Source organism: Delphinapterus leucas, chromosome 12 (assembly GCF_059928025.1).
Source record: "Delphinapterus leucas isolate spDelLeu-1000000601 "Yukka" chromosome 12, BTC_Dleu_Yukka2, whole genome shotgun sequence".
Taxonomy (NCBI): domain Eukaryota; kingdom Metazoa; phylum Chordata; class Mammalia; order Artiodactyla; family Monodontidae; genus Delphinapterus; species Delphinapterus leucas.
The window spans coordinates 25,550,681-25,611,628 of NC_143140.1; the positions used below are offsets into that span (position 1 = coordinate 25,550,681).

General features: G+C 41.7%; 1 protein-coding gene across 1 annotated transcript; it reads left to right on the forward strand.

The window, feature by feature from the left end:
- The first annotated feature begins 22,052 nt into the window (after window positions 1–22,052).
- Window positions 22,053–60,692, forward strand: MRAP2 (melanocortin 2 receptor accessory protein 2). Its single transcript, XM_022562354.2, has 3 exons — window positions 22,053–22,182; window positions 44,561–44,660; window positions 60,299–60,692. Exons 1-3 carry the CDS (start codon window positions 22,056–22,058, stop codon window positions 60,690–60,692), a joined length of 621 nt encoding a protein of 206 aa, XP_022418062.1. The 5' UTR covers window positions 22,053–22,055.
- The last annotated feature ends 256 nt before the right edge of the window (window positions 60,693–60,948 follow it).

The window sequence follows — 60,948 nt, forward strand, 5'->3', positions numbered from 1 at the left end:
TAGATGGTCTGTCCATTAGTGAAAGTGGGGTGTTAAAGTCCCATACTATTTTGTGTTACTGTCGACTTCCCCTTTTATGGCTCTTAGCATTTGCCTTATGTATTGAGGTGCTCCTCTGTTGGGTGCATAAATATTTACAATTGTTAAATCTTCTTCTTGGATTGATTCCAATATCATTATGCAGTGTCTTTCTTTGTCTCTTGTAATAGTCTTTATTTTAAAGTCTATTTTGTCTGATGTTAGAATTGCTACTCCAGCTTTCTTTTGATTTCCATTTGCATGTAATATCTTTTTCCATCCCCCTCACTTTCAGTCTGTATGTGTCCCTAGGTCTGAAGTGGGTCTCTTGTAGACAGCATATATATGTGTCTTGTTTTTGTATCCATTCAGCCAGTCTATGTCTTTTGGTTGGAGCATTTAATCCATTTACATTTAACGTAATTATTTACATGTATGTTCTTATTACCATTTTCTTAATTGTTTTGGGTTTGTTTTTGTAGGTCTTTTCCTTCTCTCGTGTTTCCTACCTAGAGAAGTTCCTTTAACATTTGTTGTAAAGCTGGTTTGGTGGTGCTGAATAAGGAAGCATGAGTTATTGATTTAAAACTTCCATCTTGTATAGAGCTAAACCTCTCCCACCCAAAGAGACGTCTGAATTGGAGCCCACAGTTGATTGCTCTTTGAAGATTCGGTGTTCATTCTGCTTCCAAAATCTGGCGGGACATCCATTAGAGTTTGGCAAAAACTGTGCTCTCTAATCAGCAGTACAAGCCCCGAGTTTTCCTCAGAAGCTGAAGGGAAAAACTGGTTTTCAAAGAATGTAATTGCTATCTAAAGCCAGAGCTTGTCCCATTTGTCAGATTTTTGAGTTAAGTGATTTCACCTGTCCTGAGAGGGAACTGGAAGCTCAGTGTCTCATCCAACCTCTATGGATAACTGTTTCTGGTGACTAAAGGAACTACAGGCACATTCATAGTCTGAATTTAATCAGGTGACATGCTGCTTATGGATTCATTTAAGCAGTATACAGCTTAATCCTCTCCAGAAGATTAAAGGGCACTGATTTTCCTGCCATGATGAGGAAGAAAGTGCTTTGTGAACTTCTGTTTTTTTCTTATAAGGCAAATAACTTACCAAGGCTGAACCCACAGGGCTAAAAATGAAAGAGGACATGGGTAGAAAATTAAAATAATTGGGAAGTCCAGGGACAAAAGTGGACTCAGGTGGTGGGGTCGGTAAGAGGCAGAGCTGGAGGCGGGATGAAGGGATGGGTGCCCAGTGACCCACTGATCTGCGTGCTACCTGGAAAATACCTCTCTTCCCACTTGGTATGGTTGTCTTGCTTGATTGACTGCTTTTATACAAATATTCCATCCATCTGTCTAGATTTGACACGGTTTGGTATAACTGTTCTGCTCTGATGTTATGAGTTTAGCTAAATTCAGATTCCAAGAGCAGTTTATAATGAAAGCCCTTTATTTATTTATTTTTAATAGCTCTTTATTGGAGTATAATTGCTTCACAATACTGTGTTAGTTTCTGTTGTACAACAAAGTGAATCAGCCATATGCATACATATATCCCCATATCCCCTCCCTCTTGAGCCTCCCTCCCACCCTCCCTATCCCACATCTCTAGGTAATCGCAAAGCTGATCTCCGGTCTGATGGGAATGACATCTCCACCTTGGTTTCTCAGTTCCATCTCTTTCTCCTTTTGATACTCATCTAGCCTATCTTGGTGGACCAAGTCCCAGGTCCTTACCTCTGGCAGATCTCAAACGTGATTCAAAATGGGCACCTGCCCATTTTGCGAAGGCTTTGTGGACCCTCCCGAGAAGGCATGAAGCTCACTTAGCAGACTGATGCCTGCTACTTGACACTTGAACAAACCCCTCCCTCTTCCTTTGCCAGACTCCTGACTGATCACAAGATGAGACTGTCCAATCAGACTCAAAGGAATCAGATTTTTATCCGGGGTGGGGGAGGTGATCAAGCTTTCCTGATAATTTCAAGGACACAACTAATCAAAAGGCACAGGGTAAGCAGGGACCAGCCTAAGACTGTCAACACAGGTCTTCAGGCCCTTTCTTGAAGTACTGGACCCACTCTAGCTCAGGGGAATACACGAGGTCTCTAAGGGATGTGCCCAGGTCATATCACATACAGAAGAGGACCGTTTTAGTCTTGCAATCTCTCCTTTTTATACTTAGCTGGTTACAGAGCTTAAATGCCTGTGACAGGGAGCCCTGCCCCAGAAGTTCACAAAGCCCATGTTTGTTTACCAGAAGCAATCCTAGGCAACCTAGTACCCAAGGCTAAACCTTTCCTTAGGGAAGAACTCTCCCACCAGGAATTCAATTACTTTGCTTGGCAGGGGACCTGTCATTAGCATTTTTACAAGGAGATTAGACTAAGCTACCTTCTTTGTTTCCTAGGGGCACCTCTGTCCCTTTAATGAGGAGAGTGGGTTGCAGACCTGCTGTTGAATCTTGTCCTCCCAGAGATAAAGTGCCTTCTCCCTTGGAAAGCCTGAGGGAGTCCTGCACTGGGGAATCCATGCTGAGATCAAATGTCACAGAGTCCATTTTTCTCAGCAAAGGAAAGCCATGTTCTGAGATCTCCCAAAACAGCAGATAGTGAAAACCTTCTTTTCTGTTTGAAAACTACTGCCTGGGGATTTTTCCCCCCTCATTATGTTTTGCTTATATGCCAGGCTTTGAGTTCCCTAAGCCATTAACACATCTTGTGAAAAGGAAGCAACCAGCTCTAGAAAATGTTCTTGGGCACAGAGAAAAACTACAACATGGACATGAACTACAGCAAGCAGCTGCATCGTCTCCCTGGGAGAGGTTCTAGTTTCATGGAAAGCCTGTTGGAAGCAAAACCCACTCAGATCTTGGGGTGAGGCTGTTTTTTTTTATTTTTAATTTTTTTAAATTGAAGCATAGTTGATTTACCATGTTGTGTTAGCTTCGGGTATACAGCAAAGTGATGCAGATATAGATATATGTACATGTATACATATATGATGGAAAAGATACAGGATACAGCAAGACATTGAATATAATTCTCTGTGCTATGTAGTAGGTCCTTGTTGATTATCTATTTTATATATAGTTGTGTGTATATTTTAATCCCTAAATCCTAATTTTATCCCCCTGCCCCCCACTTTCCCCTTTGGTAACCATAAGTTTGTTTTCTACGTCTGTGAGTCTGCCTCTGTTTTGTAAATAAGTTCATTTGTATCTTTTTATTAAATTTCCACATACAAGTGATGTCATATGATATTTGTCTGATTTACTTCACTTAGTATGATAATCTCTGGGTCCATCCATATTGCTGCAAATGGCATTATTTCATTCTTTTTTATGGCTGAGTAATATTCTGTTGTATGTATATATGTACCACATCTTCCTTATCCATTCTTCTGTTGATGGACATTCAGGTTGCTTCCATATCTTGGCTATTGTAAATAGTGCTGCTATGAACATTGGGGTGCAGGTTTTTCTTTCTTTTTTTTTTTAAAATAAATTTATTTATTTAATTTTGACTGTGTTGGGCTTCATTGCTGCACACGGGCTTTCTCTAGTTGCCGCTAGCAGGGGCTACTCTTTGTTGTGGTGAGCGGGCTTCTCATTGCGTGGCTTCTTTTGTTGTGGAGCACGAGCTCTAGGCGCGCAGGCTTCAGTAATTGTGGCTTGTGGGCTCTAGAGCACAGGCTCAGTAGTTGTGGCGCACGGGCTTAGTTGCTCTGCGGCATGTGGAATCTTCCCAGACCAGGGATCGAACCCGTGTCCCCTGCATTGGCAGGCGGATTCTTAACCACTGCACCACCAGGGAAGTCCCAGGTATCTTTTTGAATTAGAGTTTTCTCCAGATATATGCCCAGGAGTGGAGTTGCTGGATCATATGGTAGTTCTATTTTTAGTTTTTTAAGGAACCTCCATACTGTTCCCTATAGTGATTGTACCAACTTACATTCCCACCAACAGTATAGGAGCGTTCCCTTTTCCGGGGATGAGGCTGCTTTGAAGTAGGCCATCCTTGATTCCACTTTTCATGTGACTCTGGAATTGAAACAAAATTAGTTGTTACTTGTGAGGATTGGATGGCTGATGCCTTGTCACCAAGAGGAGCATGGACAGATTCATTGACTTGCCCAGAGCACAAAATTACTTACTTTTGGACTCAGACTCAAAATTTCGTCTTTTCTCCACAAGGCCAAGACTGTGGCCATGTGATTACTGCCAACATCATTCACAGCTAGGTGTAAATGCTGCTGCCCCTGATGAGTATTTACCTGTGTTAGACACCATCCTAAGCTCTTCACATAAGAGACCTCCTCCTACTTGCAACAATCCTGGAGACAATGTTTATCCCCATTTTGCAGATGAGGAAACTGAGGCACAGAAAAGTGAGTGGCAGAGCAGAGATTCGACCCTGGGTCTCTCTAACTCGGCCCCTGCCTCCTCACTGCCTGCTGAAATTCTTCTCCTTCACTGCTGGGATCCCACCAAACAACTTCATTCCATTCATTGATTTTTAACTTTTTTTTTTCCTCAAATGAGCAAGGGTGAGCAATTATTTTGCCAGGGCACAGACACTGAATTTCAAGCTCTCTTCAGGACTGAGCTTTTGCAGGGTTTCCCATCTGCCTAGATAGATGTGAGTTTCACATTGTTTTCACCTGACATCCTTTCCCTTCCACTGAATATTCCCTCTTTGTCATCTATTACATATAGTATATTACATGTAGTTTATAAATATAGTCTATATTTTTTATAATATATATGATACATTTATGTTTATATATGTATGCATACATATGCATATGTATATGTGTGTGTGTATATATATATATATATATATATATACACACACACACATATACATATATACATATCTCCTCTCCTATTCTAGGTCTAATCTGGCTTTGCCCTCAGGTAATGAGGACTTGAAGAGGGAGCATGCTACCATCTTTTCATTAACTTCTCCCTCTAAAAAGAGACCTGCTAGAAACCTGCCAGGGAAAGATGTGTTTACTTTTCTTAATTTCCAAGTGCAGAGAATGCCTGTGATGTCCCAAGATGACTGCACTTCTGGGTAAATAAAATCCAGTGGTAATAATGGATTATACAATCCAGTTAAACTATTGGAAAGCAAAAGGGCAGCATTTCATTAATCAGAGCATACTGAAATCACTGAAAAAAATAATCATGCAATTCTCAAAATAACCAATGCTTGAAGGTGGAGATGAGGTCAGACCCCTGTTTCATCCAGACATCACTCCTACACATGGACCAGCATTTCTGTTGTACCAAGCGTTTTTGTTATCCATACTCAGATCCTTATCTTATGCTTCTAGTTTCTTCGAAGTCATATGAAATGGCATAAGTTTCCATTTCTGAGGTACTGTAATTTCATGAAAATAGCATACTTTAGAAACACAATGTAAGAACAGCATTTGATATTTATGAGTTACGCTTCTCTATGAACAAACGCGGATAAAGCATGTGCTATGTGCTGGGCATGGAGTTTAAAAATATGGATAAAATACAATCAGCCTTTGAGAACTTCACAGCTTAGAAAAGAAAATATATGACGCTTGTAATGAGCACTGCTTCTGAGGTTTAACCTCTTTGCTATGTTAAAAATGCAGTAATTTTCAGGGAATTCAGGATGGGTTGCCCACTCGGGAAGTCTGAGTTGGGACAGCAGAAATCCAGGCCCACAGGTCAGGACGTGGCTTGCACGGAGCCCTGGGGCAGGGGCTCGTGAGGCTGGATTTTCCTCCTTCCCCATGACTCAGGGTATGCTCCTGGGCCACTCACTGGACACTCTAAGCCTTTGCTTTCTTGTGTGTAGCAGGGAGAATCCCTGATCCGCTCACCTCGTGCCATCATCGTGAGGTCATATATGAAAAAAACACACAAAAACATTTTGAAGACTGTGTCAGGTATCTGTAACCTCCACGAAGGCATTTTTTTTTCTTCCTGTTTTGCTCACTCTTGCATCCCTAGCATCTAAAACAATGCCCAAATCATAATAGATGCACGATGCATATTTATTGAATGAATGCACACCATAATAAAAGAACTTGGCTTTTTGCTTTAAACTATTCCAAATTATGGTAATTGATTCTATTCTATTGTATAAAAGGAAAAACTCATTTTATATAACTTCTAGAGTCACCGCACCTCAGGGCTGGAAGTGATCTTACACAGCACCCAGTAAGAGTTCCACAGCAAGTGCTTTCGCCCCAGATCCCAGCAGGATTTGATCCCTCATCTTTAGATCTTTACTCAAAAGCCATCTCCACGGTGAGGCCATCTCCGATCACCTGGTTTAAAACTACACCCACACACTCACCATCAACATTTTCTGTGCCCTTCCTGAGTTAGTTCTTCTCTACAGCACGTGTCGCTATCCATATGGGACATGTACTTATTGGTTCTGTTGACTGCCTGTCTCTACACTAGAATATAGGCTCCAGGAGGCTATTTTCTCAGCGCCCAGATCAGTGTCCGGCATGGAATACGGACTCGATAAATATTTACTGTAAGGGAGGAGTGAGCCACGTAGCTAATTTGAAACTACGCCCGGCCCAGTCCCATCTTTTGGGGGCCCCGTTTGGGGGATATTTGACTGGGTGGGCGCCAGTACCAGGAGGCAGGAGGAGATAAATTTGAGGTAGTAATTAAAGTAGCACATGATGGAGGGTTCCAGCATAACTGAACTTGAACTCTACTGCTGAGGATTTTTCCTAACCCTCATCCATCCTGCATCACTCCTTCTCGCTCAGCTCTTGGGCTCCTGTCACTCAAAGTTGGCCAAGGGGACGCACTGCCCAGCCAGGAGGGCGAACAATTCTCTCCGGTCCCTTTCCCTTCCTCGCGGCAGGCTCTCATCCAGACGATGCGAGAGCGCCCCCGGGCGCAGAGGGTTCCGCAGAGCTCGCTCCTTCCGGCCCAGCGCCCTCGGGCTCGTGGGGTGGGGCCGGGGGCGGCCCCGCGCCCCGCGCCCCGCGAAGCCTCCGCCGTAGGTCGGGAGCGCGCGTCCCCGCCGCACCGCGGCGCCGGGAGCCACCCACCGACCAGGCGGCTGGAGGCGGCGGCGGCGGCGGCGGCGCTCACGCACCTTGGAGGAGCCGGTAACCGCCGGCGGGACGGGGCGCCGCGGACGTGCGCCTCCAGCTCCCACGGTCGGGCTCGCTGGGGTTTGGGGGTGGTTTTTAGTTTGGCGGAGTTGGAGAATGGGAGCGGGGAGGGGAGATCTGGGGCTCGAGGGTGTCCAGGGCAAGAGTGCGGGCCCGTGGAGAGCACCCAAGTTCAAAGCCTTCTTCGCAGCGGAATGATGTGCGTGTCCTGCGCTAGGGCATCGGAAAAGGCTGAAAGCGCGGCGCTTGGGGCTAGGGTGGGCTTCCTCCGCTCGCTCCCGCTTACTGACCAGTCACACCTTCTCCCACCCGGGGGGAGAACGGCCAGCCCCGATGTGCCCGGCAAGCGAGAGAGCCCCCCGACCCGGGCGCGGGGGACCTGCTGGTCCAGGAGGAGCGCGCTGCCCGCAGCCCTCGGGTGCGGGCCCCCTGCCTTGGGCCGAGCTCTGGGAATGATGCCGGCTTGACGGTTGGTTAATTCATTTCGTTTGCGCTGGGGCGCCTGCCTGCAGGTCATTTTACTGATTAGAGGGAAATATCGGTTTCGTTTTTCTCCCTGTTTCCATCCTTTCTGAGTAATCAGTTGAGGAAGACAAAGAGTCGCCTCATTAGAAACTTGTTGGAGGCTTTGTGGTTTCCGCCGCGGTTTAGATGACACGGGGAATCCCAGATAATACTGTGGATTTCATCTGACGAAAACGAAACCTTCCATGGTGTTCAGAAAGCAAAGGGAGCTTGGGGGGACATGTCCCTGCTACTCCAGGGAGGAGAAGGGAACTCCCACGTGTAAATTAATTCTCATGAAAACCCTAGAGGTAAGTGGTCGTATTTCCAGTTTACATGTGAAGAAAATTAGGTTGAGATATTAAGTTTTCCCAGTTTAATCCCCCAGTTAATAGTGGGGAGGACTGGAAACTAGGACTGTGAGCCAGTGGCCCTTAGGTACATCACTTGGGGGCGCATCACTGAGAACGCAGGCAGGAAAGGCCCCCGGCTGTAAGGATTGGGTCCAGACCGCAGGAGAGGCTGCCAGGAGCTGGAGTGCCCAGCAATAAAGAGTTTTGTTCGAATCGGGAATATCATCCAGTGTTTATGGAAGATGAGGTGATATTAACAGGTGACAGGGGAAGGCTGAGTTGCTACCAATAGATTTCCTTCTTTTCATTGTGAGAAGAGCAGCCCAAATCCCTTTAAAGAGGATCTGGAAACCCTGAAACCAGGCTGGATTGTTCAAGGCCCAAATAGCAGGCATCCTAGAGCAGAGAAAGCGTTCACAGTCCCTCAGAGCAGGCTTGAGAAATGAGAGCAGAGCCAGCAGACTTCAAAAGAAGGAAACACTGGATCCTGGCAACCCTCCAGAACAAATTCTTAGAGAAGCTAGCTCAAGACCACCTAGGAAAGGAGAATTTACAAATTCTATTTATGCCAAACGGTCTTCTTTCTCTTTTCTAGCAACCTACTGGGGCTGTAGATTGGTGCATGCCGCGTCCACTGTGGGCTGCGCCTCTTTAGTGGAATGCTGTCAGTGCAGCGAGTTGCACCAGCATTCTTTAAAACATGAAATTCAATAGAAGGGAAGAGAAAGCATCAGAGTGCATTGTATGTGCAAGGGCAGGTATTTTATGAATCGTGTGTGTGTGTGTGTGTGTGTGTGTGTGTGCAGTGTGTGTCCTTTATCGTACTGCCTCTGCATGGGCGTGCATACCTAACCCCGGCTGCCCCATTGTTTCTTCCAGGCTAACTTCATCTGCTCACAGTGGGGGGCTGTCTTTTACCTTGCAAATAATAACATCAACACCTTCTGGAAAATGTAACCTTCCTCCTCCCCATTTCTCTAGGCCCCCAGGTGTTGAGATACTTTGCCAATCGGAATTCTCAGTCCCCTCCCCCCTCCCCATCATGGATGATCTAAAGTGTGACCTGCCTTTGCAGAGGCGTTTTACGAAATATCATACTATCCCTAAGGATAAGGCGTGGGAAGAGTGGACACACCACAAGGCGTCGTCCCTGAGTCTGCATCTCCTGGTGTCACTCATCAGGAGAGAGACATAGAGGGGACATTTATCAGAGCTGTGGCAATTACAGATCTGGGAGGATACTCTCCGAGACCCATTTTATCTCTGGACAAGAGACAATAATACTAGAATGTTTTGGCTCACAGTAGGGTTGAAGGTCCTGTTCTGCATTTGGGTTCAAAGAATCAATGAAAAAAGTAAAGGATGGGGTGGCCCCGTTAAGCAGCAGTTCATGTGAGAGAAGAAACCTGAGGGTCTTAATGGCCCACCAGGCCCAAATGAACCATCGTGTGAAGTAGCTGCTCAATAGCAAACGTGGGTTGCGATAGCAGTGATAAGGACAGGCCTTTTTAAAAAATAGATATTCTCATGGAGCTTATTACATGCCAGGCAGAGTTATAAGTGTTTTGTAATTTTTTCTCAATTCTGTAGCACCCCCATGAAGTAGGGAATATAATTATCACCATTCCCATTTAACAGATGACGAAACTAAGGCACAGAGGGATTAAGTATTTGGTCCAAGATTACATAGAGGATCTATGAGATGCTAAAATGATGGATGTTTTTTAAAAGTCTCGGTTTAATTATTGCTAGTGTCTGTGTTACCCAGATCTATGTAATTTTCCCCTGCCTAGAGAACATTGGTACATTTCATAACCCTTCAAGTGAAAATAATTTATAAGTCTCCAGTAATTATTCTCCCTAAAGGTGCGCTTGTTTTCCTCATGCGTGTACTTGGGAACAGCAAAAACAGCAATTAAAGGCAAAGGTGGGGCAGCTGAGGGAGCTGCTTCCTTAAGGATTGGCTCTGAATTTGCCTGGTTGAATAAGAAAAAAAAATAATTAGGAGATGAGTGAGGGTATTGGTTATAAACATTACCCGTCTTTCTCCTAACCTTTGTGTAGATTTTCCCAGAAAATATAATTTTATCTTCTGTTAAAAAAAAAAGGAAAAAATCAGAAATTTATGATGAAGGAAACTATATCACGTAAACCTACATATATTCCTACCAGAGCTTCTTTAAAATTTCCACTAAATTACCTCAATAGGCGAGGAGAGTGATCCCATTTTTCTGGGAGTCCAAAGCGGAGGCCAAGGCTGCCAGAAGCAGGTAGATGTTTATCCATGAGCTTCAATTTGATATTTGCAGTTTACTTTGTAATGTGTCTGCACTTTTTTAATATAAAAATGTCTTCCAAGTTTTCTCTTAAAATTGATGCTCCAGGAGGTTGAACCAGGTATGACCCAAGATTTGGGGGCTATTTGACACCCTCAGTCCTAGGCAAGCAGAGGGGAGACCTAGGAGGGATTAGATCATTAGAAAATGATCATTAGAAGGTGTAGCTTTCCTGCTGCTCTGTCTCCAGATATTAAACCACTGCTTTAGTTTAAATTTCCTTTTCTGTAGAGCAGAGATTGAAATACCTGGTCCCCTTCCTTTCTTGCTTGTTTGTCAGAGGAATGATTCAGCTCAGGGCTGTAAGGAACAGTGTGTGCTGCTTGGAGATAGAGTCCATCAGCAATAAATACAAAGTAGGCTTGTTTGCCAAATCGTCCTCACAGTGATTTAAGAGATGGCCAATCTCGCTCTCCTTAGTCTTATTCCTGCCAGCTGTTTCAAAAATTCCACTAATTTAAATGGGAAGGGCAGTTGTTTCCCTAGTGCCATTAAAATGTTAATTCATCTGGCCGTCATGCTTTATACTAGCATCTATATAAATCAGTATGAGGGTTCAGTAAGAGGCACTAAGGGAGTCTGATTTATACCGTCTCGTTATTAAAATGACAGATTTAAGTAATCCATGTGATGGGATTTGAGAAAAGGGAGAGAGTCCTCGGAGGCTGAGATAGTTGGACAGAATTCCATGGGGGAAACGGTGACTGAGCCCTACCCTCAAAGGTAGGCAGGAGTCTGGAGAGTGGGAGATGGCAGTGCAGGCTGGGAGGTGGGACAGAGTGCGCAGAGACTCAGAGAGCCATCTCTGAGGGTCCCCCCACCCCAGGCTCCTCTGCCATAATGAGCCCTTCCTTTCTTAATGACTGTTTGCACCTGCTATCTGTTTGTGTCATCAGGCTTTCTTGATGCTTCCCAACCTGTGTGTGTTTGTGTGTGTTTAAGAGGGTGAAATTCAGCAGGGGAAAGCATGGTTCTAAATCCAAGCCTGAATTCTCTGAATTCTTTGAGGGTACAGGCCTTGACTTTTCAGCTGCCACTAAATCACTCAAAGTCAAGCTCACAGTGTTGAGAATATCCTTATTGGGCTGAATTGACTCATATACTAATTTTAACGTGTTCATGTTCTTTCTCCTTGAAGGACACGGTGATGAGGCTGTGATAAATGTAGTGGCTAAAGATGGCATATAGTGGGATAGATTGATGGCGTTTGGTTTTCTTTCCAAAAATGTATTTGTTATTTGGTGAGAGTGATTGGTATAAAGTAAGTTATTTTTAATGGCTTTTCTAGGAGAGTTTGTCTAATTAACTCATCAAAGAGAACATTGGTTTTAAAATATTACTTTCAGCAGCTGTATTAGTATGCTAGTATGTAACAAAATACCTGAATCTGAGTGGCTTCAACAACAGAAATTCATTGTCTCACAGCTCTGGAGACTGGAAGTCCAAGGTCAAGGTGTCAGCAGGGTTGGTTTCCTCTGAGGACCATAAGGGAAGGATCTGTTCTGGTCCTCTCTGTTTAGCTTATAGATGACCATCTTTCTGCTGCCTCTTCACAAGCTTGTCCCTGTACATGAATGCTCCTGGTGTCTCTCTGTGTGTCCTAATCGGCTCTTCTTATAAGGACACCAGTCAGATGGCATTAGGGCTCATCCCAACGGCCTCATTTTAACTTAAGTACCTCTTTAAAGACTGTTTCCAGATATAGTCACATCCAAAGGTATTGGGAGCTAGGATTTCAACCTATAAATTCTGGGGGACACAACTCAGCCCATAGTAGGACCTTATCCATATTGTACTACACACACACACACACACACACACACACACACACACATACATACATACACACACAGTTTTCACAAACACACACACATCATTGAGTTTGTGATGCAAGTGGAAAGCAACTTAATCTTTTATGAAGCCCTAGAGTCATAGGTCTGGAAGGGAATTTCACTACAGCTCTTTTAGTTCTTTCTCTTTGCTGTCAGAGAGAGTGAATATTTAAGCCATTCCAGGTAGCTGTTACATGAGTGCAGTGGCCAGAGGCAATGTAGTGCACACCTGCATGGAACTGTCTGCTTGCTGTGAGAATACTGATGCCAGATAGCCGACTTTCCTTTCTTGCAGAGGGCTATTTTTATTGTGAGATTATACCTCTCATACTTGGAGGGTGCTTAAAATAACTTTTTGTCTATGAAGTAATAATTGTTAATGATAGTTGTTTTTTACACATTACCTTACTTGGCAAAATATATATGTCAGCATTCCAATTTTCCGGGTCCATGAAATCCAGCTGGTCTCCAGGAAGCATTTCCCAGAGACTGGAGCCAGTTTTATGAGATTGAGGCACTTCCTTTTTGTCCTGGGGAAGCAACAGACTTTAAATGTAATCCAAGAGAAGGCCCTGGAAGCTTCGGAAGAATAACTGGTGGTGGACTTATGCTGAAATGCAGTGGGTTAATGACAGGGACCATAGGAGGGGAAACTTATAGAAAGGAGAGACTGAGAAGCAGTCTATTTCCAGGACTAGTCTATTTCCAGGACTAGCCGTGGGAGGACCACGGCTGGCACAACATAAATATTCTGCCAGCTTCCCCTGGCATAGGGAAGCGTGATTCCTCACAGCCTGGACAGAGTATTCCTTTTACTTGGCAAGAAGGTGCCACAAGGGCTCTTGAACAGAGCAAAGCTGGATCCTTGAAGGTTGGCCGTAGAGGAAGGACCCACATGGGGAGGGTGCCTGGATGTCCCAGCACCATCTTTTGTCCCCTGGGGTGGTCTTTTACTTTGGGGAGCTCTCAGTTACCCTCCCCCAGCCCTAGTACATTGGTCAGGAAATGTTGATTTTTATTATTATTCTTTTCTTATTTAAAAAATTTTAGAACATTTTTGAGCGACGTTACATAACATAAAATGTACCATATTTAAGCACACAACTCAGTGGCATTAGGTACGTTCACAGTGTTGTGCAACCATCACCACCATTCATCTCTAGAAGTTTTTCATCTTCCGAAACTGAAACTCTGTATCCATTAAACAAAAACTCTCCATTCCCCCCTTCTCCCAGCCTTTGGCAACCACCATTCTACTTTCTGTCTCTATGAATCTGAGTGTTCTAGATACCCCATGTAAGTAGAATCGTGCAATATTTGTTCTTGTGTGTCTGGTTTACTTCACTTAGCATAATATTTTGAAGGTTCATCCATGTTGTAGCATATGTCTGAATTTCCTTCTTTTCTAAGGCTGAATAATATTCCGTTGCACGTACATACTACATTTTGTTTATCTGTTCATCCAGCAGTGTACATTTGGATTGCTTCCTCCTTTTGGCTGTTGTGAATAATGCTGCAATGGCGAGGTACAAATATCTCTTGGAACTCCTGCTTTCTGTTCTTTGGGGTATATACCCTGAGGTGGAAATGCTGGGTCATAAGGTATTCCATATTTACATTTTTGAGGAACCACTATGCTATCTTTCATAGCAGCCACACCATTTTATCTTCCTAACAACAACACACAAGTGTTCCAATTTCTCTGCATCCTTGCTAACACTTAACTGTTTTCTGGTTTTGGGTTTTTTGTTTGTTTGATGATAGCCATATTCAAATGGGCGTGAAGTGTTATTTCATGATGAAGCACCAATTTTTAAAAAAAAATAAATTTATTTATTTTTGGCTGCATTGGGTCTTCGTTGCTGCATGTGGGCTTTCTCTAGTTGCAGCGAGTGGGGGCTACTCTTCGTTGCGGTGCACAGGATTCTCATTGCAATGGCTTCTCTTGTTGTGGAGCACGGGCTCTAGGCACGCGGGCTCAGTAGTTGTGGTGCACGGGCTCTAGAGCACAGGCTCAGTAGTTGTGGCGCATGGGCTTAGTTGCTCCACGGCATGTGGGATCTTCCCAGACCAGGGCTCGAACCCACGTCCTCTGCATTGGCAGGCGGACTCCCAATCACTGCGCCACCAGGGAAGCCCTGAAGCACTGCTTTTTGATAGCTGGTTCTTTGACTTGACTCAAGTAATTTAAAAAAATTAATTTATTTTTAAATTAATTTCATTGGAGTATAGTTGATTTACAATGTTTTGTTAGTTTCAGGTGCACAGCAAAATGATTCAGTTATACATATACATATATTCATTCTTTTTCATTGTAGTGCTGCAATGAACATTGTGGTACATGACTCTTTTCCAATTATGGTTGTCTCCGGATACATGCCCAGGAGTGGGATTGCAGGATCATATGGTGGCTCTATTTTCAGTTTTCTAAGGAACCTCCATACTGTTCTCCATAGTGGCTGCACCAATTTAGATTCCCACCAACAGTGTAGGAGGGTTCCCTTTTCTCCACACCCTCTCCAGCATTGTAGTTTTGATTTGCATTTCTCTGATATTTAGTGATGTTGAGCATCTTTTCACATGCTTTTTGGCCATCTGTATGTCTTCTTTGGAGAAACATCTATTTAGATCTTCTGCTGTACTTTTATGGAAGGCTTAGGAATAAAGCAAAAATAAATAGTAATAGGAACCCAAAAAAACCTAATTATAAGAGAGTGGTCAACTTGGGATTCTACTGATGTCCTCAACATGCCTAGACTATTTTGAAGTCCAGACCAAGAAAAGCAAGGTCCAGAAAGAGATAGGAGTTCACTAACCAGATGACATTTCCATGGTGGGGACACCAACCCCACCACCAGTGAGAGTGTCCTCACTTTGTGGCTGCAACAGGGCATCCATGTTGGGATACAAGACAAACAGCAGAGCATCCTGTCTTGTGTGCAATGGGGTATATTATGTAACATGAGTCCTTTGCCCTAATTCCACATTCACCAGCTAATGTGGTGAATCTAATCTTCAATTTTGTTTCCCGGACTGTGTAAAACTTGTGCTCTGATCTGCTTGGCCATTTTGTTCGTTATTGTAATTCCACAAATGGATGCTCTGGTTATAAATCATTCTTCGCTTGGTCAGCGTGACCGCCTCAGCCCTGGAGGACTGTGGAAACCCAGCCCCCTAAATCTGCAGAGCTGAGGGCAGTGTGCCTGCCACCTCCACACGCATCTCAGAGCCGTGCCTTGTCACTTCTCGGGAAATCCTTCCCAGATGGAGCCTTTACAGCCTCTTTCTTGGGTGTTTTTTCCCTGTGTGGGCCTGATGCTCTTCTCTCTGTCCAGCTGAAGTCTCTTTTAGAATGGGAGAACTCTGCTCTCGGGTTTAGGGTTGAGAAAGGGTGAAAGAAGATAATTTTGTGGCTTTTCCACATCATGAGAAACCGACTCGATAAGTATTTATTGCATGTCTGATATGAGCCAGATTTTGGATGGGTTGCTGGAAATACAGCGGTGAGCAAGCAGGGGAGGCCCCTGCCCTGATGGAAAAGAGACCAGAGGGAAGAGAATGCCACCGGAGGATTGTTTCGTACGCTCCTAGCATAGCCTGTACTGTGGTATACTGCAGAGGTCTGTTACCATCTCCAGAGACCCCTCCAAAGGGCTCAAGGACAGCCATTGTGTCCCCCACCCCTCCAGTAGGTCATGCAATAACCGTTTGCTGGGCTGACCCAGGGAGTACCACAGAGCTGGGAAGCACCAACTTTAAAAAGTACTTTTCAGCCTATTTACAACTATGTAGGTGCCCAGAATATAACTGGAGGAGGTGGGTGTAGGACCCACCCCTTATCTTCTTATCCTCTTTGAGGCAACAGCTGGTGGAGGAAGGACGCCTGCTCGTTAATTCAGCATCTCTGCATTTCAGGCATTGGCTGAATATCTAGCTGTACAAAATATTAAGTTTCGTCTCTAGTTTTAAAAGTTGTTCTTCTATTGGCATTGATTCTGATATTCAGGCAGGAAATCTTAAGGCTTGCAAACACTTTTTGTTCCATGTTTTGTTCCTAGAAATAAGCTGCTGCTGTGCAGTGGAGAAGTAGGGAGAGGCAGGGGGAAGATGCATCCAAAATTTCTCTGCCAGCTGTCAGCCACCACGTTTTTGAAGTCTGCTGAGTAACTGAGTACTTTCTAGGAAATACCCAGGAAGGCATAAACCTTGATAATGTAGAGAAATTTGGGAGGTATGTCCTTTTGAGAAGGGAGGAGGAACCGTGTGTGTGTGTGTGTGTGTGTGTGTGTGTGTGTGTGTGTGTAACATCTCTAGCCTGAAGTGAGTGGCCAGAATCTCAGACTTCAAAGGTAAGATGCAGGCTCAAGTCAAAAGATAATAGTTAGGAGGAGGACTAAAGTCTAAAGTCCTGGAAGCATTGCCTCTTTAATTGAAGAAAGTAAAAATCCACACCCTCAAAAGAAGTTGCTGACTTAAAGTGGATTCACAGAAAAGGAATCTGCATACTTGAGAATTAAAGTGACGAGTGCAGGTAGAATGTGGTTTGCACGGAATCTATAGAAAAGAGCAGTGTGCTGGGAAGAAGACTGTGTCAGCGTTTGTTAAGCACTGCCCTGGGAGGGGACCTTGGAGGTTCTGATTTTAGGGGTCAAATGTGATTCCTTGCTGGGATGTAGTGCCTTTTAGAAATGCTTTAGGAATATCCAGCTGGCTCTGGTCTAACCATGAGCCCGACTCATAACCTTGCAGACTCTCATTTTCTCTGTTTGGTCCTCCCCACATAGATGCAGGTAAGCTGAGTGCACCGTCAGTTCTGATTGGGTGCCTGGTCAGACCTCTGCGCAATGAGGGAATTAAGCTTCTAAAGCTGTGCTTCTGAAGTTCTGACCTTGGGCTCCTCAGTGACCAGAATGTAGCCTGGCCACACTTGACCTTTGGTCTTTTGGATGTCTTGGCTGGGAGAGAGAAAGAGTGATGGGTCAAGAGTGTGACTTCTCTGTTTTGATGGGGATAGTTGTTCCTAGGAATAGAAGGAAGAAAGAGATAAGAATAAGTAATTAATGAGACCTTCATGGCCCAGGTTAGAATGGAGATTGGCATCCTGGGTGGCATGCCCACTTTTGGAATTTGGGAATTGAACAGAAAGAAGATAGAATGACTGCAATTGGGAATTTTGATCTCAAATCCAAATGGGTCATTAGGTCTGCCTCCATACAAGCTGATCACCTTGGGTCTTTGGGTCTGTGGCCTGGCCAACAGCTGCTTGGAGTATCTTCCTGGCTGTGTTGTCAGTTTTGTGTGCGTGCGTGCACATGTGCTCATTTTTTAGGGTTTATAGGCATCTTTTGGTTCTCTCTTTAATGTGCTAATCCCGTGCCTGAGTTGGTGGCAACTTGGAAAACTCACGTGCTGATGTCTACCCCTTAACATGGAAATAAAGGTCCAGTTCCAAGGAAACAGCTCCCCTGGCCCATGTACCCAACATGACCCAGCAAGGCTATTGATGAAGAGTTTTTAGTCACTCCATGGGAGGTTCCATGTCCATATACATCTTCCCAAATTCAGGGAGGTGGAGAGGATTGCTTGACCTGTCTTTAAGAAGGCAAGAGGGTGCCCAGGAGTGGTGTGGGAATCTGGGTTGGAGGAGGAAAGACTGGATAATTGAAAGGAGAGATGAAAGTGTTGGGAATGTGGGTGGGAGAAGAGGGCTGTTTAGACTGCCATGAGAGGTGTCTGGGACCTGCTAATAGCCCTCTCTGTTTGTGTCTGAGGTCTTACGTCCCTCTCCCACCCCCATAAGCTGGCCTAAGCTACCCTGTGCACACCTGGAAAAGGTAAACTTCCTTTTCAGGTGGGGCTGTGAGGTGCAGTCATAATTTTTCATTATTGTTGTTGGCAAGACGCTCAAAAGATCAATTAGTCTCTCCATGCAGCTCCTGGAGGCTTGTTTGGGATATGTTTCCTCTGGAAGAAGTTATTTTTAGTGAGGCTAATATTATGAAGAAACCTGACATTAAGAGAATCTCAGGAGTGGGTGTGCAGGAGCAGAGTGGGTGCAGAGGGCAGCCGCACACCGAGCTCTGCGTTTCCTGTTTGCCGTGTTCTGAAGAGAGCAGCTGTCTGATTCCAGCACCCCATGAGTAAGCCTCAGTGCGCACCCCCCTGCCTCTCCCTCAGTGTGTGTTAAGGCCCAGACATTCCTCACTGTGATGAGAATATCACCCTCTGGAGGCTGATACCCAGACATGCTGGCAGTTTCCAAATGGTGAAACAGTGCTAGCTTCTGTGTCTGCGAAGCTCAGAAAGGCAACCCTGGACTACGACAATGGACATTATACAAAATCCTGCCTTCTATTTGTTGTTTGTCCTTGTGCATGTGATGGCCCAAGCTGGTTGATCTGAGACTTGCATGAAAACATTACCTCATGGACTTTTTCAAGGGTGCGAGGTGAAAGCAGAAGCCAGAGGTTCTGTCCTCCAGATCCATCTTTGGAATTCAAGAACTGAGAGGAAATAGCCAATGAAAACACAAGCCGCTCCTTTTATCTGAAGTCCTGCACAACGGTGGCTGCTTGGGTGGGAGGGGGGTGGCCGGCATCCTATTCTGCTTCCCTAGAGAACCTCTTGTCTCCAGGCATCTGTCAGGTGTCCTCTCTTAAAGGGCAGCCTTTCCACTCTCAGGACCTTTTCACCTATGGTCTCCCTCCATCCTTAAATAGTTCACTTAGAAGAACAGGAATGATGTAAGGGAGACAAAAAGAAGGAATGGAAAGACACTCTCTCTGTGGTAGGTAAGTGGTTGATGCTTCTTGGTATCTGACTCTTTTACAGATATTTTGCTTGCTAGTTCCTGGCTGGCCCTGTGCAGGTGGTGCTAATGCTTCTTCCTGAGCCGATAGGAAGACCCTCTGGTCGCATGGGCCTGGGCGGCCACGGATGGGGAACCACTGTGCACTGATGTGGAGAAGAGCATAGCCATGGGGAGTGACATGGAAAACACTCTCTCATCTTTATTTTCTCCATTGTTTCATGTACTTTTTTCTATTTTCTATTTTTGACACCAGATGAAGCCCAGTGCCTCCCTCTGCTTATTACATTGGCTGTAATGCTGATTTCCAATAAAAATGATATGCTCAAACCAGACTTCATCTTATTTTCCTTAAAAAAAGAGAAATTATTACCTTATTTTTGACTTGATGAAACATCATGAATCCCATGATGTACGTTTCTCATTATGATTTTTAAACCATTGAAACGAATGCCTTTTGACTTATTTTTTATTATAGTAATTTTATTCATTTGTCTAGACCACACAGATCAATTAACCACATGGTGAAGTTGATAGGAACTGGCTGACAGGGGAGTTGGTGTTGTCTAAAGAATAAACCTAGGCTTTTCTATCCCAGACTAGCACTTCTTAGCTTATAATAATAGTGCTGGTTACTCTTGATTGACCTCAACCTGGGTCCTGGCTATGCACATTTCATGCAACATCACATTTAATCTTTACAGCAACTCCATGATGTAGGTACTGTTATCACCTTCATTCTCCTGATGGGAAAACAGAAGCTCAGATCATTTTTTTCCCATGGCTCTCAAGGCGGGGAGGGGTTGGTAAACTTTTTCTATAAAATATCAGAAAGTAAATATTTTAGGTTTTTGCGGCTCTACTATCTCTGTCACTAATACTCAGCTGTTATAGTGCTAGAGAAGACAAAAGATACAAAAACAAACGAGGGTAGCTGTGTTCCAATAAAGCCTTATTTATGGACTCTGATATTTGAATTTCACATACTTCTCTCAGGTCATGAAATAATATCATTGTTTTGATTTTTTTCCCCAACCGTTAAATATATTAAAATATTTTTCACTTGCAGGCTATACAAAAACAGGTAGTGGGCTGGATTTGATGATTCCAGTGTAGATGACAAGAGTATGCAGAGAAGGAGGGGTGGGTTAGGATGAAGTGGTAGGAGGAATACTCCTGCCGGAGGGAACAGTATGTGTGCCCATTCCAGGGAGCATGATGTATTTGAGGAACTGCAAGAAATCCAAGTGCGGCTTGGTATAGGGAAGGAGGCAAGATGAGAGGAGACAGCGGGGCTCAAGCCATGACCTTGTAAGACATTTTAAGGATTTTGGACTTTGTCCTTGGAGCAATGGGAAGCTATTTAAGAGTACTAAGCAAAAGAGTGACAGGGTAATTTGTCTTTTTAAAAGATCTTTGGCTGATGTGTGGAGAATGGATTGCAACGGATCCGTAAGAGTAGAAGCAGAAAAAGCAGGGGTCTCAAGAAGTGGGCCAGGTGGATGGTGATGGTGTCAATTAGTGGCTGTAGCCAGACCACTTCCTGCCAACAACAGGAAGTCAGGATGGTCGGTTTTGCAGATGAGGAAAATGTGGCTGGGAGAGCTGAAGTGTCTTCCCTGGCAACATAGCCAATGGAGGGAGAGCAATGATGAAGACCCTCGTCTATTTCATCGTTGAGGGAAATCAACTCTTTTCAAATACTAGAAATGCCAAAGAAGATATGGTGATAATGATTTTGTTATTTTTGTGCCGGTATTAGGAAGGTAACTGAATCCTTACTCAAAGGTCAGCTTTTCTTAAAATTTGTGTAGCTTTCTTTCCCAAAGGACAATTGGTACATTCGCTTCTACCTTTGGAGGAGTGATTCGCCTGGGTGGGCACTCAGAGTCACCCTCTAATTCTGATACTGGCATGCGTCTCTGGGTCATAGCACACCATCTTTTGAGCAATAGAATGTGAGGGGTTGGAGTCTGTTTCTATGGGGTCCAGGACTGGCCTGGGGAAGAACGGAAGAGGGAAAGGTGAGACTCGTGCCTTGGGCCAGAGGGGTGGTGGTGATTTTGCCTCAGTTTCTCTGGGGGTTGTGCCCTAATGGCAGTGGTGGGTGGTACTGCCCCATGGTGGGTGGGAGAAGGGGAGCTTCAGAAAGCTCTTGTGGAGTGGGATCTAGTGGTTATACTGCTCAGTGGATCTTGGTTTTGGCTGGTACTTTATTCAGATTTCCCCTTATATTACTGTTGTCACTTAGTGTTCTTTCCCCATTATTAGGGGAGGTCTCTGGAGTCCTGGTCTAGCATCTCCTCCTAGCCCACAATGTATGGTGCCTCACATACAGCAGATGCTCAGTACTGAATATTGGCTCTGTGCACTTGTTGCCTTTGGTATCCATGCTGCACAGTACAACCTCGTCTCACAAAGAAGTCAGCATTTTAAAATCTCAAATGATAACAAACAAGGCATTGGGACATCCTGAAAATAGGACAGATTTCAGGAGTTAGCAGTGACCAAGATTAGGGATTCCACTGAGGATCTTCTCCAATGATGTGACTTTTGTTGTCCCCTTCTTTTTTCTCCACCCCTATTTCATAAGACATAGGTCCCATGTCTTTATTTTTGCATGGTAGGTGCCCAGTAGACGTCTACTGGGCTTCTTCTCTTCTGATACTGATTTTATTTATTCGCTGTAGGCTCTGCATAGGTAGTGATAGGTGATGTGGCTGAAGTCGTGAGCTCAGAGATTTTGATACACTCTCCCCCTCCTTACTTCCTTCTTTCATCGGTTATTGGAAGTTGGTTATGTGCCAGGCACTGGGTTAAGTTCTGGGGGAACAACCATGAAAGAAGACATGGACTCTGGTTGCAAATAATGCATACCAGTCTCTTGGAGAGATAAAAGGAAGTAATGGCCACTGGGAATGCAGGCAGCCAGGGAGGGCTGTCCCTGACCTGGTGGATAGGACCTCCCTGAGGCCGTTGCCTGCTGACCTCCTGAACGTAGTCAAGGACAATGTGGATGCGTTAACAGACTCTACACTTGCCTTTCTCCATTTCTGCAGGTGGAGATGTCTGCCCAGAGGTTAGTTTCTAATGGGACGTCCCAGCAATCTGCATCTAATTCTGATTACACCTGGGAATATGAGTATTATGAGATTGGACCAGTTTCCTTTGAAGGACTGAAGGCTCACAAATGTAAGTCTTGTGCAATTCCCCATTGTAACCATGATGTGTGTTCGCTTTAACCTGTGAAATCCCCAGTGTTTACTTTTCCTGAACATTCTTTTTATAGAAATGTGTCCTCTACCCCCAAATCCCTGGAAAACACCCCCTCCAAATATAGGTTTATTGCTCAAGGATGTATAATATGAGTGACGAAGAACTTGAAAGATTCCCTTAGTGGCGGAACATGAATCAATGTCACTTTCAAATGAGATTTTTAAAAAATTAATGATGCCAGCTCTCCAAAACCATGTGAACATTTGGACCATCAAAAATGTGTACACAAATAGAATCTGGAACTCTAATTTGAAGAACCTTCTCTTGTAACAGTCTGCAACATCCTTTCAGCCCCACTGGGTTTCTGGGGCTGTGGAAAGCAGTCTGTCTGTGTGTGTTTGTAGTGTTGGACCAGAATAGCCTGCAGTCATTCCCAGCTCTGTGTTATAGGCATGCATTGTGCTTTGTGTTATTGGAGTGATTAATGATCCAGCACAGAGCAAGGAAATATAACTCTATGAAAGGTTACCTTCCACCTCCAGTCATAACTGCCTGCTGACTGGCCAGCATGAAGTAGCTCAGTTTCCTTAAGCAGAGTTGACATGATAAGCAGAAAGTGCTGCCCATTACCAGGTCCTGTCGTGGTTACCCCATAAATGTTCCAGAGATGTTTGCTTGTTTCAGAATGAATGTCCACAGCACCATAAAAATCGTAGGTTCTTATCTGGCTCAGCTTAATGAAACATGATAGGAAATACAAGAGAGACTAGAATTGAAGATGCAAATGTGGCAAAGGAAATGCTTTCACTTCTTTTGTGTTTCCTGGCCGCTGCCACTCTAAGCTGTCTTGGCATTCATGGTTCCTCACTCCTACTTGCAAAGTGGGCTTTCTATTTTTTTCAGCTTCATTGAGGTATACTTGACAAATAAAATTGTAATATATTTAAAGTATACAAAGTGATAATTTGATATATATTGTGAAAAGATTCCCCCCGTCGAGTTAATTAACACATCCATCACCTCAGGTATGTATTTGTTTGATTGTTTATTCATTGTGAGAACATTTAAGTTCTATTCCCTTGCAAATTTCAATTGTACGAAACAGTGTTATCAACTATACTTTCCATGTTATACATTAGATCCTTAGATCTTATTCATCTTGTAGCTGAAAGTTTATACTCTTTTACCAACCTCTCCTGATTTCCCCAATCCCCCAGCCCCTGGCAACCACTTTTCTACTCTATTTCTATGAGTTCGACTTCTTTTCTTTTTTCTAGAGTCTACATATAAGTGATATCATGCACTATTTGTCTTTCTCTGTCTTGCTTATTTCACTTCATATAATGCCCTCCAGTTTCACAAATCTTGTCATAAATGACAGTATTTCCTTCTTCTTAAAGGCCAAATAATACTCAAATATCTATTTATCTATCTATCTATCTATAACATTTAATTAATCCATTCATCCATGAATAGACAGTTAGGTTGTCTCCATACCTTGGCTATTGTGAATAATGTTACAATGAACATGGGAGTATAGATAACCTCTTCAAGATAACGCTTTCATTTCCGTTGGATATATATCCAGAAATGGGAAAGCTGGATGATATGGTAGCTCTACTTTTAATTTCTTGAGGAAATTTCATGCTGTTTTTCATAGTGGCTGCACCAGTTACATTCCTACCCACAGTGCACAAGGGCTCCCTTTTCTCCACATCCTCACCAACAGTTGTTATCTCTTGTCTTTTTGGTAACAGACATTCTAACAGTGGTGAGATGATATCTTCTTGAGGTTTTGAATTGCATTTTTCTAAAGATTAGCAATGTTGACCACATTTTCATGTACCTGTGGACCATTTGGATATCTTCTTTGGAAAAATGTCTATTCAGGCCCTTTGCCCATTTTTAAATTGCATTGTTTTTTTGCTATTGAGTTGTATGAGTTCCTTGTATATTTTGGGTATTAACCCCCTACCAGATATGTGATTTGCAAATGTTTTCTCATATTCCATAATTTGCCTTTTCATTTTGTCGATGATTTCCTTTGCTGTGCAGAGGCTTTTTAGTTTGATGTACTCCCACTTGTTTATTTTTGCCTTTGTTCCCTTTGCTTTTGGTGTTAAATCCAAAAACTCATTACCAAGAGTGATGTCAAGGAGCTTACCCCTATGTTTATGACCATTATTTTGAATTCTCACTAAGATCTGTTTCTGGAGATTTATCTTATTCTTTTGTTTGGAATATATTCCTCTATTTCTTCAGTCTCCTTGACTCTCTGTTTTGGTTTCTGTGCATTAGATAAAAGAACCACCACTCCCAGTCTAGCAGAGTGGTCTTATATAGGAAATGAACCTTGTCATTCAGCCAGGCCTGAGATCTTAGTTTTCTCTCAAACTTGTATGATTGTTCAAGCAAACTTCTTTGTATTAGTAGCTCCTAGTAATTGAGAGTGTGTCAAGACCTGTCTGTGTCTGGAAGGAGAGGATTGTGGTCAGTGCCTAGATGCAGTTTGATTAGAAGCAGAACCTCAGGCAGCAGCTGCAGAGTAAATAGTTAAATTCTTTCCAGGGAGAAACTGGGAAATGGGCATTTTGTCTGCTCCTTCTGTGCTGAGCCTGGTGGAGAGCCATGGAAGGGTCTGTCAGGCTTTTTAAGAACTACAGTCCTGTCGGACTCATGGCTATCAGAGCTAGGATATCAGGCAGTCCCTTGGGCAGCAGCTGCAAAAGCTGGGGCGCCAGACTTGTATAAAAGCTCCTTCCAGGGAGATACTGACAACTTGGTTTTTTATTATTGGAGTGGGCTAGAGGAAGAAGGCAGGGAAGTATCTGTTGGCTTCACTGGTCCCTGGGAACGATCACAGCTGGCCCTTAGATGCCTGATAAATTAGAAGTCTGGCCCTCAGGTATCATCTTCTAAAGTAAGCAGATAAACCCCTTTCAGAGAAAGACTGGGAAATGGGTGTTTTTGCCTGCTCCCCCTGCACTGAGCCCTGGGGAGATAGTCATGTGTGCTCATGAAGAGCTGCTCCTTTGTTTGCTATAACCTTGGATTCTCATGGACAAAAGCCCTGTCTGCTTTCAGAGCTAGATGTTTAGGAGGCTTGTCTCTCTAGTGGGAGTCTTTTATTTTTAATTGAGGTAAAATTGGTACATAACATTATGTAAGTGTCAGGTGTACAAAATTATATTTAACATCTGTGTACACTACAAAGTGATCATCACCAAAGGTCTAGTTATCCACCATCACCATACAGTTGACCCCTTTTACCCATTTCACCTGTCCCCTAACTCCCTTCCCCTCTGATAACCACTGATCTGTTTTTTGTGTCTATCAATTTTTTTGTTTGTTTTGTTTGTTTGTTTTAGATTCTACATATGAGTGAAATTATACAGTATTTGTCTTTCTCTAGTGTATTTGCTTTTCTCTAGTGTATCTCACTTAACATAATACCCTCACGGTCTATCTATGTTGTCTCAAATGGCAACATTGCATTCTTTTTTATGACTGAGTAATATTCCATTTTCTCTGTGTGTTTGTACCATCTTCATTATCCATTCATCCATTGATGGACCCTTAGGTTGTTTCCAAATCTTTGCTATTATAAATAATGCTGTGGATTTGTTCAAGATGGCAGAGTAGAAGGATGTGCTCTCACTCCCTCTTGTGAGAGCACTGGAATCACAACTAACTGCTGAACAGTCATTGACAGGAAGATGCTGGAACTCACCAAAAAAGATACCCCACATCCAAAGACAAAGGAGAAGCCACAATGAGATGGTAGGAGGGGCGCAACACAGTAAAATCAAATCCCATAACTGCTGGGTGGGTGACTCACAAACTGGAGAACACTTATACCACAGAAGTCCACCCACTGGAGTGAAGGTTCTGAGCCCCACGTCAGGCTTCCCAACCTGGGGGTCCGTCAACGGGAGGAGGAATTACTAGAGAATCAGACTTTGAAGGCTGGCGGGATTTGATTGCAGGACTTCGACAGGACTGGGGGAAACAGAGACTCCACTCTTGGAGGGCACACACAAAGTAGTGTGTGCATCGGGACACAGGGGAAGGAGCAGTGGCCCCATAGAGACTGAACCAGACATGCCTGCTAGTGTTGGAGCATCTCCTACAGAGGCGGGGGGTGGCTGTGTCTCACCATGAGGACAAGGACACTGGCAGCAGAAGTTCTGGGAAGTACTCCTGGCGTGAGTGCTCCCAGAGTCCGCCATTAGCCCCACCAAAGAGCCCCGGTAGGCTCCAGTGTTGGGTTGCCTCAGGCCAAACAAGCAACAGGGAGGGAACCCAGCCCCACCCATCAGCAGACAAGTGGATTAAAGTTTTACTGAGCTCTGCACACCAGAGCAACAGCCAGCTCTACCCACCACCAGTCCCTCCCATCAGGAAACTTGCACAAGCCTCTTAGATAGCCTCATCCACTAGAAGGCAGACAGCAGAAGCAAGAAGAACTACAATCCTGCAGCCTGTGGAACAAAAACCACATTCACAGAAAGATAGACAAGATGAAAAGACAGAGGACTATGTACCAGATGAAGGAACAAGATGAAACCCCAGAAAAACAACTAAATGAAGTGGAGATAGGCAACATTCCAGAAAAAGAATTCAGAATAATGAATGATAGTGAAGATGATCCAGGACCTCGGAAAAAGAATGGAGGCAAAGATCGAGAAGATGCAAGAAATGTTTAACAAAGACCTAGAAGAATTAAAGAACAAACAAACAGAGATGAACAATACAGTAACTGAAATGAAAAATACACTAGAAGGAATCAATAGCAGAATAACTGAGGCAGAAGAATGGATAAGTGACCTGGAAGACAGAATAGTGAAATTCACTGCTGCAGAACAGAATAAAGAAGAAAGAATAAAAAGAAATGAAGACAGCCTAAGAGACCTCTGGGACAACATTAAATGCAACAACATTCGCATTTTAGGGGTCCCAGAAGGAGAAGAAAGAGATAAAGGACCCAAGAAAATATTTGAAGAGATTATAGTCAAAAAATTCCCTAAACTGGGAAAGGAGATAACCACCCAAGTCCAGGAAGCACAAAGAGTCCCACACAGGATAAACCCAGGGAGAAACACGCCAAGACACATAGTAATCAAATTGGCAAAAATTAAAGACAAAGTATTGAAAGCAGCAAGGGAAAAACAACAAATAACATAGAAGGGAACTCCCATAAGGTTAACAGCTGATTTCTCAGTGGACACTCTACAAGCCAGAAGGGAGGGGAATGACATTTAAAGTGATGAAAGGGAAGAACCTACAACCAAGGTTACTCTCCCTGGCAAGGATCTCATTCAGATTCGATGGAGAAATCAAAAGCTCTACAGACAAGCAAAAGCTAACAGAATTCAGCACCACCAAACCAGCTCTACAGCAAATGCTAAAGGAACTTCTCTAAGTGGGAAACACAAGAGAAGAAAAGGACCTACAAAAACAAAGCCAAAACAATTAAGAAAATGGTCATAGGAACATACATATCGATAATTACCTTAAACGTGAATGGATTAAATGCTCCAACCAAAAGACACAGCCTCACTGAATGGATACAAAAACAAGACCCATATATATTCTGTCTACAAGAGACCCAGTTCAGACCTAGGGACACATACAGACTGAAAGTGAGGGGATGGAAAAAGATATTCCATGCAAATGGAAATCCAAAGAAAGCTGGAGTAGCAATACTCAATATCAGATAAAATAGACTTTAAAATAAAGAATGTTACAAGAGACAAGGAAGGACACTACATAATGATCAAGGGATCAATCCAAGAAGAAGATATAACAATTATAAATATATATGCATCCAACATAGGAGCACCTCAATACATAAGGCAACTGCTAACAGCTATAAAAGAGGAAATTGACAGTAACACAATAATAGTGGGGAACTTTAACACCTCACTTACACCAATGGACAGACCATCCAAACAGAAAGTTAATAAGGAAACACAAGCTTTAAATGACACAATAGACTAGATAGATTTAATTGATATTTATAGGACATTCCATCCAAAAACAGCAGATTACACTTTCTTCTCAAGTGCGCACAGAACATTCTCCAGGATAGATCACATCTTGGGTCACAAATCAAGCCTCAGTAAATTTAAGGAAATTGAAATCATATCAAGCATCTTTTCTGACCACAACGTTATGAGATTAGATATCAATTACAGGGGAAAAAACGTAAAAAACACAAACACATGGAGGCTAAACAATACGTTCCTAAATAACCAAGAGACCACTGAAGAAATCAAAGAGGAAATCAAATACCTAGAGACAAATAACGATGAAAACACGATGATCCAAAACCTATGGGATGTGGCAAAACCAGTTCTAAGAGGGAAGTTTATAGCAATACAATCCTACCTCAAGAAACAACAAATGGGCTTCCCTGGTGGCGCAGCGTTTGAGAGTCTGCCTGCCGATGCAGGGGACATGGGTTCGTGCCTTGGTTCAGGAATATCCCACATGCCGTGGAGTGGCTAGGCCCATGAGCATGACCACTGAGCCTGCGTGTCCGGAGCCTGTGCTCCGCAACGGGAGAGGCCACAACAGTGAGAAGCCCGTGTACCACCAAAAAAAAAAAAAAAAAAAAGAAACAACAAACATCTCAAATAAACAATCTAACCTTACACCTAAAAGAACTAGAGAAAGAAGAACAAACAAAACCCAGTTAGTAGAAGGAAAGAAATCATAAAGATCAGAGCCGAAATAAAAAAAATAAACAAAGAAAACAAAGCAAAGATCAGTAAAACTAAGAGCTGGTTCTTTGAGAAGATAAACAAAATTGATAAACCATTAGCCAGACTCATCAAGAAAAAGAGGGAGAGGACTCAAATCATTAAAATTAGAAATGAAAAAAGAGAAGTTACAACAGACACCACAGAAATACAAAGGATCCTAAGAGACTACCACAGGCAACTCTATGCCAATAAAATGGACACCCTGGAAGAAATGGACAAATTCTTAGAAAAGTATAACCTTCCAAGACTGAACCAGGAAGAAATAGAAAATATGAACAGACCAATCACAAGTATTGAAATTGAAATTGTGATTAAAAATCTTCCAACAAACAAAAGTCCAGGACTAGATGGCTTCACAGGTGAATTCTATCAAACATTTAGAGAAGAGCTAACACCCATCCTTCTCAGACTCTTGCAAAAAGTTGCAGAGGAAGGAACACTCCCAAACTCATTCTATGAGGCCACCATCACCTTGATACCAAAACCAGACAAAGATACTACAAAAAAAGAAAATTACAGACCAATATCACTCATGAATATAGATGCAAAAATCCTCAACAAAATACTAGCAAACAGAATCCAACAACACATTAAAGGATCATACACCATGATCAAGTAGGATTTATCCCAGGGATGCAAGGATTCTTCAATATACACCATATTAACAAACTGAAGGAGAAAAACCATATGATCATCTCAATAGATGCAGAAAAAGCTTTTGACAAAATTCAACACCCATTTATGATAAAAACTCTCCAAAAGGTGGGTATAGGGGGAACCTACCTCAACATATTAAAAGCCATATATGACAAACCCACAGTAAACATCATCCTCAATGGTGAAAACCTGAAAGCATTTCCTCTAAGATCAGGAACAATACAAGCATGTCCACTCTCATCACTATTATTCAACAAAATTTTGGAAGTCCTAGCCACGGCAGTCAGAGAAGAAAAAGAAATACAAATTGGAAAAGAAGAGTAAAACTGTCACTGTTTGCAGATGACATGATACTATACATAGAGAATCCTAAAGATGCCACTAAAAAACTACTAGAACTAATCAATAAATTTGGTAAAGTTGCAGGATACAAAATTAATGCACAGAAATCTCTTGCATTCCTATACACTAATGATGAAAAATGTGAAAGAGCCAAGGGGGGAAAGTGGCGGGGCAGGGGGGAGAGGTGGGATGAATTGGGAGACTGGGATTGACATATATACACCAATATGTATAAAATGGATAACTAATAAGAACCTGCTGTATAAAAAAAATTAAATTAAAAAAATAATGCTGCAATGAACATAGGTGTTTATACATCTTTGCGAATTAGTGTTTTCATATTCTTCAGATAAATACCTAGAAGTAGAATAGTTGGATCATATGGTAGTTCTATTCTTAATTTTTTGAGGAATCTCCATATTGTTTTGTATAGTGGCTGCACCAATTTACATTCCTACCAATAGCGCTCAAATGTTCCCTTTTCTTCTCATCCTCTCAAACACTTGCTATTTCTTGTCTTGAGAGCCACTCTAACAGTTGTAAGGTGATATCTCATAGTGGTTTTGATTTGAATTTCTCTAATAGTTAGTGATATTGAACATCTTTTCATGTGCCTTTTGGCCATCTGTATGTCTTCTTTGGAAAGATGTCTATTCAGATCCTCTGCCCATTTTTTAGTAGAGTTGTGTGTGTTTTTTGTTGTTGTATTGTCTGTGTTCTCTATATTTTTTATATTAACCCCTTTTGCATATATGATTTACAGATTTCTCCCATTCAGTAGGTTGCCTTTTTGTTTTGATGATGGTTTCCTTCACTGTGCAGAAGCTTTTTAGTTTGATGTAGTCCCATTTATTTATTTTGCTTTTGTTTCCCTTGCCTTTGGAGTCAGATCTCTAAAAACATCACTAAGAATGATGTCAATAAGGTTACCACCTATGTTTTCTTCTAGAAATTTTATGGTTTCAGTTCTTATATTTAAGCCTTTAATCCATTTTGAATTAATTTTTGTGTATGGTATAAGATAGTGATCTAGTTTCATTCTTTTGCATGTGGCTGTCCAGTTTTCCCAACATCATTTATTGAAGAGACTGTCCTTTCCCCATACTATGTCCCTGGCTCCACTGTCATAGATTAATTGTCCATATATGTGTGGGTTTATTTCTGGGCTCTCTCTGTTCTTCATTGATCTGTGTGTCTGTTTTTATGCCAATATCATACTGTTTTGATACTATAGCTTTGTAGTATATTTTGAAATCAGGGAGTATGATTCCTCCAGGTTTGTTCTTTCTCAAGATTGCTTTGACTATTCAGGAACTTTTGTGGTTCCATACAAATTTTAGAATTATTTGTTCTAGTTCTGTGAAATATGTCATTGGTATTTCATTAGGGATGGCATTGAATCTGTAGATTGCTTTGCATAGTATGGACATTTTAGCAATGTTAATTTTTCCAATCCTTGAATGCAGAATATCTTTCCATTTATTTGTGTCTTCTTCAGGTATTTTTTGTCAGAGTCTTACAGTTTTCAGCATAGAGATTTTCACCTCCTTGGTTAAATTTATTCTTAGGTATATTATTCTTTTTGATACAATTGTAAATGGAATTGTTTTCGTAATTTCTACTTATGATAGTTCATTATCAGTGTATAGAAATACCAGAGTTTCTGTATATTGAGTTTGTATCCTGCAAGTTTACTGAATTCATTTTTGTAGTTGTAACAGTTTTTTGGTGGAGTCTTCAGGGTTTTCTACATATAGTATCATGTCAGCTGCAAATAGTGAAAGTTTTACTTGTTCCTTTTCAGTTTGGATGCTTTTTATTTCTTTTTGTTGTCTAATTGCTAAGACTTCCAATACTATGTTGAATAAAAGTGACAAGTGTGGGCATCCTAGTCTTGTTCCTGGTCTTAGAGGAAGAGCTTTCAGTTTTTCCCTGTTGAGTATGATGTTAGCTGTGGGTTTGTTATATTGATACATGGCTTTTATTAAGTTGAGGTATATTTCCTCCATACCCACTTTTTTTCCCCATGCTATTCTGTTACATTTAATCTCAGCAACTTGCATCCAAGAACTCATTCAAGAGAACATTATATAAGTTTATAAGCCATATTAAGTTGTACTAAAAAAGCTTTGCTCTCCTATAAACAGCCCTGAAAAACATGGTGTTTCTATTTGGTACTTAGATGATACTTTTTAAAAAAATTAAAGTATAGTTGATTTACAATGTTGTGCCAATCTCTGCTGTATAGCAAAATGACTCAGTTATACACATACATGCATTCTTTGCCATTATGGTTTATCCCAGGAGATTGGATATAGTTCCCCGTGCTATACAGTAGGACTTTGTTGTTTATCCATTCAAAATGTAATAGTTTGCATCTACCAACCTCAAACTCTAACTTGATCCCTCTCCCTCCCCCCTCCCCCTTGGCAACCACAAGTCTGTTCTCTATAGCTGTGAGTCTATTTCTACTTTGTAGATAAGTTCATTCGTGCCATATTTTAGATTCCATACATATGTTATATCATATAGTATTTGTCTTTCTCTTTCTGACTTATTTCACTTAGTGTGATCATCTCTATCTGCATCCATGTTGCTGCAAATGACATTATTTCATTCTTTTTTATGGCTGAGTAATATTCCATTGTATATATGTACCCCATCTTCTTTATCCTTTCATCTGTCAATGGACATTTAGGTTGTTTCCATGTCTTGGCTATTGTGAATAGTGCTGCTATGAACATAGGGGTGCATGTATCTTTTTGAATTATAGTTTTGTCTGGGTAGGAGTGGGGTTGCTGGATCATATGGTAGGTCTATTTTTAGTTTTCTGAGGAACCTCTGTGCTGTTTTCCATAGCAGCTGCACCAACTTACATTCCCACCAACAGTGTAGGAGGGTTCCCTTTTCTCCATACCGTCTTCAACACTTGTTATTTGTAGGCTTTTTAATGATGGTCATTTTGACTGGTGTGAGGTGGTACCTCATTGTAGTTTTGATTTGCATTTCTTTAATAATTAGTGATGTTGAGCATCTTTTCATGTGCCTATTGGTCATCTGTATGTCTTTTTGGAGAAATGTCTATTAATATAGTCACTTTGTTGAGAGTTCTTGTAAATGGATGTCAACTTTTGTCAAATGCTTTTTATGCAACAATTGATATGATCATGTGATTTTTATCTTTCATCCTGTTAATGTGGTGTATCATGTTGATTGATTTGCAGATACTGAACATTTTTGCATCCCTGAAATAAATCTCTCTTGTTCATGGTGTATGATCTTTTTAATGTATGTTAAATTCAGTTTGCTAATGTTTTGTTGAAGATTTTTGCATCTATTTTCGTCAAAGATATTGGCGTGTGATTTTTTTTCCCTTGGTATTCTTGTCTGGTTTTGGTATCAGGATAATATGGCCTTGTAAAATGAGTTGGAAACATTTCTTCCTCTTAATTTTTTTGGAACAGTTTGAAAAGCATAGGTATTAAATCTTCTTTGAATGTTTCGTAGAATTCACCAGTGAAGTCGCCTGGTCCTATACTTTTGTTTGTTTGGAAGTTTTTTAAAATCACTGATTCAATCTCCTTATTAGTAATTGGTCTATTCAGATTTTCTATTTCTCCATAATTCAGTCTTAGAAGATTGTGTGTTTCTAGAAACATCCATTTCTTCTAGGTTGTTGAATTTGTTGGTATATAGTTGTTCTTAGGAGTCTCTTATAATCTTTTCTATTTCTGTGGTATCAGTTGTAATTTCTCCTCTTTCATTTCTGACTTTGATTCTTCTCTGTTTTTTTTCTTGGTTAGTCTAGCTGTTGGCTTGTTGATTTTGTTTATCTTTTCAAAGAACCAGCTCTTAGTTTCATTAATCCTTTCTATTTTTTTCATTTATTTTGGGTCTGATCTTTATTATTTCCTTCCTAATGCCAACTTTGAACTTTGTTCTTTGTTTTCTAGATCGTTTAGGTGTAATGTTAGATTGTTTATTTGAGATTTTTCTTGTTTCTCATGGTAGGCCTGTATTGCTATGAACTTCCCTCTTAGAATCGCTTTTGCTGCCTCTTAGAGATTTTAGTATGTCATATTTTTGTTTTCATTTGTCTTTAGGTATTTTTAAATTTCTCCTTTGATTTCTTCAAAGATTCATTGGTTGTTCAGATTAAATGTTGTTTAATCTCCACATTTTTGTGGTTTTTACAATTTTTTTCCCATATTTGATTTCTAGTTTTATACCATTGTGGTTGGGAAAGATGCTTAATATCATTTCAAACATCTTGAATTTATTGAGACTTGGTTTTTGGCTTGTTTAACATGTTATCTAGCCTGGAGAGCGTTCCATGTGCACCTGAGAATGGGTACTCTGCTGCTTTTGGATGAAACGCTTTGTATATATCTATTAAATGTGTCTGCTCTAATGTGTCGTTTAAGCCTAATGTTTCTTTATTGATTTTCTGTTTGAATGATGTATCCACTGATGTAAGTGGGGTGTTAAAGTCCCCTACTGTTAGTTTGTTGATGTTAATTTCACTCCTTAGGCCTGTTAATATTTGCTTTATGTATTGTGGAGCTCCTATATTGGGTGCATATGTATTTTTTAAGTGTTACATCTTCTTGCTTCATTGACCTCTTTATCATTTTATATATCCTCTTTGTCTTTTATTACATTCTTTGTTTTAAAGTCTATTTTGTATGATATGAATATAGCTACACCAGCTTTCTTTTAGTTTCCATTTGCATGGACTATCTTTCCCCATCCTTTCACTTTTAATTTGTGTGTGTCCTTACTTCTGAAGTGGATCTCTTGTAGGCAGCATCCAGATGGGTCTTGTTTTTTTATCCATTCAGTCACTCTGTGTCTTTTGATTGGACAATTTAGTCCACTTACATTTAAAGTAATTACTGATAGATATGTACTTATTGCCATTTTGTTAATTATTTTTGGATTGTTTTTGTAGTTCCTCTCTGTTTCTTTTTCTCTTTGTCTCTTCCCTTGTGGTTTCATGGCTGTCTTTAGTGTTATGTTTAGGTTAATTCCTCTTTCTTTTGTGTATTTACTATAAGTTTTTGTTTGTGGCTACCATGGTTTACATATGACACCCTATGCATATAATGGTCTGGTTTAGGTTGATAACAACTTAAATTTGAACACATTCCAGAAGGTTACTTTTTTTTTTTTACTCCCTCCCTCATGTTTTATATTTTTTGACATCTTTATGACATCTGTATAGATGTATATATACATCTATATATCATCTATATTTATGACATCTTTTACATTTTTTATTTTATGCATATTTTAACTAATTAGTTTTAATTTTTCTATTTTTTTGTCTTTTAATCTTCATTCTTGCTTTATAAGTGATTGATCCATTACCTTTACTACTGACTTACCTATTCTAGTGAGATTTTTACTCAATGTTTTTATGTTATTAATCAGTGCCATTTCTTTTTAGCTTAAAGAAGTCTCTTTAACATTTTTTGTAAGCCCAGTTTAACGGTGATGAACTCCTCTAGGTTTTGCTTATCTGGGAAACTCTTAAACTCTTCAATTCTGAATGATAACCTTGTCAGGTAGAGAACTTTTGGTTGGAATTTTTTCCTTTCAGCACTTTGAATATGTCATGCCACTCCCTTCACCTGCTAAGTTTCTGCTGAAAAATTTACTGATAGCCTTATGGGGTTTCTCTTGTATATGTAAAGGTTTTTTTGTTTTGTTTTAGCTACTTTTAAGATTCTCTCTTTATCTTTGCCTTTTATCATTTTAATTATGGTGTGTCTTGGTGTGGATCTCTTTGGGTTCATCTTATTTGGAACTCTCTAGACTTACTGGACCTGGATGTCTATTTCCTTCTTCAGACTAGGAAAGTTTTCAGCTAATATTTCTTCAGATAAGCTTTCTGGCCCTTTCTCCTCCTTTTGGACCCCTATAATGTGAATGTTATTCTGCTTGACATTGTTCCAAAAGTCCCTTGAGATATCTTTACTTTTTAAAATTCTTATTTTTGTTTTTGCTCCTGTGTCTTAGTGAGTTCCATTGCTTTGTCTTCCTGTTGTGTTCTGCTTCATCCAGTCTGCTGTTGAACCCCTCTAGTTTGTTTTTCAGTTCAGTTATTATATTCTTCAGCTCTTTAACTTCTGTTTAGTACTTTCTTATATTTTCTCTTTCTTTGTTGAAGCTCTTACTGTGTTGTTCCATTCTTCTCCCAAGTTCAGTGAACATCTTTATGACCATTACTTTGAACTTTTTATCAGGTAGATTGCTTATCTCCATTTCATTAAGGTCTTTTTCTGAGGTTTTGTCTTGTTCTTTCATTTGGGACATATTCCTCTGTCTCCTCATTTTGAGTAACTCTCTGTGTTTGTTTCTGTGTATTGGGCCAAAAAGCTGCCTCCTCCAGTCTTGAAGGAGTGGCCTTGTGTAGGAAATCCTGTGGGCCCCAGATGCCCTGGCCACTAGAGCTGGGCACTCAAGGGGCATCCCCTGTATGGGCTGCATGTGCCAGCCTGCTGCAGTGCAGGGGTGGGCAGGGGTCTTGCCCAACCCAGATGTGGCATGCAGCTGTAGCACAGGGGTGGGTGGAGCTCTCATTGAGGCACACCTACTGGCACTAGCAGGTTAGAGGGAGACTTCCAAAATGGCACCCACCAGTGCTGGCATTAGCAAGATAGAATGAAATCACAAGAATGGCATCTGCCAGTGTATCCATCACCAGAAAGAGTCCCAGCAGGTTCCTGCCTTTCCAGCAAATTCTTGAAGATTAGTTAATGGGTCTCCTTCATGAATAGTCCAGGTGCTTTTCAAACGGGTGTTTTTGTGCTGGATTCTGGGGCAAGGGAGTCTGTGAGCCCTTTAAAAAGCAGGTTCTCCATTCCCTACAGATCTGTGTTTTTCCTGGATGTAATCCTCATTGGTTTTCAAAGCCAGGCATTTTGGGGGCTTGTCTCTCCTATGCAGGATCTAAGATTTGGGGTGCTTGCTATACAGCACAGACCACCTCACTCCTTAGAGAAAAGTTCTGTATTTTTGAGATCCCTCCCAATTGTGGGTCGCTGCACCAGGGTGGAGATTTTTTTTTTTTTTGGTGAGACTGTGTTTCTGCATCTCCTAACTGTCTCAATGCTGTCTTTTTATCCTTTGTTGTGGAGGCTCTGTTTGTCCAGTTTTCAGGTCTTTTTTAGAAGGAAGTATTCCCTATGTAGTTGTAGATTTGTTGTGTCCGTGGGAGGAGGTGAATTCAGGATCTTCCTACACCACCATCTTGAACTGCCTCCAGTGGGGCTCTAGATGTGTGGTCTAAACCCTTCCTCAGGGAGAATGTGGGAGTTGGGGGTTACCTCAGATGGCTATGTTGCTATGCTGGGGGTGGGGTTAATGGCAAGAGTGTGTCTCAGCCTTTCCTACTCATTTGAATGTGAGTAGGAAATCATTTGTCAGATGTGTAGGAGTTGCTCAGATAGTTTCTGGATCTCTTTCAGAGGGAATTGCTCCATATGTAGCTGTATATTCCATGTGTCTGTGGGAGGAGGGGAGCTCAGGAGCCTCCTGAGTCTCCATCGTGGTCAGCTCCCAATTCCAGCTAATAAAGTGCTTAGCCTTTGTTCCCACTCCCTCATTGCAGGAAGGACCACAAGAGCCAGGGCTTCATGTATAGGTCCTGGGGCCTGGATGCTACTGATTGCTGATGGCTGTGGCAGACCATCTGGCTGGGCAATTAGAGGGACAGGGGCAGTGATACCCTGGCTGGTTCCTGCCCTCTGGTCTCCAGCAATGGGACTGTAAAGGGCTTTGGAGTTACTAATTTCCTGGATCAAGAGCTTTCTATTTTTGTTCCTTAAAAATCGTTAACTAAACCACATATCATTTACCCCTGAAGTGAATAGTAATAATTAAATGCTTTTGCTCATTCCTGTATTGATGTCTTCTCAGTCGTTCTTTGTGGAAGTAAAAAAAAAAAAAAAAGTACATGGAATCCATTAGGATGTGCTGTCATCAATTTTCTGATGGAGGGCTGTTGCCGTCAGGGTGTGAAATCACCCCCTTTAACTTACTTTGATTCTTTAATCTGTTATTTTCTGGGAAAATCTGTAGGTAAGGATACTTGCTGTTAAGAATTTTAGCGGAAATCAAAATGACTGGGCAAATTGCCATATATTTCCCTGTAATATAAGCTTTTACAGCTTGGTGACACAGATTTTATTTTTGTGTCATTTTGCGCCTGTCTCTTTTTCTTAGTTTAAGGGGCAGAGAAAACAGCCTGCTGCTGTAGTTTTGGTTGGTGCATTTCCAGAAACAGTTGAAAATCTCTTTGGGGCATATTACATTTAGAAATGATTATAGCTGGAAAAAAATTCCTCCAAAATGTAGGGAGAAGTATGATACACTACATACTTACTTTACTCACTATATCATTAATAAGGAGTGCTTTTGTTTTTAACATTCCCATTAGGAAAACCCCAAAATTCCTGGGTGGGTCCTTGTTGTTTTGATTAAGAGATCTGATTAAAGTAGAGGCCCTTAGCTTCAGGAACAAACCCCAAGACATACAGGAAAGTAAGTCAACTATTGTACTGTGTACCTTGGTATAGTCTCTTCCACTTTAAAATGCTGTAATTCTGGCTTTCAAGTGTGTCTCCTTGTTTGGCTGAGCAAAATTCAAAGCCAGTTAGGTGCAGTTTCAAAAGAATAAAAGCAAGTCATTTCAATGGGAAGCACTTATGAAGATAGGAATGACCATAGCAATTACCTTCATTTATTTGACCTGTAATGAATCTTCATAGCAATAGTTAGATCTCTAGTTAGACTAAGTTCTCCTGCCTGCTGAAATTAAGATTCCTACCTCCAAAGGGTCTTTCATGTGAGAAACAACCTCTGATGGTCATTGTAAATTCTCATTTTGCCTTCAGTTTTGGATCTGGTATTAAACCTTATATCTATCAGAAGTGGACATATATCTGACATACACTGGGTACCAACAGAATGGACATTCATTCATTCTGCATGTATTTGTTGAGTACCTGTTATGTGCAGCACTATTTTAAGCACTGGAGATACAACAGTGAAAAGACAAAACACTTTCTCATATGGATCTTGCATTTTACTGGGAGAGAGATAATAAGTAAGTTAAATAGATGAACTATGCCAGATGATGATAAAAGATAGAGTAGGGAAAGGAGATGTGGAGAGTCGAGGTGAAAGTATAGCTAGAATGGCCATGGAAGGCCTTCCTGAGAAGGAGAAAAATGATAAAAGACCTAAAGGAAGTGAGAGATTGAGCTATAAGATACTTTGGGAAGAACATTCCAGAAAGTGCTCCATGGCAAGAGCAAAATGGAACACACAAGGAACAATGAAGAGGTCAGCCTGGTGCCAGAGGGGTGAATAAGAGGCAGAACATCAGGAGACAAAGTCAGGTGATGGGGAAGAGGGCACTGGGGCCTTAGAGGTCAAGCTAAGGACTTAGGACTTATGACATTTTCTCTGAGAAGTCATTTGAGGGTTTGGAGCAGAAGCGTGGTACCTAGCTTGGGTTTCAGTAAGATCACTCTGCAGCTGGGGAAGGCAGGGGATGAGATTGGAAGCAGAGACCAGACAGGGGGCTATTGCCAAAATCCAGGCAGCTGCTGAGGTGACTTGGACCATGGTGGGGGCAGTGGAGTGGTAAGAAGTACATATACTCTGGATCTTTTTGAAGATAGATCTGACAGGATTTGTCAGTGGATTGGCAGTAGGGTGCAAGAGAAGGAGAAGGGCCAAGGATGATTTGAAACTTGTGATCTGAGTAACTGGCAGTATGAATTGCCATTGACTGAGATGGGGAAGACTGGGAGAAACAGCACCACCAGGAGCTCATTTTTGGACTTGTTCAACTGAGACCCATCAGACCTCCAAGAGGACATGAGGGGAGAGGTAGGTGTACAGTGAAGGTATAAATTTGAGAGTCATCAGCATATTCAAACCCAAGAGGCTGGTTGAATGAGTATTGATTAGAAAACTAAAGAGGTCCCAGAATTGAGCCCTGGGACACCCTAGCATTTAGAAATTGGGGGATGTTCAGAAGAAAGCAGCAAAGGAGTTTGAATTGAATTTATAGAAAGGTAAGAAGAAAATTGTGTGATTGTGGTTTCCTGGAAACCAAGTGAAGAAAGGGTTTCAAAGATGAGACCATGGAATGTGTCACATGCTACTATTATGGTCAAGTAAGTCGAGGGCTGAGACTTGACTCTTGGATTTACAGTGTAGAAATTAATGGCAATGAGCTTAAAAGCAGTTTCAGTAGAGTGTTAGGAGTAAACACTGCTAGAATTGGTTCAATAAAAAATGAGAGGAGAGGAACTGGAGACAGTATGTACAGGCAGATCTCTCAAGAATTGTGTTATAAATTTAGGGAGGAAGAGAAATGGGGCATTTATGAAGGGCTTGGCTAGGTGAGACATTTAGATAAGCAGAAGCAAAAGCCTATGAGTCAATGAGTTTACATTTTAGCAGGACCAATCTGGCAGCTGTGTTGAGGTGAGACTAAAGGAGCATCCTCTGATTCTGAGCCATCAGTGGTGGCCACAGTCTGTACTTTTGTCATGTGCCAACTTGCAGATAATGCCAGATACATGCGTGGATGAGTCAGCAGGAAGCTGACTCATCAAGATAGGAAACAGAGCTAGAGCTAGTGAAGGCTTAGAGTAAGACATGTGATGGGGAGCACAGTAGAGACAAATACTAGAACCCCACTGTTGGCTCCTTGCCAGGAATTCATACCACAGAACTGACCTTAACATCGTAGGAACCAGAAGTGGTATGAAGACAGTGCTGGCTCTGGTGTCCTGAACCCTCTCTTTAAGCGTTAACCCTCATTTTTCATACAACCACGAGATGGAAAGGTCACAATTTATTCTTTTTTCTTTTTTAACTTTTATTTTAGGGACTTCCCTGACAGTCCAGTGGTTAAGGCTCCACCTTCCAATGCAGGGGGCGTGGTTCAATCCCTGGTTGGGGAGTTAACATCCCACATGCTGCATAGTGCAGCCAAAAATTTAGAAAAATTAAATAAATAAATAAAATAAAAAATTTATTTTATATTGGACTATAGTTGATTTACAATGTTGTGTTAGTTTCAGGTGTACAGCAAACTGATTCAGTTATACATATACATATATCTGTTCTTCTTCAAAATCTTTTCCCATTTAGGTTATTACAAGATATTGAGCAGAGTTCCCTGTGCTATACAGTAGGTCCTTGTTGGTTGTCTATTTTAAATATAGTCGTGCGTATATGTCAATCCCAAACTCCCAATTTATCCCTCCCCACCACCCTTCCCCTTTGGTAACCATAAGTTTGTTTTCTAAGTCTGTGAGTCTGTTTCTGTTTTGTAAATAAGTTCATTTGTATCATTATTTTAGATTACGCATGTAAGTGATATCATATTTGTTTTTCTCTGACTTACTTCACTTAATATGATCATCTCTAGGTCCATCCATGGTGCTGCAAATGGCATTATTTCATTCTTTTTTTATGGCTGAGTAGTATTCCATTATATATATATATATATATACCACATCTTCTTTATCCATTCCTCTGTCGAAGGACATTTAGGTTGCTTCCACGTCTTGGCTATCGTAAAAAGCGATGCAATGAACATTGGGGTGCATGTATCCTTTCGAACCATGGTTTTCTCTGGATATATGCCCAGGAGTGGGATTAATGGATCATATGGTGATTCTATTTTTGTTTTTTTAAGGAACCTCCATACTGTTCTCCATAGTGGCTGCACTAATTTACATTCCCACCAACAGTGTAGGAGAGTCCCCTTTTCTCCACATCCTCTCCAGTATGTCTTGTTTGTAGACTTTTTGATGATGGCCATTCTGCCTGGTGTGAGGGGTGGAGGGGAGGGGAAATAGGATGGGATGGTTGCTCTTGTCCTCCCCTATAGTGGAAAACATGGAGAAACATATCATACCAGTGAAAACCGTGCAAGCTGTCAGCTTTCAGCTCTGTTTCATTCCATTTATTAGAGGTCAGGCTAAGGGAAAGTCATTTTATTATGACACATCCTATTTGGAATTCCTCTGGGCAATTTGCTCTACCCTCTTACTATAATGGTCTCCAAGTAGCTCAGTCTCTAGGCAGGACAGAAGTAGCTGTTCGGCTCTATTAGAACCCCCTATGGAAGGCTTTCTTGGCTTCCTTAATGAACCAGGCTCCTTGGAGCCTCACTCACTCTATGTAAACCTCTGTTCTGACTTCCTTCCAAGAAAGGGTGCTATTGGGGAAGACCAGAGGCTCTGCATTCCTCCTTTTACTGCAATGCTCACGTCTGTGAAACTTGGCATATAAATAAAACTTCAAGAGAGTTTGGTTATTCCTGAGATGAGATGGAGATCTCTGATATTCTCTGAAAGGGGCTCAGGGTGAGAAAGTGCCCTGGGATTGGGCCATGTGACAGAGGATGAGGTAGAGGAGAATTAATGGAAATAATCTGAGGAAGCAGAATTTCCTTTGGAGAAGAATGTGAATCTGAGGAAGCAGAATTTCCTTTGGAGAAGAAGCATATTGTGATGAGAAACCTGGATACCACATTATCAAGAAAACATCTGAAAATGCCATTGGATCACGGGGATTTTCAAATTCTAACCAAAGCTCTCTTCATTCCCACTCTGTTCCCTCATGACTTTGCTGAGGGCTGAGACCCTCCCAGGTCCCACGTTATTGTTGCTTTGTGATCCGCTCCCTGGGTCACTAGAAGGACGGGGGCAAGGGACTAGGCTGGGTCAAAGGCACCCTCCTCCATCCCTGCCCACTCTGGGATAGGGGACTGGAGGACTCATAGGGATCCAGCCACCATTGGCGGTGTGAAAGCTGTCCTCATGAGAACCCCTTCCTAGTAAAGAGATTTGAAAATGAATCAACACGACTAGATTAAATTCTCAACTGAGGATTTTATAATTCTGGTGGGTCACTGTAGAATTTCCTTTTGCTATGCAGGCAGTTGATGAAGTGTAGGGTATTGAGCTGTTGTTTATCTGCACAATGATGCTTCGCAGTCTGTGCCCCCTTAACTGAGATGCTATTGTTACATGTTGCACTTGTGCACATGTGTTGTTTTGGTACTTGTCCTTATGTCTTGTTTAGGCCTCATTTCCATTAGATCGTAAGGCAAAATCTACAATTCCTGTTTCTTTGGCACTCTTAACCCCAGGAAAGATAAATTAGTTTTGCATCCAGAGTGCTGAATAAATGTTGTTGAATAAAAGTTGTTAACCTCTAGGCTATAGTATATGTAGAATGAAAGTATGAATTATGTGAAGTAAATTACTAATCTGATTTCTTCATGTTAGAGTGCTATATACTTATAATTTAGTTAGAATAATGCTTTGTATTTTAAACACATTTAGTGCATAAGTTCTGTTTACCTCTTTTTTTTTAATTGCTCAGTATCCTCATTGTATTGCCACATAGGTAAACTTCTTAGAATAGATCAGAAAATGTAAAATACTTCAACTCTGTTGCCTCTCCCAGACTTAAGACCCTATTAGGAAGGTACCAGGTTCTGGTAGACAGCCTGGTCTCATCCCCATCCGAGAGACATACGCTAGTGACTATTACCCATGATAGGATCAAGGAGAGACCCATGTAGAGAAGCACAGACAAAAATGTCATGGGGTTCACAGGAGGGAGCAAGCACATCTGTTGGGGAGATTAGGCTTTGTGAAGGAGATGGTGTAAGGAATGGGCTTTGAAGGATAGATAGACTTCCATTAGCTCTAGCCTGGGGACAGTTGTTCCAGCTGGTGAAGGTACAGGCCCCTGAAAAGGTGTGGGTATTAGGAAGCTGTGCCTAAGAGTTCAGATAAGTACAGGGATACAGTGTCCCCTAGTCCACTTGGAAACATGAGTTTTAAAGTAGGGGTAAACTGGGAGAAAATGATCATTTTAACAATAATAGCCTGCAAATGTGTGTTACCTTTTTCTCAGATGCCAGACGTTGTACAAGTTCTTTGTATATGGAATGTCTTCTAATCTGAAAAAGGTCAGGTCTATTTTCATTGAAGCATTTTTCATAAAAGAGCAATATTATCAGAGCTATGATAAAGCAGATTTGTACAGAGATGAGGCACAGGGAAAGGCCAAAGTTAGGAAGAGCACTCAGGAGGTCATTTGTATGTTCTCTGAAAGATGTAATGAAGAGCTGAGTTATGCCAGCAGGAGCATGTGTGAAAATACAAAATTGGGTTGGTTTGAATCAGAAGTCATTTTAAATTTCATATTGCAGTTTCTGCTAAAAACTGGATTTTCTAACTCAAAACACTTCAGTGGAATCTTGAGGACCTAGACAGCCCATTTTCTGTCTTAGATTCCTCCACTGGGATGTGGAAACCAAGAGTCTGGAGGACTGACATCTCTTAGTAGTACCTGAGACAGAAATCCGGAGGCACAGACTCTTCCCTCATCCCTGCATCTTTGACTGATGGGTCAAGATTGTCTCAGAAGATTGTTGACATCTTTTCTCATTTCATGTATCAAAAAGCGCAGGTTCCTCAATTATTTAAGTTTTATGCTGCTATGAAATACTAATCCCAGTATTAACTGTCTTGTAGATTCCATTGTGATTGGATTTTGGATTGGTCTCGCGGTCTTTGTGATTTTCATGTTTTTCGTGCTGACTCTGCTGACCAAGACAGGAGCCCCACACCAAGAGTAAGTTTGGGCTGTTCCTAAATGTCCGTTAAGCTCCACAGGGACCAGAAAAAACAGAAATGGGATCCGGGGCTGGGGTTGCTTCCAGTGGGTGGAAAGATGGCCCTGGTTATGGATGTGCTGTCTGGACCCAGTGCCTGTTGTGTGGGACCTGCCTTCCTCCTGGTACTTTGCCTCTTGCCTCTGGGGCTCATTTTCAAGTGAACCCTTGTGCACCTGGATTTCTTGGTCCTTTCCAGTAGTCTAACTGCTGATCCAGCCTCAATTTTTATTTTGAAGGTATTATTAATTGGGATGTATTTTCTCCTTATTCCCAAAAGAATTTAGATGACTCATCAGACTGAAAACAGTGAAAAAAGACAATAGCAAAAATAGGATGAAAACTAGCTTAGAAAACGTTTTGAGGAGCAGAGAAATAGTTGTTACTAGATACACGACTGAATTAATTATTAACAATAGTCACTGAATTCACCATTAAGTTACCTTGAAACGAAATAAAACGGAAACATTAAGGATTATATAATTTTCATGGCGTGGTAAAGAACATCCATGTTGGGCTTTGAATTTATGGAGGAAATGATTACATGGATGCTTAAAGAACGCTGAGTAATGTCACAATGTATTTGGTCAGTTATGGTTTGCAAAACACTCAGAACTGTTTTAGAGGATTTTCTTTTATCCAAACTCTTCCAAGAAAGGGAAAAATAATAACTTATGTTGGATACCTTATCAGTCAGTCCCAGCAGGCAACAGATAGCACACTCAAATTAGGTGATTAGAAGAGCTTTTTTTTAAAATTTATTTTTTATTGAAGTATAGTTGATTTACAATGTTGTGTTAATTTCTGCTGTACAGCAAAGTGACTCAGCTATACACATATATCCATTTTTTAATATTCTTTTCCATAATGGTTTATCCCAGGATATTGAATATAATTCCCTGTGCTATACAATAGGACCTTGCTGTTTATCCAATCTATATGTAATAGTTTGCATCTACTAACCCCAAACTCTCATCCCATCCCTCCCTGACTCTTGGCAACCACATGTCAGATCTCTGTCTGTGAGTCAGTTTCTGTTCTGTAGATAAGTTTATTTGTGCTATATTTTAGATTCCACATATAAGTGATACCATATGGTATTTGTCTTTCTCTTTCTGACTTACTTCACTTAGTATGATAATCTTTAGGTCCATCCATGTTGTTGCAAATGGCATTATTTCATTCTTTTTTATGGCTGAGTAGTATTCCATTGTATACATGTACCACATCTTCTTTATCCATTCATCTGTCGATGGACATTTAGGTTGTTTCCATGTCTTGGCTATTGTGAATGGTGCTGCTATGAACATAGGGGTGCATGTATCTTTTTGAATTAGAGTTTTGCCTGGATATATAGAAGAGCTTTTAATAAAGGGACTAGTCACAAGTTGTGGCCCAGGAAGAGGGTGGCCCCCAGGATAGTGCAGGATGCCAGGGCTCAGAACACTGAGGAGTAGATGCACTAGATCTGAAGGGGGTCATGATTGGCAACCAGGAGTCCTGCAGAGAGGCTGGCTGAGAGGAACAATGGTCAAGAGTCACAGTTAGTCCAGTGTGACCTCTCAGGGAGGGAGCCTCCAATAAATATCCAGACCTTTCTTCCCCTCTCCTACCACTTTCTTACCTTTGCTCCCCACTGGTGAAGCCCACACCACAACCAGTGGCCAGAGCCTCCATCAGAGGTCAGTTTCCTGGGGCACAGAGCAAGATGGGGATGGGTAGAGAGCGACCTGAGAGAGTAAGTGGAAGAAACTGAGCACAAATCCTCACATTTCCATTGGTATCTCCCTTCATCCTCACAGCCTGGCAGCGGCATTCTCATTGTTGTGTCTCATCACACAGTCTGCGGCATCTGCTGTTCAGTCTTCAACCTGCACTTGAACTGTAACAACGAGTTGTAGGTAGAGAGAAGAGTTCAGCCCATCACGCACCTATTTTCAGACATTGAGGTCTGGAAAAAAATTTAAACACATGTTAAATGAAAAGAAAAGATCATTTTATTGAAGCATATGGAGATGCATGGTTGAGAATCTCTATAATAGTCACTAAAAAGCCACTAAAATAATATGAACTTTCCCTTTTCTGTCTCCTGTTCTCATAAACATCTGAACATGCCTTTACCTCACTTTAAAAATATGGTGTGGATTACAGCAGTAGTAAGAGAAGCCAAGGACAAACTCAGATTAGGGTACATCTTGTAGAGTGGCCAGGGAATAATAACTCCCTTTATCTTCCTTCTCCTCGGAGGGACAGATGGATTTTTGCAGGGTTATTGAGATCTATTTGTTTGATGTAGGATGCAGGTGATTTTACAGATGGGAACACCCTAGCCCAAAAGGGAACATGACTTCCTGTAATGATTAATTTTATTTGTCAATTTGTCTAGGCCATGGCACCCAGATATTTAATCAAATGTTATTCTAGATGTTTCTGTGAAGGTTTTTTTTTTAGATAAGATACCATTTCTGAATAAAACTGATCATCCTCCATAATGTGGGTGGGCCTCATCCAATCACGGGAAGGCGCTCCTAGAAACAGATGGACCTCCCTTGAGCAAAAAGGAATTCTGGCAGAGGCCTGCCTTCAAACTCTTCCCTGGGTCTCCAGCCTGCCAGCCTACCCTACAGATTTTGGACTTGCCAGCCTCCACCATCACATGATCCAATTCCTTAAAATAAGTCTGTCCCCCTGCCCTACCCCAGATGGATGGATGAATGGATGGATGGATAGATAGATATAGAAATACACACACACACACACACACACACACACACACACACACACACACACACCCTGTCGGTTCTGTTTCTCTGAAGAACACTGACTTATACATTTCCTTAACATTTCACATTGACCCTGGGTAGCTGAGACTTGAATTTCCAGTCTTCCAATAGGCAGTTCATCCTTCTAGTAGATGGTTTCTCTCTTGATGGTGATTCTGAGTCATCTCAAACAGGGGTCATTGTAACTCTACATGCTTTTAATGAGGCTAAGGAGAAAGTCTAACCTTTTTAAATTTTTAGTACAATAATGGATCAGCCCTCAGGACCACATTTTAAATGCTTTCTTGAGTCTGAGGCAGTGTGAGACATGGCATTTGGCTGTAGTATATCATAAGCAAACTGAAAGAAACAGACATGTGGAAAAATCCCTAAATGGAGCAGTTAAAAAGGATTTTAGATCTTAGTAAACTTGACATTTATTTGGCAGGAATTTTTTCTAAAATAGACATTATTTTCTCCATTCAGCCAACTTTAATATAAAACAATCAATTTTAAGTGTGCCTGTGATAATTAGGCATGGAGGAAAGAATGATAAATCATTGAGACTAATAATAAAAGCAGGTTTTTTTTAACATTTGCCACATGCCAGGGTCTGCTGATCATTTTATATGTGTAATCTCACCAAGCTTCACAAAAAGATGAAGTAAATCCTATAAGTGTTCAACTTACAAAGTTTCCCACTTTACGGATGAGAAAAATGAGGCTGAACCACTCATATGACGATTCACAGGTTAAAAAACCAAAACAAAACAAACAAAACCTTTGGAGCCAGGCCTCAAACTAAAGTCTCTTTGACTCTAAAGCTCCTATTATTAACACTACATTAAATTATCTCATGTCAGTAATTTTAAATCTCCTTCTTATATTACAACAAAGATACTAGCAAGCAATCAGATTTGTTTTCTTTTATCACGTATTGGATCAAGCATGGGCTCTGGAGTCAAACATTTCCAGATGTACTGGAACAGTTTACTAGATTCTTAACCTCTCTCTGCTTGAGGTTCCTCATTTGTAAAAATAAAATAGTATCTGCTTCCTAGGAGTACTGTAAAGGTTAAGTGAGCTGATGCCTGTGGAGCTGCTGGTACACGCTGGGCTCACAGCGGGCAGCTCTCAGCGAAGATCAGTCCACCCCTGCGTGGCTGATGGAATCCTGGGGAGAGCTGAGGGGTGCAGGTAAAGAGCAGGAGGGAGAAGAGGACACCCATCCTCCCACGAGACAGCCAGGCCCTACGCATTCACGTTGGAGCTACACATGCCAAAGTGTGGCTTCCTTCTACCCTAGCTTCACCTTGGGTGTGTCTCTCAGTGAAAGAGTAAGATGATTTTAGAAAGGAGACTAAGCAGAGAATCTTGGTGATGGCTCAGAAGGATGTCTGAATTCTGACTGCTTTATATAACAGGCTCCCTGGGCAGTTGGTCACAAAGAACTTCCTCAAGTAGGATATCAGGCAGTAAGTATCTTTTTTGGAATATGACTCCGACATTCTGGTTAAGATCCCCAATCAGGCCTGCAAGCTCAAAATGGACTAGTGTTGAATCTACCACTCAGTTCTATCTCCTCCTCCATGGAGGCATCCCGGGCAGGCTGAGCGTCTCCCTAGGAGCTCATCATTGCTGATGCATGGGAAGAGCACAAACATTCCCTTGAAAGGAGTAAGATACAAGGATGACAGATAGGCTTCTTCCCTGAAGTTTCCAACTTGGGATCATATTAGCATAAGAACTTCAATTCTAGAGTCACTGCCTACTCATTGGCTTCTGTTCAGGAGAGGATGTGTCATAATCAGACTATGAGACAATAACAAACAACTCCGCAAATCTCAGTAAAACACAACATGGGTTTACATTGTGTTCAAGCTACACATCTTCTGAGGGTCGGCAAGGGGTGGACAGAAGCTTCTCCACTGTAGCTGCAGCATCTCCAAGGCTCAGCCTCCCGGGTTCCTGTGACAGGGAAGGGGGCATGAAGAGATCTCACACCTGCCCTTCTGTCCTTCAGCCAGGAAGTGGCACACACCTCTTCCTCTCACAGATCATTGGCCAGAGCCAGCCACAGCCACCTGACCGCCAGGCTGGGCAGGGTAATCTGTGTTTCCAGGAGGAGAGAAGAACCAGATATGAGTGAGCACTAGTAAAGCAGACCAAAGAGGGAGAAAGACTCTTATAAAGCTGACATCGCCTTTCTTAAAAGCTTCTAGGTCCAAGAAGCAGCTTTAATGGGGATTATTTTTCTCATGGAATATCTGCTGTTGTGTGTGGGAAAAAAAACCCTCTTACCTGGATCCTTTAAAGACAATGAAGATAAAAGAACCATTTTTCCTGTGCTTTTTCTGCTAAGGAGCTATTTACTCTCTTTACCATCTTGTTAAAGTATTATTACCCCATTATCATAAATCTGCCAGAGAGAAAGAGTACGGGAAAGGCTTGTACCACATTTTTATGTTGAATATTTTGGACATTTTTTTTTAAAAAAACGATCAAACCCCAGACATCATACACCTCAAATACCCTATTTTGTAGCCTTTGCTAAGTGCACTTTGTCCAGGCGGGGATGGTCTTCGTTTAGGGGTGAGGACAGGATTGCTCATGACCTTGTAAAAATGGAACTTACATTTTACCTTGAGTTGCAATTTTCCTGAATATGACACTTACTAAAGGAGGGGTACAGCGCACCTAAAAGCTAATAGCAAGAGAATGTCTGTGCTCAAGGTCTTTGATAATGACCAAGGTCACAGGAACCAGCTAAGTGCAGATGTAGTGCAGAGTGGTTCCTGACGAAGAGCCGCCATTCTGAAAGGTCTCCATATATCAACAGGTAAAAAATCCAACTGCTTTATGTATCTGATTCAAGTTATACACCTTTGTTCAGGAGTCACTTTTAATTCCCCATCAGTTACAAGGTGTATCCTGAGTGCACAGCTATGGGTGTGCTGAGGGTCATGCTAAGGTAGTAGAATCCTTCTTGCCTCAGAGAGACTGAAATCTCCCTGGCAAGTTGGAACTACCAACGAAAGCAACCAAAAGGCACTTTCACACACACACAAGGATTTGGTTGGTGCCACTGTTAGGGCTTGTTACATGAGATAAGGCTCTCAGCACAGGCTATGGCTCCTGTGAAATGGTTATTATTATTTTCTCACTGGTGGTTCATCACAGAGTTTAGTAGGTCTTTGGCTTACGCATCTCTAAAAGTCCACTGAAAGTGACTGCTGGAAACACTAGGTTCCCACAGGCTGGACTGCCCACCACTTTTCATGACCGGGGCGAACCTGAGGATAGTCAGGCATGCTAAGACTCAGTACAGCAGCAGGCACTCCATTTGTAAAAACTCATCATAAATCTGGAAAAGTCCTAAGGGAATAACCCAGAATCTTACGGGTGTTTTCCCTCTGCCAGCGAAGGTGGGAGAAGTCTGCCCTCCTGACCTAACTTCTCGTAGGGTCCCAGAGGAAGGAGCACATCCCTAAACACTGGAGGTGCCTTTCACAGGAATCAGGGCTCTGGACCACCTGCAGTTACAGCCGTCCAGTGCATTGATTGAGCGTCGAATGATGGCAAGGCCCTTTGAGAGATGCAAAGATGAATAGTGTACAGCACAGCAGTATATGGGAGAGAAAAGAGCATACCAAATAGCTCTGACATGAGACAGGAAGGGCTGCATCCTGTAAGGCAAGGTCAGTAAAATCGAAAGGAGCACAGAGGGGGGCAGATTCCTCCCTGCTGGGAGATCAGAGAGTCTCCATGGAGGCAGGGACATTTGAGTTGGACAGAAAAGGACGTATTTGATTTTGACAGAGAAGGGGTAGGAGGAACAGCACAAGCAAAGGCTCAGAGGGGGACAGTCAGGTCCCATATGGCCGGAAGGTAGGGTTGGTGAGGGGACTGGTGGGAGCTGACACTGGAAAGGCCATGTGATGTGGGAGAGGATGGTCTGAAAGATCAGGCAGAAGAGTTTGGAGAATCAATGAAAGTTTTGTGAGCAGGGGAGTGTCATGGAAGCAAATGACATGCACTGCAAATGCCAGAGAACTGGATGGGTGCTCACGATGGAGGATCTCTATTCTGGTACAGAAAATCCCACAGGTTCAGACAATACATGACACAACCCAGAGTGAGAAGAAGAAAAGACCAAGAATCAGAACAGTCTGAACAGTCTTTTTACTCTGGCTGGTGGAGTTTGGGGATGTCACAATCAATAGGTTAAGTCCAAATTGCATTTCTTATAACAAGCTGAAAAAGAGGAATAGAGATTCTTAAATAAGTAAAACAAGTGATTTTAAGATTCTATCAAAATAAACAGTTGTCATTTTTCAAAAGTTAGGATGACACGGGAGAACTTCTTGCAAACACGCTAGCTAGATCTCAGTTTCATGATGACAAAATATAGAATAGGTAGGAATGTGACAAAAATAATGAAAGACACTAAAATTCTTGGTGATTCTGAATTTTCTAATTGTCTTCATATGTTCAGGCTCCTATAAATACCATAGATATTTACTAGATGGCTTGTAAGTAACAGAAATTTATTTCTCACAGTTCTGGAGGCTGAGAAGTCCAAGGTTGAGGTGCTGGCGGGTTCACTGTCTGGTGAGGACTTGTTTCCTGGTTCATAGATGATGGACTTTTCACTGTGTCCTCATATGGAGGAAGGAGAGAGGGATCTCACTGGGGCCTCACTTGGAGGATTAGGTTTCAACATGGGAATTTTGGAGGAACACAAACATTCAGTCTATAGTACAAATATTCTTCAGTATCCTTTCTTTTCTTTATGATACTTATAACATGATATTAATTGCTAGCTCAGTCAACATCTCACAGTTTCTCGTTCTTTCAGTGTTCCAGTTATTGAAGTTTATGGCTTCTGGTTTTAATTATCATTTTAATCAAGGTGGTATTTAAGAGGTTAGCCCTTGTAATTTTAAATTTTCACAGGTGTAACCAAGGCTGTGGAAGAACAAGTTGATTTTCAACTGTTTTAACTGCTCTGATAGGTGCCAGTGAGCATTACTTTTCCATATGCCAACTGAGTTTCAGAGAATGGGAAACTCGCAACTAGCCTTCTTCTCTCTGTCATGGCACCCAGGTTATCTACCAGGACATGTTTTATAAGGTTGTAAAGACAGCCTTAACAATATGGCACATGTTTCCTGAAAACTGAATTAAGGCAACATCCAGCAGCAGAATCCCCCCTGCCTAATTAGTGAGCATCCTTTGCTATTCCAACATTAAGTGTACAAGAACATTTTCAGGTGTGACTCATGAGGGCTAGTCTGCTTTAAAGACTGGGTAACCACTGGGTGGGGAGAGATTCACTGGGCTTTATTGAAGCCGTTCTTACCAATAAATGGTGGGAAGTCTCCCCAGTGGAACCTGAGTCTCCTGCAGCCTCCAAAGTGGGCCAGTTATAGAAGGTGCAAGATGCCCTTGCAGTAGCTCTGTGGTCTGTGAGCTCCAACAATGCAAGGCAGGAGGTGCCATAGAAGACTCTAGGACAGAGCTTGGGGACGTGGGGAGCACTCCAGGGTACAGCCAGAGACAGTGCTTCCCTTGGCCAGAAACAGGTGCAGGGCAGTCCTAGATGTGGCTAGTTTGCTGAATCTCTTGTATCTCTGGAGCTGGAGTCACACTCAGGATCTCTAGTAACAGACCATCTGTCTATTAAGGCTCACCAGTCCTTATTTTCAGCCTTACCTGGGTATGCCCTCAAATTGATTGCCAACCCTGGGTACGCCCTTGAATTGATTTCTGCAACTGTAGGAGAGGCCTCCTGCCAAGGCAAGAGTTGCTTTAGTTTTGTGATCTCTTCATGATTGATGCATTCACTCATTTAACAAAAACTTAATGAGCACCTACTCTATGCCTAGTACCGTGCTGGGTACTGAGGACATAGACAAGAAACACACAATACCTGCCGCAAGAGCTGATCGTCTTAAGGAAGGTGCCAGACAAGTAAAGAAATGGGCTCAATACCGAGTGAGAAGGCAGATGGAGAGAAGCACCCAGTCCTCTGGGAGAACATCCCAACTCAGACTGGAGGAGTCAGGGAAGAAGGTGGCACCTAAGATGATTCATGAAGGGCCAAGAGGAATTAGGCAGGTGGGTTCCAGTTTCAGTAATGGCAGAGTAGCATGTTTCAGTATAACCCTGCAGATAACAATTTAAAACCTGGACAAAGGACTTCCCTGATGGCACGGTGGTTAAGAATCCATCTGCCAATGCAGGGGACATGGGTTCGATCCCTGGTCCGGGAAGATCCCACATGCCACGGAGCAACTAAGCCTGTGCACCACAACTACTGAGCCTGCTCTCTAGAGCCTGCAAGCCACAACTACTGAGCCCGTGAGCCACAAGTACTGAGCCCACAAGCCACAACTACTGAGCCCGTGTGCCTAGAGCCTGTGCTCCACAACAAGAGAAGCCACCGTGATGAGAAGCCCATACACTGCAATGAGAAGCCCGCACACCGCAATGAAGAGTAGCCCCTGCTTACCACAACTAGAGAAAGCCCATGCACAGCAACGAAGACCCAATGCAAGCAAAAATAAAATAAATTAAAAAATAAATAAAATAAAATCTGGACAAAATATAATGAATGACTATTGGAAGGTATTGGAGAGTGAACGTTAGCATACAAAAACAGAAGGGAGAAGGGATTTTGGCCCTTGAAGGAAGGACACTTCAATAGTTTATGTCTATGGTAATATGGCTTTTAACCTGAAGTCTGCCAATCCACAAACCTGGTATATCTCTTCATATATTAAGGTCTTCCTTAATTTCCCTTTGCAACATTGAAATTTTCAGTGGACGGGTCTTACACATCCTTTGTTAAATTTATTCCTAAGTATTCTATTTTTTTTTGATGCTGTTGTGAATGGAATTTTTTTTTCATTTTCTTATCTTTCATTACCTGTGTGTAGAATACAATGATTTTTGTATAAGGTCAATTGAAAAGAAAGTTCTTCTTCTTTTTTTTTTTTTTAACAGTCCTGGAACAACAGGGTAAACATATGGGAAAAAATGAACCTTGACCCCTATCTCAACATAGATCATAAACCCAAAGTAGAAGCTCCTAGAACAGCTCTGTCCAATAGAACTTTCTATGATGACAGAAATGTTCTCTGTGCTGCGTAAGTAGGTGGCCACTGGCCACATGTGGCCATTGAGCACTTGAAATGTGGGTAATATGACTGAGAAACCAAAATTTAAATTCTACTTAATTTAAATTTAAATAAATAGCCATCTGTGGTTCATGGCTATTGTATTGGTTCTAGAAGAAAGCAAAGGGTTTGTGATTTGGGGGTCAACAATTATTTCTTAGAGAGGATATAAAAAGCACTAACATAGAAGGTAAAAGTTAATAATTTGAAGTTAACTGAAATGTAAAGCTTCTGCTTATCAAAAGACATCTTTAAGAAAATGAAAATGCAAGTCATAGGTCAAGAGAATGTTTGCAACACATACATCTACCAAAAGACTTGTATTCAGAATGTATGACAGAACTTCTACAGATCAATAACAAAAGGTAACCTCAATTTTATAACGGGCAAAATTCTCACACACAGGCTCCTCACAAAAGAAGATAAACCAATAGCCAATAAGGGCATGAAAAGATGCTCAATATTATTAGACATCAGAGAAATGCTCATTAAAATCACACTGAGTGTCACGTCACTCCCACAAGAATGACTGACATTACAAAGATGGAGAGTACCCAGTGCTGAAAAGGATGTGGAACAGCTGTAATTCTCATGCGTTGTGGAGAGAGTATAAGATGGTACAACCACTTTGGAAAACTCTGCAGTTTCTTATAAAGTTAAGAAACATCTACTATACGACCCAGTAATTCTACTCTTAGTATTTGCTCAAGAACAATAAAAATGTGTATCTACAAAGAGACTTTTCAAGAATGTTCATAACAGCCCCAAACTGGAAACAACCCAAATGCCCTTTAACAGAAGAATGAATAAACAAATTGTAGTGTATTTGTACAACAGAATATTACTGAGCAAGAAAAAGGACAAACTACTGCTGCATGCGACATCATGGATGAACCTCAAAAGCATAATGCTGGGCAAAAGAATACAGGCACAAAAGACTATATATTGCATGCTTCCATTTGTATGAAATTTAAGAACAGGCTAAACTAATCTGCGGTGATAAAAATCAAAACAGATTGCCTCTGGGAGGTGGAAATTGACTGGAAGTTCAAGAACAGGCAAAGCTAATCAATGGAAATAGAAATCAGAGCAGTGTTACCTGAAAGGGCTGGAAATTGAACAGGAGGAAACTTTCCAGAAGAAAGGAAATATTCTATGTCTTGACTGGGAGGGTGGTTACATGGGTGTATATATCAATAAAAACACACTGAATTTTACATTTAAGATCTATGGATTTCAGTACGTAAATATTGCCCAACGATGAGATGAATAGTAACTAAATAGAAGCAAGCTATGTCCGTGATCACAATTTTTCACATACAGGTTTTTTAGTTTATCAGTCAGGGAAACAAAAGAGGAAGAACAGGGTGGTCTGTTGAGTATTTAATGTTTACCAGACTCTAAGAGAACAAAAATGGGCTTTTCCCTTGTCCTCAGGGAGGGAGAATCAGACAGATTGCACTGTTACCACACCCAGAGGTCATGGGGAGAGAAAAGAGCAGGGGTGAAACAGGGAAGGCATCGTAGTGTCTATCGCCTGGGCTCTGCCCTGGGGAGGGTAAAAACACTCTTGGTCTTCTGTACCTTCGTTCTTCAGCAAGCGGCGGGGATGGTGGTCAATGGACTCAATTTAATCCTGAGAACATGTAGCCTGGGTTATAGAAGAGCTGCTGTACACAGCTGGGTTTCTGGGTTGGCCTTCACACTCAGCTGATGCTCCGGGCAAGCTGGAAAGCTAGTACTCAGAGCTTCTTAGCCTGGAATTGGGGGATGGTGTGACCCCAGCAGTCCTAACCATGCTTTTTCCAAACATGTTAATCCCCTCTTTTCCTAGGTGACATTTTAGCTTCTTAGGTCACAGGTTGCTGGCACACTCATCGCTGTTCTCAAACATCTTTTATTCTTTTCTTGTCTTTTTTTTTTTCAAACATCTTTATTGGAGTATAATTGCTTTATAACAATGGTGTGTTAATTTCTGCTTTACAACAAAATGAATCAGTTATATATATACATATGTTTCCATATCTCTTCCCCTCTTGTGTCTCCCTCCCTCCCAGCCTCCCTATCCCACCCCTCCAGGCGGTCACAAAGCACCCAGCTGATCTCCCTGTGCTATGCGACTGCTTCCCACTAGCTATCTACCTTACGTTTGGTAGTGTATATATGTCCATGCCTCTCTCTCGCTTTGTCACACCTTACCCTGCCCCCTCCCCATATCCTCAAGTCCATTCTCTAGTAGGTCTGTGTCTTTATTCCTGTCTTACCCCTAGGTTCTTCATGACATTTTATTCCCATAAATTCCATATATATGTGTTAGCATATGATATTTGTCTCTCTCTTTCTGACTTACTTCACTCTGTATGACAGACTCTAGGTCTATCCACCTCATTACAAATAGCTCAATTTCGTTTCTTTTTATGGCTGCATAATATTCCATTGTATATATGTGCCACATCTTCTTTATCCATTCATCTGATGATGGACACTTAGGTTGTTTCCATCTCCGGGCTATTGTAAATAGAGCTGCAATGAACATTTTCGTACATGACTCTTTTTGAATTATGGTTTTCTCAGGGTATATGCCCAGTAGTGGGATTGCTGGGTCATCTTTTAAACTTAGGTGAAATGACAACGAGGGGAAGAAAATCATTTACTGAAAGATAAAACCTATTCCTATTAAATTTGCATTAAAGTAGAATTCCATCAGTCTCCCTCAAGTGATTTTTCTCTGAATTCTGAATACATGACCTAGTGAATGTCGTACTTCTGTGTCAATCATTGATCTTCACATCACCTTGCGGAGTGGGCAACGAGACTGGTTAATCAGGCTTATCACTACAAGGAAAAACTCAGGCTTCTGAGAGGAATTCCTCATCTGATGTCACCCAGGTCATCACAGCAGGAGATAAATCTGATATAAAAGTCCCTCTGCTGCCTGGATTGCAAAGCTTCTAGGATTGCTGAGCCCTGAAATCCAGGTGATTCTTGATAATCTGGAGGTTAGTTTTTTCTTTTTTTATTGAAATAATACATAATTTAGTAGGTGAATTCTTGGCTTCAACTACACTAAGTAATCAGATGTTTGCTTAAATTTTTCTTCAATTTATTTATTTTTATTTATTTATTAACATATTTATTGGAGTATAATTGCTTTACAATGGTGTGTTAGTTTCTGCTTTATAACAAAGTGAATCAGTTATACATATGTTTCCATATCTCTTCCCTCTTGCATCTCCCTCCCTCCCACCCTCCCTATCCCACCCCTCTAGGTGGTCACAAAGCACCAAGCTGATCTCCCTGTGCTATGCAGCTGCTTCCCACTAGCTATCTATTTTACATTTGGTAGTGTATATATGTCCATGCCATTCTCACACTTTGTCACAGCTTACCCTTCCCCCGCCCCATATCCTCAAGTCCATTCTCTAGTAGGTCTGTGTCTTTATTCCCGTCTTGCCCCTAGGTTCTTCATGACTTTTTTCTTTCTTAGATTCCATATATATGTGTTAGTATATAGTATTTGTTTTTCTCTTTCTGACTTACTTCACTCTGTATGACAGACTCCAGGTCCATCCACCTCACTACAAATAACTCAATTTTGTTTCTTTTTATGGCTGAGTAATATTCCATTGTATATATGTGCCACATCTTCTTTATCCATTCATTTGTTGATGGACACTTAAGTTGCCTCCATGTCCTGGCTATTGTAAATAGAGCTGCAGTGAACATTTTGGTACATGACTCTTTTTGAATTACGGTTTTCTCAGGGTATATGCTGTCACTGTTTGCAGATGACATGATACTATACATAGAGAATCCTAAAGATGCTACCAGAAAACTATTAGAGCTAATCAATGAATTTGGTAAAGTAGCAGGATACAAAATTAATGCACAGAAATCTCTGGCATTCCTATACACTAATGATGAAAAATCTGAAAGTGAAATTAAGAAAACACTCCTATTGCAACAAAAAGAATAAAATATCTAGGAATAAACCTACCTAAGGAGACAAAAGACCTGTATGCAGAAAATTGTAAGACACTGATGAAAGAAATTAAAGATGATACAAATAGATGAAGAGATATACCATGTTCTTGGATTGGAAGAATCAATATTGTGAAAATGACTCTACTACCCAAAGCAATCTACAGATTCAATGCCGTCCCTATCAAACTGCCACTGGCGTTTTTCACAGAACTAGAACAAAAAATTTCACAATTTGTATGGAAACGCAAAAGACCCCGAATAGCCAAAGCAATCTTGAGAACGAAAAACGGAACTGGAGGAATCAGGCTCCCTGACTTCAGACTATACTACAAAGCTACAGTAATCAAGACAGTATGGCGGTTAGTTTTTAAGATCAGATTTTTCATACCTGTAACTTGATTCCATGTCCCCTGCCCCATGAGAACTTGGTCATAAGTGCTGTATCTTGAGTGATGGGATGGGAAAGAAGAGATTTAAGAACTGAAATCACTGAGATTACACACTCCAGAGCCTAATTGTTGTCAGGTTCTATTCTGGATTTGCAAGTGTTCGGACATGATTCTTGACCTTATGGAGTCACTACTTGTGTGGGAGTCACCTTTCTATAAACCTGGAAAGAACGGTGATTAAAGTAGGTGGGCTATCAGGTTATTCAGTTTGCCCCTGCTCTTTCTGTCAGGCACTCATGGGACTCATTGAGAGTTATTTTATTCATCCATTCACTGATTTATTACCATTGAATTGCTAATTTGTTCCACACTAAATGAAACAAGGAATCAGGAACTGGAGTTTTTTTGCACTCTTATAATTGATTGTGTCAATCAAGCAGGAAATCTGACCCCTCCTTACCTTAGCTTATGCCTTTGTGAAATGGGTATAATAATTCTTGGCCTAAGTGACAGCATGGGTCAGGTTTTTTTGGTTTTTGTGTTATTTTTTTTTTTTGCAGTACGTGGGCCTCTCACTGTTGTGGCCTCTCCCACTGCGGAGCAACAGGCTCCGGACGCGCAGGCTCAGCGGCCATGGCTCACGGGTGCAGCCACTCCGCGGCATGTGGGATCTTCCTGGACCGGGGCACAAACCCGTGTCCTCTGCATTGGCAGGCGGACTCTCAACCACTGTGCCACCAGGGAAGCCCAGCATGGGTCAGTTTTGAGAATGGGGTGAGATAAATGGATATGACAGTGCTTTGACAAACATGAAACTCACCCCTGTGAGACAGTATTGTTGTTCAGGCTGGCCTGATGTCGGCCAGTGGTTCTAAACCTGACCACGAGTAGTGATCCTTGGGGATTCTATGAAACTACAGACTACCCGTCCCCACCTCCGGAGATCCTGAGGGACTGTAACCCAGAATTCTGCATTTTAAGAAGCACTTCAAGTAATTCTGATGCAGATGATCCATGGGTCCCACTGAGAAACACTGGTGTGTGATAAAGAATATCAAGGATCCCTCAGCAAAAGGTCTCTTTTCAGGATGGTCCAAGGGCCCTCACCTTGTGACTTTTGCCTTGGGTTTATTTGTGCATGTTCAGAAGTGACGTCTCTCAGTTCTGATGTTTGTCTGCATGCTGTGTACAGAGACTTGCATTCCATAGATGCCGAAAACCATGATTCTGCAGGTAACTAAGCTGGAGTGTAAGCAGTCTTTTATTTTGCTTTTCTTTACAGCAATACAGAGTCTTCGGAGAAGAGATTCAGAATGAACAGCTTTGTGTCAGACTTTGGAAGGCCAATGGAACCAGATAAGGTCTTTTCTCGACAGGGCAATGAGGAATCCAGGTCCCTCTTTCACTGCTACATCAATGAAATGGACCACTTGGACAAGGCCAAAGGTGGTCTCCAGACCACAGCTCTCGACAGTGAAGTTCAACTCCAGGAAGCCATCAGATGCAGTGGGCAGCCAGAGGAGGAGCTGAACAGGCTCATGAAATTTGACATCCCCAACTTCGTCCACACGGACCAGAACTCCTCCTTTGGGGAAGATGATCTCCTTATTTCAGAACCACCTATTGTTCTAGAAAATAAGCCAGTTGCCCAGACCTCACACAAAGACTTGGATTGAGAGGCATGTCTTGTAAAGTGTCTTCCTGAAGATGTTGGGTCTGTCTTTGTATAGCAAGAAATCTTCATTCACCAAGATTATGTGTCTTTGTGTATGAGATACAGAGAGAGAGACAGAGAGACAGAAAGACAGAGAGAGAAGAGAGCCCCCTCAGAAGAATGTTGATTAAGCTGAGTGTTTATACCTTTAAACACATTTGGGGCTTTTTGAGGAACCGAGTATTTACACTGTCTCATCCTCCTTGTCATTGAAAAAC

Coding starts and splice junctions, on each gene's coding strand:
- MRAP2 (XM_022562354.2), top strand. CDS start 22,056: ATGTCTGCCCAGAGGTTAGTTTCTAATGGGACGTCCCAGCAATCTGCA. Junction 22,183..44,560: donor AGGACTGAAGGCTCACAAAT/GTAAGTCTTGTG, acceptor ACTGTCTTGTAG/ATTCCATTGTGATTGGATTT. Junction 44,661..60,298: donor ACAGGAGCCCCACACCAAGA/GTAAGTTTGGGC, acceptor TTTTCTTTACAG/CAATACAGAGTCTTCGGAGA.